At 31.5% G+C, this 72,089-nt stretch overlaps 5 protein-coding genes, 2 long non-coding RNA genes and 1 pseudogene across 11 annotated transcripts in view; 2 read left to right on the top strand and 6 right to left on the bottom strand.

Annotated features, from left to right (window-relative positions):
- LOC105112564 (uncharacterized) overlaps nt 1–8,609 on the bottom strand; it is an 8,864-nt gene extending 255 nt beyond the window's left edge. The window contains exons 1-2 of the long non-coding RNA XR_839780.1: nt 8,598–8,609; nt 901–904 (exon numbers count right to left, since the gene is read on the bottom strand). This is a non-coding gene — a long non-coding RNA (uncharacterized LOC105112564). The remainder of the gene's footprint in view (nt 1–900; nt 905–8,597) is intronic.
- On the top strand, nt 2,128–9,170 carry LOC105112565 (calcium-binding protein 39-like). Its single transcript, XM_011008300.1, has 11 exons — nt 2,128–2,530; nt 2,823–2,987; nt 3,089–3,207; nt 3,921–3,995; nt 5,379–5,472; nt 5,581–5,640; nt 5,982–6,047; nt 6,295–6,393; nt 7,196–7,240; nt 8,424–8,526; nt 8,654–9,170. Exons 1-11 carry the CDS (start codon nt 2,408–2,410, stop codon nt 8,740–8,742), a joined length of 1,038 nt encoding a protein of 345 aa, XP_011006602.1. The 5' UTR covers nt 2,128–2,407; the 3' UTR covers nt 8,743–9,170.
- Nucleotides 9,171–9,201: 31 nt separating this feature from the next.
- Nucleotides 9,202–10,767, bottom strand: LOC105112566 (BSD domain-containing protein 1-like; annotated as a pseudogene).
- A 5,338-nt stretch (nt 10,768–16,105) lies between these two features.
- On the bottom strand, nt 16,106–17,958 carry LOC105112563 (protein DOS2-like). Of its 5 annotated transcripts, none has more exons than XM_011008295.1 (2): nt 16,826–17,958; nt 16,106–16,762 (listed from the first exon to the last, which is right to left on the bottom strand). In XM_011008295.1, exons 1-2 carry the CDS (start codon nt 17,852–17,854, stop codon nt 16,289–16,291), a joined length of 1,503 nt encoding a protein of 500 aa, XP_011006597.1. In that variant the 5' UTR covers nt 17,855–17,958; the 3' UTR covers nt 16,106–16,288. The 5 variants fall into 5 exon arrangements, with proteins under 5 accessions (XP_011006597.1, XP_011006600.1, XP_011006599.1 ...); XM_011008298.1 differs by having other exon boundaries at nt 16,106–16,744; nt 16,814–17,957; XM_011008297.1 differs by having other exon boundaries at nt 16,106–16,748; nt 16,818–17,957.
- A 20,408-nt stretch (nt 17,959–38,366) lies between these two features.
- On the bottom strand, nt 38,367–39,916 carry LOC105112562 (BI1-like protein). The gene is made up of 4 exons (XM_011008293.1): nt 39,575–39,916; nt 39,178–39,291; nt 38,906–39,063; nt 38,367–38,783 (listed from the first exon to the last, which is right to left on the bottom strand). Exons 1-4 carry the CDS (start codon nt 39,840–39,842, stop codon nt 38,577–38,579), a joined length of 747 nt encoding a protein of 248 aa, XP_011006595.1. The 5' UTR covers nt 39,843–39,916; the 3' UTR covers nt 38,367–38,576.
- A 1,231-nt stretch (nt 39,917–41,147) lies between these two features.
- LOC105112560 (protein FAR1-RELATED SEQUENCE 7-like) lies at nt 41,148–44,159 on the top strand. Its single transcript, XM_011008292.1, has 2 exons — nt 41,148–41,371; nt 41,629–44,159. Exons 1-2 carry the CDS (start codon nt 41,328–41,330, stop codon nt 43,949–43,951), a joined length of 2,367 nt encoding a protein of 788 aa, XP_011006594.1. The 5' UTR covers nt 41,148–41,327; the 3' UTR covers nt 43,952–44,159.
- LOC105112561 (uncharacterized) lies at nt 43,966–46,423 on the bottom strand. The gene is made up of 2 exons (XR_839779.1): nt 46,083–46,423; nt 43,966–45,672 (listed from the first exon to the last, which is right to left on the bottom strand). It is a non-coding gene; the product is annotated as an uncharacterized LOC105112561 (long non-coding RNA).
- An 8,347-nt stretch (nt 46,424–54,770) lies between these two features.
- LOC105112559 (glutamine synthetase leaf isozyme, chloroplastic) lies at nt 54,771–59,351 on the bottom strand. The gene is made up of 14 exons (XM_011008291.1): nt 59,167–59,351; nt 57,899–58,168; nt 57,631–57,670; nt 57,414–57,517; nt 57,282–57,330; nt 57,060–57,166; nt 56,792–56,879; nt 56,566–56,694; nt 56,398–56,472; nt 56,026–56,079; nt 55,882–55,919; nt 55,618–55,777; nt 55,448–55,508; nt 54,771–55,225 (listed from the first exon to the last, which is right to left on the bottom strand). Exons 2-14 carry the CDS (start codon nt 58,150–58,152, stop codon nt 55,086–55,088), a joined length of 1,299 nt encoding a protein of 432 aa, XP_011006593.1. The 5' UTR covers nt 58,153–58,168; nt 59,167–59,351; the 3' UTR covers nt 54,771–55,085.
- Nucleotides 59,352–72,089: the final 12,738 nt, after the last annotated feature.

Below are 72,089 nucleotides of genomic sequence, written 5' to 3'. Positions count from 1 at the left end.
TTTTTATTCAATAAATTTTATGTATATGTTTTTTTATTACAAATTTATTTTGACATAAAAATTCATTAAACATGACTAGATAAATTACTTATATTGTGATGTTAGATATTTTAATCTTTACTTTTCGCTTGGTTTTCTCAATTTCATTTTTGTGTATAGTTGATTAATTTTTTTTCTTCATTATTTTACACAATGATTATTGGGTTGTTTATATATATATAGAGAAAGAATCTGGTAAAGGAAACTATTTGGGCAATGCATCCATGAAAGTTTGAAGGCTTTAGATACTTTTAGGTTGTTTTCTCTTGGTGAAAAATTTACCTTTGAAGACGAGTATTTAAGGTATGTACCATATTTATTTATATGTTAGATCCAAACATATAGATGAATATATAAAAAGTTTTTGAAGATACTTAACTAAGTTATTTAGGTCTTTGCAATAACAACGAGTTGATAATCATTTGTTATTCTTTACTTACTAATATTTTGCTGGGACTTCACTTCTCACTTAAAACTTGAGCTTCCCTATTTTTTTTATTTATCGTGTTACTTTTTATTTTGAGTTGCTAAAAAATATTTTTGTTAGATTGATGTTCTTTACATTTTATATTTTGATTTTTATATGAAATTCGAGATAATTTAAATAAGTTTTTTTGTATATTACTTATTTGTTGTTTGAAAGTCAAATTATATATCTTTTAATGCTATCAATTCTTGATTACATATTTAAAAAATATCTTTTTAACTATTTTATAATTAAAAATAATATATATATTTTTAAAATACTTTCCCCGATAACCTGTAAACAACCTATCTAGTTTTCTCTGGATTATTTTCAATCCTAAGTCGTCATTCAAAAGAATAAAAAAAGTAAAACGATAATCATGCTGGAGCTTTTACTTTTCTTTCCTTTTGAATAAAAAAATTAAATTCCTTTTTGAATGACACAAGGAACGCTATAGTGATGTTACGGTTGACCTGGCGTTGATGGTTTGGTTTCCGCTGCTAGTTTCTAATTGGATCATATTAAAGTTATTGAATAAGAAAATATCAAAGTGTTTGATTTTTATTTTATTTTATTTTCATAATTATATATCTGATTTTTTATATGATTTGTTAGCAATCGAGTTAAGGCATAATCAAGTTGTATTAGCTTTTGATTTTTAAAATTATTTTTTGTTTAAAAAACATAAAATTAATATTTTTAAATATTTTTTTATTATATTGATGAGTTAATGTTCAAAATTAAAAAATTAAAAAAAATATTATTTTTAATGTATTTTCAATTAAAAAACACTTTAAAAAAAAAATATCCTATATCATATTATAAACACACTAAATCATAACATTTCTCTGAGTTTTTGAAGAAGCTGTAACTTTTTTTTTATTACACCAAAGGGAGATTTTTCCTTTTTTTTATAAGAAATTTACTAACAAGTTATTTAGAATCAATTCTTTAATCAATTATGGTATTTAATTTAAATTTAATTAATAAATAAATTAAATTTAAATAGTTAAACAATTAAAATTAAATTTATTTTATTTTTTATATTATCCACGCCACCTTTATCTTATTTCTTTAAAAGTATCTAAAAAAAAGTTTTTTCTTTTTTTTTTAATAAGAAATTTACTAACAAGTTATTTAGAATCAATTCTTTACTATAATTGAATAAATTATAGTATTTAATTTAAATTTAATTAATAAATAAATTTAATTTAAATATTTATACAATTAAAATTAAGTATTTAAATATCCACGCCACCTTCATTTTATTTCTTTAAAAATATCTAAAAAGAGATGTATAAGTATTTTAGAGAGCTAGTTTTAATGTATTTTTTTTTAATTTTAGAGAAATAAAGAAAATAAGTTGATTTTTTAAAAAAAATTATATGACTTTTAAAAATTAAATTTGATTTTCTTGATAATCAATAAGATAGTTTCAAATATGAAATTTCATAAAAAAATTTAAATTAAATCCAAGATCATTCTTATATTTTTATGAAAGTATTTTTATGTTCATAAAATCATTTTAACGGACAGGTATCGTTATCAATTGATGAACAACATAATTAATTAAAAAAATAAAAAGTTGAGACACCTAATTATAAAAATCGAAAATGTTGATCCACTTGGAAAGAAAGAACTCTTTCAAGCAGATTAGGTAAAATATTGGAAGAAAACGTAACATCGAAGCTGTCCTCCGGTTAACATTCTTTCGATTCTACTACTGCATTCCCTGCTTCTCTCTCTCTCTCTCTCGCTAATTTCTGCTGCCAAATTCTTAAACCCAAATCCATCTCTCACTGTTGAAGGAAACACAGGTAGACAGATGCCGAAATTTTTCAGAGGAATGAAGCCTGAGTGATAAAGGATAGTTTTTGCTTTTCTTATCGCTCGGTCGACGAGATGTCGTTTTCATTCTTCAAAGCGTCACGGCCAAAAACACCACAGGAAGTGGTGAAAGCAATGAAAGATAGCCTCGTGGCTCTTGATACCAAAACCGTTGTTGAAGTTAAAGCCCTTGAGAAGGTCTCTCTCTCTCCCTCTTATTTTTTTTTTATTTTAATTTTATGATTCTTTTGCTTGGTATTTGATTTATGTAAGATGAATCGCATATTAATTTACATCTAATTACTGTTTTGTTGATGTAATTATGAGAAATGTGCATATTAAATCTGCTGTTGGTCAGTATATATTGATGTGATTAAGTAACTATTTGTTATGATGCTATTGAAATGCAATTGGTTCATGAATTACTTGTCAGTGATACTGGAAGAATTGTTATATAATTGATTGATTGATACTTTGAAAGTTATAGCAGGCATTGGAAGAAGTAGAGAAGAATTTTGTGTCCATGAGATGTATGCTGTGTGGAGATGGGGAGGTTGAACCGAATACGGATCAAGTTTCCCAATTAGCACTTGAAGTTTGCAAAGAGGATGTTCTTGCTCTTATGATTCACAAGTTACCTAATTTGGGATGGGAAGTAAGTGCCGCTGCTACCCCATTCCTATCATTCACTCGTGCATGTATTTAGTATCTTTCGTTGCGCAGATTATGACTATTTTTTTTTTGTTTGAAATGTAGGCAAGAAAGGATTTAGTCCATTGTTGGTCTATATTGTTGAAGCAAAAGGTTGACTCAAGATACTGCTCTGTAGAATACATAGAGAACCATTTTGAATTTCTAGACTTTCTTGTTGTATGGTAAGCATATAATTCTTGTTTTTATGCTTGGATTAAGAAATGATATTGATGTGTCTTGTGCGCTTTCGAGTTATAGGTCTTTGGTTTATTGTGATTATCTCTTTATTGTATGGGTTTCTAATCTCTTTGTAGCCTTCTTGAGTACTACCATGTGAATGCATTTCTTCTAAAAGAACTGTAGCTTTGTATGTATTACAAAAAATGTAATTCTAAATGGTATTATTCAAAAAGAAAGAAAGAAAGAAAGAAGAGAATAACTGATGTCAATGTCCTTCTAAAACTTTGTTACAAGGGTGTTGTAAGAGAATGCTACCACAGTCAGCAATGTGTCAAAATTGGCATGCCTAAAGAACCATAAGAGGTGTGTGTTATTTTTGTGCCTTAAGTTGTTTGTTTCATGATTATTTTCAGAAAACATAAATCATACTCATTATTTAATGGCTGGAACAAGGGTTTCTAGTTCTTGGAAATTGTAGAAAATATTAGAGAGACACTAGCAGGTTGTTTCTAGGAGTTGCAACCAGAGGATGGAAAACCAAAATTTCATCCTTAGAAGGTTCTTAATTTTTCTTAATCTGGAAATGACAGCTGCAAAAATACATTAATTTTTATTCTTTTGTTTTCCGCATTCCCTTTTCATGTGGAGTCACTGTGAATAACAAATTTCACTAGGGTGATTTTGTATGAGATTTAATGTTTTCCCCTTTGAACAGCTATGATAACAAGGAAATTGCCTTGAATTGTGGACTTATGCTAAGGGAATGCATAAAGTTTCCGACACTTGCAAAGTAAGACATTCAAGCTCTTTTTTATTTCTTTCATGGCCTATATGCTATAGCTAATGCACTTATATTTATTTATTTTTAAATGATGATATCAGTGAAAGAAGCTCTACTGTTTTTTTTTTTTTTTTTAATCAGTGTACAAAAGGAGTATTATTAAAAAATGGAAATAGTGGCCCTTGTGTGCTTGTTTTTGGCTTATATGTAATGCTTTGACACTCTCGGGTGTTTGTGGTTATGATCATCAATCCATTATCGTGATGACCTTTGACTCCATTAGATTACAATCACACTCATAGGAGACCTTTCTTGAAGTGAGACTTCAGATGGGCTTTTCATAGCATTTATGTGACCTATAAGTGTGAGACAACAAGGGTTTAAGTTCTCATGAACAGTTCCCTGCATAGCAACCATTTCTCATGCACAATGAGAAACTGTCGCCTTCTCATGGGAGAGAGAAGTTCTATAATGTTTCTGTAAGCTTGAGGAGTTGCATATCCTTTGGTTCTTGAAGAAATATAGAGTTTTATGCCTGTGAAGTTGGGAATTTTTTGATGCATTATTTGGTATATTCTTATGTGTTTTCTTGTATTGATATTTGATTTTTATTTCCCAAAGCCTTTTTCTAAAGTTCATGTAAGAGCTTCCCTGGAAAATAGGAAAAAAAATAACTGTCTGGGTACGTCCCGGGGGTGGTTAGAACTTAGTTTTATTTGCTATACTTTTTAGTGCAAGTAGGGCTACTCTGTTGTTTTTTGTTAGTTTCTTTTAATCTAGATAGTTGCCTATTGAAAAAACTTAAGCCTTTCTACCATAACCACCCATGCCATTTTGGCGTTTTCCTTTATTTTGAGCCTCTAGTTGATTTCACAGGGATCTGTTTTGTCATTTTTTATATTTTCATAAAAATTCCTTTGTGATATCATCTTCATCAATGGAGAAAGGACTGCTCATGCGTGACCTGGGTTCAAATATGATTTTTTTTTATGTGCTCATTGGCTATTGCCATTACCCTGGTCCTTGGGATCTTTAGCCGATTATGGCAATTTGAGCTTCATTCTCTGCTGCTAAAGCTATTTAATTCCAAAAGTTGACTGCCTTGGCACTGCATAATACTTGGTAGATTAACTTATATAGCTTAGAGATGAATGCCCCCCACTTGATGTATATCAATCCAGGAAATGGGCTGGCTGGACCAGGTTAATGGAAATTGATAATTGATAGTATATTGCCTACCAAGACTTGAAATTTCTGTCAGTTTCAATTCAATCACTCAAAGTTTATAATGGCTGTTATTGCTGCTTTTGACATCTGATTTTGATGCCTAATTTCTCTATGACATGCAAGTTTTAAGTTTTCACACAGTTAATTTTTGTAGTGATGTTTCAGATATATATTAGAGTCTGCAAGCTTTGAGTTGTTCTTCAAATTTGTGGAATTGCCTAACTTTGATGTTGCTTCTGATGCTTTCTCTACTTTCAAGGTCAGAGTTATAAGGTTGTAAGTTCTTGTGTTTCTTTTTATTTTTATCTGTTCAAATTTTGCGCTTCCAGTTATTCCTACTTCTTATATGTTTTGATATGCTTGCCAGGATTTACTGACTAAACATGGCACCGTGGTTGCGGAGTATCTTACTGCACATTATGATGAGGTACTCTTGCTTGCCAATTCTTGATATGATTCTAGACAGATCTAGGCGGATCAATCTTGGCTAAAATGTTGCTTAATATTTGCTGTTCTCCTCGTGGTGGTAAAAGAATATCGAAATACAGGATCTACTTTGGACAAGAACCTTTTTTGTGATGATTAATGAATTATATAACAATGTGTAAGTTGCAGCAACCATGTAGTCTCACTGGATTCTGTACTCGTAATATTTGTCTAGACCGTCCACCTCATCTACTACCATAACAACTCCTTTTCACAATTATCCTTTTATCTTGCTTGAGTAAGAAGTGTCTCCTAGCTAATCTTAAAGCTCTACTGTTCCAGTTCTTTGAACAATATGAAAAACTCTTGACATCTTCTAATTATGTGACAAGAAGGCAATCATTGAAGGTTAGTTTCCACTGTACTTTTTCAGATATCACTCTGCTGTTGCTTTGATCAATAAGTTAACAGTATTATGTTGATTTAGCTTCTTTCAGAATTCCTTTTCAGTTCTTTGAACAATATGAAAAACTCTTGACATCTTCTAATTATGTGACAAGAAGGCAATCATTGAAGGTTAGTTTCCACTGTACTTTTTCAGATATCACTCTGCTGTTGCTTTGATCAATAAGTTGACAGTATTGTGTTGATATAGCTTCTCTCGGAATTCCTTTTGGAACCTCCGAGCTCTCATATAATGAAGCGCTACATTCAAGAAGTTCGGTACTTGAAAGTCATGATGACTTTGTTGAAGGTATCAAGTCTTTTCTTTTCCACTTTTTATTCTTGTATGTCAATCTTGATCTTATTCGGTTTGAATGTCTAATTGAATATGCCGTGCGGTCTGAAGAAAACATATGCTTTTTAATTGGCAATGCTACTTTATCAATCTAAAAGCTACTAAGCAAGTAAAAATCCTCTGAATGGTAGAAAAGCCCTGAAAGACATGGTATTACTCACCTATAACACCTGGCAACAAGAGGCCACTTTGGTATCAAAGCTTTGAAGTTTTGATTACTGTAGTGAGAACAAAATTCATTTTATGTTACTGAAATGTAACTCAAATATGAGTTTAGAATCACTTTGTTTCACCATGCTTCTGGAAGTCTGGAACGCTTCTCTCATTGGTGATTATTACCTTTTGATGCCAATCTAGCTCAGAACAAATGAATGGTTTAACTGTCATGCTTTGCTTGTCCTCAGGGAAACAGTTAAGAAGGGCTTGTCTACTCACAGTACAATGGGTTGTGGATGCCAAGAGGCCTCTGTTTCTATGAACTGAAGCATTTTTTTTTTTTTTTAATTTGGCCGCCTAAGTTACCAGATTTTCTGTTCAACCTGGAATATAGGATAAGCATTGTAGCCACCAGAGCTTCCCGCTTTTATGTGGCTGTCTGATAAGTGGTAAAGAGTAGTTTTTAATAAGGGATTTCCTATACTATATTATAGATGGGTATTCTTTGTTAGATCTATTTTGACAACCTCCATCTTTTTCATAAGCTTTCATTGTATTTGACCTTTCTCTGCTTGTTTTTTTCTTTCATTTGTCTGGGCAGGACTCGAGCAAAAATATTCAGATCTCTGCTTTCCACATTTTCAAGGTCTTCCTTGCCTTCTTTTATCTTATAGTGTATATATTTTTTTTTCACCTGGTTGTGCTCTAGGCTTGGTCATATATGCAAGAACTGATTCCCCCATGCTAACTTATCGTAATTCAATCCCCTGGCCTTCAAGTTGTTCCAATACCTTTAGAACCAAGGAAATTACTAATGTAGAATATGCATAACATTGGCTAATTTTTCTACCCCCTTCCAAAGACTAAATTGGTCAGGTTATAGAGGCAGTCGGCTGTACTTGCTGTCTGATATGCATCATCTCTTGCAGAAATTTCCTTTAATGTTAAGTTTCTCAGTGACATGATATGGGCCATTAGGTTGTGTTTTATCAGCACTACCCTCGAACACATGTATCCAAGGTTATTTCATTCGGTTCTTTTTGGTGTGCTTAGTCTTATGATAAATACAAACAGTCACGTATATACTACATCCTTTTAGACTTTAAGTTCACTTACTTTTTGTGAAACTTTCGATGGTTGTTTGATTTCTGTGTGAAATGCAATCATCTATATAATTTCCATTGGAAGAAAAGAGTCCTAGACAATGCAAGCAACTTCTACAATGTGTAAAGACTTTTAGGATATCCATCTGAATGTTTTTGCTTGCAATCTGCATTCAAAATCATGTTTGGTCAAGATGGTTACCACAGCTGTTGTGCCTTGTTTGCTTAGAAGCAGCATCATAGACATCAAAGATTACAGTTGAATTGTATAAAAGGAAAAATAAAGGTGACTGTTGAGTAGACATGAGTAATAAACAGAAGACAGCATGGCATTGGCTGCTTTTGTGCAGATGGGTTGAAAATATTTTGCTTTCTCTACGTTGACCTGGTTAAGTTGCTACTTGCAAGTAGAGATTTTTCATACCTTTTCCTTGCTTTTCTTTATGCTTGTGAAACTCCCAGTTGATTTGAGAGGTGATGATGCTGTCAAAATTATTTGATTGAGGTTGCTGCACTTTAGTCTTCGGTTAATCTGTTGGACCTTGCTGACAGCCAAATTTTGTTACACTGGCTCAGGTGCACCTTGGGCAGCATCACCATTTAACTTTTTGTTAAATGCACGTCAACTACGGATCCTTTATTTGCCTTAGATAATGAAAGATTTTGTGGCACAAATGGTCCTTTATGGTTCCAAGTGTTAAATCCTGTCTTTGTTTATACGTGCAGGTCTTTGTTGCTAATCCTAACAAGCCACGAGAGGTGAAAGTGATTTTGGCCAAAAACCATGGAAAATTGTTGGAATTGCTTCACAATCTCTCAGCTGGAAAAGGTAATTATGCTTTCAAACTAGATTCACAAAGAGGTCATGGAATTTTCTTTGAAATTGTGTTTATAAGAAACACTGCTCAAATTTTGAAATTCCTTCTGTGGACATCCATAACATACTGTCTCTTCAGGTGCTGAGGATGAACAGTTTGAAGAGGAGAAGGAATTGATCATCAAGGAAATCGATATGCTATCTCGCCTGTCAAATCTGGATCATTAGATCTTTATCCTAATTGCTGGGATTTCCTTTACTACTCGGATCCTGTGCCTGGTTCATGCTAATTCTGTGATGATTGATTATGGCATGCAATTGATATTTGTGCAAAAGTCATGGTGTCAAAGCACCAGTAGGAAACAATACAATTGAGAATTGCATGCGCTTGTAATATTTGTTGCGTCGGAAGTCGTACTGAAGTACATCACGCCATCTGGTCTTAGAAGTGTGTTTAGAGCATTGGTTTTGAGTGATCAAGGGCACTGGCTTGTATTATAAAGAAACCCAATACCCCCTATTGCCTTGTGCACGTGAAAACTTTGTTTTTACCATTGGTGTTTGCTTCCTCCACCTTCAAATTTGAGGAGTTTATGTCATACTTGGTGGTGATTTTGAAAGCACTGGAGATGACTTCTTGATGCCTTGTGATATAATCAATAATATGAGAATGCAAAGTGCTTTTTATTACATTAGCTATTCTTGTTTGGCTCTTGGCTTTTCAGATATGCCGGAGCCATCCAAGTCACTGCGCGATTGAGAGAAGCCAGTCACTGCAACAGAAAATAAATAATTAATTAGAATAACTGAAGCAGGTTTGTGCAAGCTGCAATAACAAAAACAACGCGAAAATAGATACCGACCCCTTTTGGTAAACAACAGCATCTGTGAAGCTCAACAACCACTCAAAGCCATATGGTAAAGAAACTCGGACCGAAATTTCGGAATTTGGACATGGTAGCAGTAGGCAGCAAAGTTGAAGAACAAAAGAAACAGCGGCAATGGAAATGTGATGTGATTTCTGCCAAAAGATATAAAAACCGCATCTGCAACCGGTTTCGAAATTTGCATCTGCATCTATGAAATCTAACAACACCGTGACATCCAATTACTTGAGCAGGAAGATACAAATCGCAGAATATAAACAATCACTTCACAGGCAAATCATCTTCGTCTTCAACTCTGCCTGTACCAGCGCTTGCTGTTGCTCCCTGCAGCTCCAACCTTGCTCTCATCATCACTCCCAATATCTTCAATCTCATCCCATCCAACATCTTCCTCTTCCTGAAACGAATTGCTCGAAACCACATCACTATCTTTACTCGATTTACCTTTCGACAAAACTCCATTACCCTCTTCCTCTTCACCGTCAAAATCCCAACTTATATCCTCCTCTTCATCACCGGAGATCGCCCGTTTAACAAGCAAAGCCCTCGCTTCCTCTGCTTCCTTTAACTTGAACATTCTATAAAAATATTGACTCCAAAAACTTTGATTATCAACTTTACTAGGCGCAACCTCGTTATAAGTCCATTTTAACAACCTCATTTTCCCTAATTAATCTCTTCATTTTTCTCTTCAATCACAAGACCCTCTGATCTCCATTTCTCATAATCCTCCTTATCCACGGGTTCACAACAATAAGTATCCAAATCACATTGCAACTCACGCACTTGAGCATCGAAACGACTATATTTCACATTCAAAGACTCCCGTTTAATCAAACTACCAGTATCACCGTCACGATCATGATCAACAGCTGAGAAAACCTAGTCACTACCGTGTGAGATGATCCGGGCCGTTGATTTCCAGAAGGTGGATACGATATCGTCGATGGCTCGGCCGACAGACTCGAGGGACTCTTGAGCGACGGAGGCGCTGGTCTCAAACGAAGCGGGGAGGTCGTGGACGGCGCGTGAAGCGACATCACGGATGACGGCGGTTCTTTCTTTAAACCGGATCCCAATTCTTTGAGGTCTTTTTTATAGGTTCCGATAATGGATTCTGATTTGGTTGCTATGGTTTTGATTAAAGAGCCAAACGACCATGTGGGGTCTAGGGTAGGCGGGTCAGGGTTGTCGGCGCTTGATTTGGGTGTGGGATCATCGGAGTCTCTGATGGCGGAATTGAAGAGATTCATTGGGAATTTTGTGGAGGAGGAGAAGGAAATGTTTTTATATTTATAGGTTCTCTGTGAAGCGAAGAAGATGGTTTGGAAATCTTTCGCACGGTTTTATTTATTTATTTATTTGTTTATCTGGATAATATGATTAATCCTTTCGGCCTCCCTTCTAGATTTGCCTTTGGTAATTGCGGTCACCAAACAATCATGACACACAAGTCTAGGTTTACTAAATGATTGGCATTTACTATAATTGCATCAAAAATCTCAAAAATCAACTTAAAATTTGATGTACAGGATTGTATATACTAAAAATTAAATTGAAAATTTGAAAAATCAATATATATTAAAATATTTGATTTTATATTGAGTTGAGCCTTGCAATTTTTTTATTTAATAACATGCTATTTTTTATAAAAAAAATAATTTAACTTTTATTGAAATAAATTAATTTGCTAGTATAATTCTTTATTTTTTTATTAATATTTTAAATTCCAGTAAAAAAATCTAAGTTTTTTTTTTTATATATCATTCATCAAATAAAAATAAAAAAACATACTAAAAAAACCTTAATTATTTAAAATAAAAATAAAAAATAGCACTTCTCTGATTAAAACTCTGTTGTATCATTAACGTGCTCAATTTTTTTAGGAAAACTTCAACAAAAAACAACATTCTTATGATTTTGATATTAATATATTAAAAAACAAAAGAATAGTATAAATGATTTGTGTGTTGTTGCGAGAAATATTTTGGCGATGTCACTGCACCTCTTCTTGTTGATAAGCATGGAGATCTTCTAATCTTATATTTTACCTCATATATTATTCAAATTAAATCTTATAAAAGTTGATTTTTTATGATTTAGTTTATCTAATAGCTTTAAAGACGACTTGCATGACCCTGTCAGAACCCGAATTGACTTAAAAAAATTCAAAGCATGGTTGTTACTGTTTTTAAAATATTGAAACAACGACATCTTGAATCAATCTAGACAACTTGTGTTAACCCATTAGATACATACCACAACTTTGTTTAATAACTTTATTTTTTAAAAGTATTTTTTTTATTAATTATATAACAAAAAAATGCTCATATGAAAATCACCATATAATTTATTTAATAAAACAAAACCTCAAATATATTCTAAATTAATTCAAGGAATGAATATATATATATATATATATATATAATTTTAAGGAAAATGAATTTAAATTGAAAAAAAAAAACTTGTTGTGCTAGCGTAAGTGGTCTTGCATGCATGAACCATTATAAATCAGGCTAGGTGTATGGGTTTGATAATACAAGCTTGCATGTTTGAGTTTTTTTTATATATAAAAAAATACCTAGATAATAAATCACCTTATAGTTTAACTTTGCCACCATTATCTTTGGTAGCCAAAACAAAACATTGTCAAAAAATCAAGTAAAAGATTTTTTAGTATTTTTTTTTAATTTGAAAACACTCAAGAAACACTCCATTATCCTAAATGCTTGTATGTAATCTTAAAATAATATTTAATCAATTCAAAATCCAAAATCAATCTTGATTTTAGAAAAAATATTTATAAAACCCAATATGTTTTTTCCAGCAAGATGAGAGGTAAAAACATCTCGGTAAAATTTTTTTTATAAAATAAAATAAAATACATTAATATCAATAATAATTTGTTTTAGTTACTAAAACACAGTAAACTAATAACTTTCTCTTCTCACCTATTTTAAACTTCTCTCTCCATGTGTATAATCATAAATCAAAATATAAAAGCATTAGAAAACATAAACTAAAAATACAAAGTTTTAAAACTTTGGGAACTAAAACACTTAAAAACAAGTACTAGCGGCCGTAGAAAAAAAGAGAGGCTAGAATCTTGTTTTAGTGTCAATTTTGATCTTTAATGTTTTATTTATATTTAATCAATAAAATTAAACTTGATTTTGCTAGATTGAACAACAATTTAATGCTAAAATCTATTTTCAATATTGCAAGAAAATCCATACCTAATTAATTAAAATAAATTATCAAGTTGAATTCTAAATAAATTAAATATTTAAGTATCAAATTAAAAAAAATATAAGTAATCCAAAAAAATCCAAATTCAAAGACTAAAAAAGAAAAACATTTGACTAATTCAAAGTAATTTCCTCTTATAAGATCGTTCATCACTAGCACTTTCCTTCTTTCTCTCTCTTATCATTGGGTCATATTAAATAATTTGAAAATATAACTTGAGTTCTACCCCTTTTTAGGCATTAGATAAGAAAAAAAAAATATGTATCACTTTATAAAATACTATTTATTTTAATAATATTTTTTTTAAAATTTATGTTTTTTTCTTTTTAATTTTATTTTTTAATATTTTATTTATTAAAAATTAACTTTCATAATTTATTATGGTTTGTTTTATAAGATGTTTGTTTCTTGACTAGTGTTGCGGGTTTAGTGGGTTAACCCGGTTGAATCGGATTTTTTAAATTTTTTAAATTATTTTTTTTCAACTTCATCCTTTAATATTTGGTTGATTAGAAAATAAGTTTCATGATTTATCTCGATTTAATTTCTATGAAGTTATCTCAGTCTTATGACTTGGGTCGTAGGTTTGACGGGTTAATCTGTTAACTCGAGTTTTTTTTTTTTTTAATTGATATTTTTTAAATTTTATCCTTTAACATTAAGTTAATTAAAAATTAGACATCATGATTTAATTTAGTTTTCTTTCCATAAGGTTATCTCAATTACATGACTTAAGTCACATGTTTTATGGGTTAACTTAAGTAAATTCAGGTCATTCTATCATGTCCTGTTTTTAAATTAAATTTCTTTTTTAATTTCATCATTTAAGAATGAGTTTATTGAAAATTAAGATTTATAATTTGTTTTGATTTGCTTTTTATGAAATTATCCTAATCTTATGACCACGATCGCGAGTTTAGTAGATTAACTTGGATTTGTTTGGGTCATTTTTTTTATTTACTTTCTATGAGATTATCTTAATCTCATGACCATAGTCATGAGTTGGTTGGTTAACTCAAGTTATTTTCTTCTATTTTTAATTATTTTTTCATTTCTAATTCTTTAATATCAAGTAGATTGTAAATCTTTATAATTTGTTTTCATTTCCTTTATTTAGGGCTATTATAGTCTTATGATTAGGGTCATGGATTTGACATGTTAACTTGTGTTGATTTAGGCTAATCCAAAAAGTTGTTATTTCAATATTTTTTTTAAAGATATTTTCTAGAATTTTTGCAAGTCAAATTATATTTTTATTGGTCGTCTAGCTTGTTTTTAGACTCATCAAGGCAATCAAGTCCCATCAAGTTAATCTTTGCATAATTTAAATCACGTCAAGTTAACCTCTACATTGTTTAAAGTTTTTTCTAATAAAAAAATAAATGTTCAAAAAAAAATTAATTCGATCTGTGATATAGTATCATGTTCTCAGTATGTTTTCAATGCAGTACTTGTGGCGTCAACACTTCAGTATGTTTTCAATGCGGTACTTGTGGCGTCAACACTTCTCTATTTGAATGACATCATTTTATAATAAAAGATTCCCCAAGGCATACTAACGATAGTTTTCTCTTTGTCTTTCTTTGCAATTCTAATTTAGTTATATTTCGAGAACTTATCCATGAATAAGTATGTGACACTTTTCGCAACATTATGTACTAAAATCTCTACATTGGGTAGAGGAAAGTCATTATTCAGGCTTGCCTTTTTCAAGTCTTTGTAAACCCCATACAACTTGATCCTACCATCATTTTTGAGAACTACAACTACATTAACTATTTATTGAGGATAATGAACTACATCCAGGAATCATGCATAAACCCCATACACCTTGGTCCTACCATTCTTTTTAGGAACTACAGTTACATTAACTATCTATTGAGGATAATGAACTACATCCATAAATCATACATCCCATTATTTCTATATGTCCACTTTTACCTTAAGCAATATATTCAAGCATATATTTTTGGTTTTCTATTTAACAGGCTTACTTCCTTCCACTGAGAGAATTCTATATACCACTATATCGGTGTCTAAGTTAGGCATATTCATATATGTCTAGGTAAAGATATTCACATATTCATGCAATAGAAAGATTAAGTCATTTTTTTTCTCAGCTATAATAAAAGTATCAATCTTCAATTCTTTCTTTTCTTATTCGGTACTCAAATTTATAACTTTTAATTCTTCACTAATGAGTTTGCATGTTTTCTCGTAATTTTCCAGTAACCTAGTAAAATCTTTTATTTTCACTTCTTCCCCATCTTCATTATTTATTACAATTGTATTATCAAAACTTGATCAATTATTAATACAGTGGGTTCGTGAATTGATAAAACTCTTAATTTTATTTTATTTTATCATATAAGGGTGTTTTAAAGTTTTTTTTAGCATATAAGGAGCACCCTCTGTCTTTCAATTTTAGCATGCTTTTCCCTCGACCACCTTCTTCACAAAGGCTTTAGTAGGGATGTCAACGGCAGTGTGCACAGACAGTCGTGGCAGCATCTCATCTTTTGTTTCGACCTTCATTTTCTCAATTTGTTCTGTATCTTGACATTCCAAAGCACCAATGTGGAGGTATATCATGCTAGATCTAATCACCTTCACAGACCCTGGAAAGGTTGTTTGGAGTGGTGGGATGACAAACCCTTCCTCTTCTAGCTCATGTCCTTTAATCTTCACCATTATAGCTTTCCTGTTGCGATTGATAACCCGTTTGTAGTCATCTCTCTTGAGCCTGTACCTGAGACCAAATTTATAGTCCGTACATTCTAATTTCATCAAATTAACTCGCTCAAGCATTCTAGTTTTAGGTTCATACTGGAAAGGAATCACATGCTTCAAAAAGAAGGTGAATCACATGCTTCAAAAAGAAAGTGGCAGCCATTCCTACAATTCTTAAAACTTCTAGTTTTCTCAATACCGCACCCACATGAACCCATTCAGTATTCACGATTTTAAAAGATGGTTTTAAAAGTATGAATGTTCCATCTCTATAATCTTCTTCCTCAATCAATGTACAACCACATTCATGTAGAGCAAAGCTTGCATTTGCAAATAGCAACAGCAATGACATGGTTAATTGGATTGACAGAGCATACAGTGCTAGATAAAGAAAACCAAATCATACCAAATCATGACAGGTTTTCTGCAATCCAAGATATCCACTCTCGTACATGAGTCAAAAAGAGATCTCATGACAGGTTTACAAAACCCTGGCAGCAAGCTCAGTCCTAGCTAGAAAAAATCTCTGATTCCTCAGTATACAACTACGAGCCCCTTCAATTTAAATTTAGGTAAGAAATCATGCAAATAAAGATAGGCACCTACTCCTTTAGTAGACCAGCATCTGTAAAGCTCCCGAACCATTTTAAACGGGATGGTAAATCAAGAATTCGGTCATAGCAACAGAAGAAAGGTTAAAGAAGATAGAACCGGCAAATAATGTGTGATTTTCTTGCACAAGAAAAAAGAAACACATTTTCATGAATGGTATTTATAGTTATGAAAACTCCCGGAACTGTGACAATAACATGAATCCAATCACTTGAACATCTAAATGGAAGATACAATACAAAGACATATATCTCACAATGCACTGTAATGGAATAATAATTAGCACGTATGAAAAATCACTTAACATGCACAACATCTTCGTCTTCAATATCCCAACTAAAATCATCCTCTTCCTCTGCAGCGCTCAACCGCTTCTGCAAGTCAACTTTACTTGTACCAGCACTCTTCCCGCTCCCAACAGCTTCCCCTTTGCTCTCATCATTACTCCCAATATCTTCAATCTCATCCCACTCAAGATCCTCCTCAGGCAACGACTGACTCGTAACCACAGAAACATCACTATCCTTACATGATCCACCATTACCCCCCTTTCCCTCGACCACCTTCTCCTCCAACTTATCACTATCCTTGCATGATATGCCATCATGCCCCTCTCCCTTCACCACCACAGCCTTCTCCTCCAACTTATCACTATCCTTGCATGATATGCCATCATGCTCCTCTCCCTTCACCACCACATCCTTCTCCTCCAACGTATCATCATCTTTGCACAATTCAGCAGTACTGCCCTTTCCCCCCCCCACCACCGCCTTCTCCTCCAACTTATCCCTATCCTTGCATGATATGCCATCATGCCCCCCTCCCTCCACCACCACCGCCTTCTCCTCCAACTTATCCTCACTTCTATCAACCCCAACCTTTTCCTTCTCTTCTAAATTCTCATTAATCACCTCATCAACATTCACCTTCTCTACCTTTGCATCTTTACTTGATTCACCTTTCGACAAAAACACATCACCCTCCTCCTTATCATCATCAAAATCCCAACTCAAATCCTCTTCATCACCAGAAATCACTCGTTTAACAAGCAAAGCCCTCGCTTCCTCGGTTTGTTTCAACTTGAGCATCCTATAAAAATACCTACTCCAGAAACTGTCATCATCAACTCTGTTCGGCACAACCTCATTATAAATATCCCTAATCACTCCATTCTCAGTAATTAACCGCTCGATCTCCTCTTTATTCTCATCAATTACAAGACCCCCTACTTTCCATTTCTCATAATCAACCTTATCCTCTGGTTCGCTACAATAAGTATCCAAATCAGACTGCAATGCATGCACTTGAGCATCAAAACGATTGTATTTCACATCCAAAGACTTCTGTTTACTCAAATTACTTCTACTACCATCAGCATTAGATGAGAGTAAATCACGATCATGGTCAGCATCTAAAATGGAGTCTTTACCTTGAGAAATGATCTGGGCCGTTGATTTCCACATGGTGGATCCAATACCGTCGATGGTTTCTTGAGCGACGGCTGCGCTTGCCTCGAAGGACGCGGGGAGATCATGGACGGCGCGTGAAGCGACATCACGAATAATGGCGGTTTCTTTTTTTAAGCCGGATCCGAATTCTTCAAGATCCTTTTTGTAGATTTCCATAACGGATTCAGACTTGGTTGCTAAGGTCTGGATTAATGAACCAAGAGACCAGGTGGGGTTTTGGGTTGTCGGGTTCGGGTCTTCGGAGGTGGACTTGTTAGGAGGGGAATGGGAATTGGGTGAATCGGGTGGTGTTGTATCATCGGCGAAGACTGATTTGAAGAAATTCATTTGGGAAGGATTAATTGTTCTGATTTTGTAGCGAGAAAGACAAGGGATCGGTGACTTCTCTTTCATGGAGTCATCGTGGAAGGAGAAGGAAGAAGGAGAAGGCCTTGGGTTTTGGACTTCCTTTTTATGGATTGAAAATGACTGCCTAACCTTACCCTTCTTCCTGTAAAAATCAGCATCAATCATTTTGTCCCTTTAACCACAATTATAATTATAAGTTATTTTCGAGGATTTTATAATTATAAGTTATTTTCAGGTTATCTGTTATTTTAAAATAAAACATATCTCCAATTCATTCGTGAAGTAGAAAATCTATCTACTTAGATTGAGGTTATTTAAAACTTTTATAAAATTACATTTAAGGTAATGTGTAATTTTTAAAAAATTATTTTTTATTCATTTATTATTAAAAAAATTAATTAATAAAAAATATTTTTCAGTAAAAAAAATTTAGTTTGGTTTTTAGTAAAGTATTTTTCTATAAAATTTAGATATTTGAGATAATTTTTGAAATTATATTTTTTTTCAATTTCATTCTCATTCAACTTTTTAATTTATAAGATTTATTTCTCATTATTTTAATAAACTTCAGAAAAATAAAATATTAATAAGTTATTTTTCAGCTCATTTTCCATAACATAACCAAGTACTGAAAAGTGTTTTCCAACTTATTTTTCATTACACTATCAAATATCAGAAAATAATTTACTTTTCAGGAATTCACTTTTCAAAAAAAAACTATTTTCTAGCAAACAAACGACGCCTAAGAAAATAACTAAAAGATATGAGGAAAAAACACAACTCATTTTATTATGTTCCTTTAGTTATTTAATCCTGATCCCTCAATGTTTTGTTCTTCTTTGAAGTTGTGTTTATTTGAAATTGGATTATTGTTTATTTAGAATTGGATTTAATAGTTTGTTTTGGTTGCCTATCTTATCAGATCTTAGGGCATAAAAAAATTTATTGCATAGTTGATACTCAGTTTGGTCAAATTAAATGAAAATTTATTGATTTAAGATAATTAAAGCTATGAGGACTAAACTTGAACAATATAAATTATTGCACTCCTTTTTCTTTAAAGAATCGAGGAATGAATTGCACAAGTAGGGGAAAACTCTGCCCTATTTTTTGGTCACTCAATTTTATCTTCTTCTTTTTTGTTTTCAATTTGGTCATTTAAAGCTAAATTTATTTGAGATTAAACTTAACAGTGTTTTCTAGTTGTCTAGAAATGAAGTTCATTTTTATTAATCTAAAATGATTAAGGTTTAAGGGATCAAATTTGAAACTGATAACAATTATATGGACAAGGGTAAATGGGCAATGGAAAAAAGGCTAGTATATGCATTGCACGCGCCAACATGTGAAGAAAGTCGTTATATCTAGTAGCATGTGTGACTTTTTTCGATGTTGTAACATCGCCATCCTTGATGGCTTTGGAAGCATCTTGGTGAGGTCATCCAATGGTACAGTGTATTTTGTTAATTAAGACGCTTGACGACTTTTTTTTCATCTTCTCTCTCCTCCCCTCTTCTTGGTTTCTGACACGGCTAAAAGATTGATGTCTTCTCCTAAGTGCAGGAATGTCAAAGTAATAAATAACCCGGCAAGACTAGGGTCGAAGCATAGGGAGGTTAATTGTACAAATTATAAATAACAATAATACAACAATAACAATAATAACAACAACAACAATAATAAGAGTAACAATAATAATAATAATAATAATAATAAGAATAATAGTAATAATAATAATAATAATAATAAAGAAAAAAAAAGAGGGCGTCTATCCTTTTGGTACCTAAAAGGACTGCCACCACGTTGAGAGAAAAACAAAATGATGCTTATGAGAATGCAAGGATTTACAAAGAAAAGACTAAGAATCTTTATGACAGAATGCTTACAAGAAAGGAATTTCATGTTGGAGACAAAATCCTTCTTTATCATCATTTAAAACTTTTTCCTGGAAAATTGCGCTCTCGTTGGATTGGACCTTTTGTTGTTTCTAATATTTTTTCTTATGGTGCAGTTGAAATTACAAGTTTAGAAACCAATAAAGCACTCAAGGTCAATGGACATCGTTTAAACCCTTTCTATGAAGGTTGGATGGCAGAACTCACCGCTTCTGTAGAGTTAGCTGAACCAATCTATGAAGAATGAGCGTGCCACATGTCAAGCCAATGACATAAAACAAAAGCGCTTACTGGGAGGCAACCCAGCACAAAAAAAAAAATATCAGATTTGCTTTCTTTTTCTTTATCTTTTACTTTTTTGTATTTTAATTTATTTTCTGTCATTCTCTTATGTTCCTTTGCTTTTATTTCAACATTGAGGACAATGTTGTGTTTTAAGTGTGGGGGTATTGGGAGAATTTTTATTTTCTTATTTTAGTTTTCTTTGTTGTTCAAAAAAAAAAAATCATGTTTGATCTTTTTAACTCCCATTGATTTTTGAGCATATGAGTATTATGTATGAGAATTAATTGAGTTAGATGAAGATATAAATCAAACGAAGGAGTATGCATGCAAATTTTAAGGTTTAATTGATTTAAGGATTGACTTTGAGAATATGTCATGTTGACTTTATAGTGTTATGCCAATGCAAGCTTTTGAGCCTTCCACGTTATATTCTTTGAGTGTGCATTCTTTCAATGATATGTATCTCTAGAACTTGCTTCATATCTTATTGAGATTATATTCCATTACAAATATACATGAAGATGATAAAGGCAATAGGAATTTTAAAGCACTTGAACCAAAAAGCCAACCTAAAACATATTATCCTTAGTGAGCCCCTTTTGAGCTTGTTTATCTTTTCTTTGCTTTATCCATGTATAAGCCTTAACTTTATATATATTTTCCTTTTCCCCTGGCCAAGGATTAGTAGAGCATATACTTGTGATATTTCATGGAATTATGGTTGGAAATTATGTGAAAAGACAGAAGAAGTGATGCTTGATGAAAAGATGGGCAAAATTACAAAAAAAAAGAAAAAAAGAAAAGAAAAGTAGAGCATTATAAAAAAAATGATATTAAGATTGGGGGTATTGGGAGAATTTTTATTTTCTTATTTTAGTTTTCTTTGTTGTTCACAAAAAAAAAAAAAGAAGAAGAAAAAAATGTTCCTTTATGTTCTTAAGATTTTATGCTTAAAAACAAAAGCAGTTAAGCATTGGTGATTAAAGATGAAAAATTTATGAGCTTTGATGGAATATCTTGTTTGAAATATCATTTTTCGGAATGCTCCACTTTCTTTGATTTGAACCTTTTCTTTTACTCTCTTTTACCTCACCTTAACCTTAGCCCAATTACAACCGGAAAATAAGACCTTTTGATTCATGCATTGTCTGTAATATATTAATAATGGAGATGAGATTGAAAAGCAAGCTTATGGTAGAACATACTCTTTGATTGAATTTGAGAGATTTAGACACATAAACCCTAAACACATGAGTGTTGGAGTGTATATCAATGAGAGGACCTATCACTTTGGCATGGCATAGATTTCATTTAAATACCGATGATTGATTGAATTTTGAAGTTTGCATGTAAACAAATTCATAAAAATTTATTTATTTTATTCTTTTTTATTATATTCTTATTTATAATGCATGTACTCTTGGACATTGATGGGAGATTAAGAGATTGATCATGGTTATTTTCAATTTAATTTTATTTATCCTTTCTCGAGAACGAGAAAGAGCTAAGTGTGGGGGTATTTGATGTAACCATATTATTCGATTGTTTCACCCACATTTACCTAATGTTTTGTCCATGTTTTATATGTAAAATGCCTTGATATTCTTTGTTTTATGTTTTGAAGGCACTTTTGGATGAAAAATGCAAAAAGGAGTAAATTGGAGATAATTGGCAGATTTGATGTTCAGTCGATGTTTTGTGCAGAGCGTGATTTCTAGAGATCAAAATGAAGTGATTCCAGTGGCTCTAAAAAGCTAACATCCATACCTTTCTGGAAATGTAATGCAAGAAAAATACAAAGAGGAAGATCATGGAAATCACATCCTTCAAAGTCAAACCTCGTATTCTGCCACTGTTGACCTTTGTCCATTCAAAATTCCATATCTGGAGCTATAGAAGTCCAATTGATGCAAACTCAATTTTGTTGGATTCCTGACTCAAAGGTCTAGAAACGCTCCAAGTTTCAGCCAAAAACAAGGTCCGATGAGGGCGATATGAGTTTTCAAAGATGACAACTGAATTCTGCTAGCAATCAGGTTTCGTGAAGAAATGAGTCCAAATTATGTTTCGAAGCTTCTAAACTATCATCCAAGTTATAATTTCAGCAATTTAGCCCCTCTAGTAAATCAATCTAGAAGGTCAAGAAAAGTAGCCACCAACCTCAATCCACCAACCTCAAATCACCAACCACAAACCAGCTGCAAGTTGGAATGCTGCCATTGTCAAAGAAGGAGGCTACAATGGTGGGTTGTTTGTGGTGACTACTAATGTCAAAGTTTGACAAGTTTGGCAGCCACCATTGTTGATAAAGAAGCAAGAGGAGCTGCCATTGAAGCCTATATATAGACATCAAGAGAGCCAAGAAAGAAGAGGAGGGAGTGCAATAGAATCAAAGAAAGGTGGTAGCAACTAGAAGTGAAGAAACACAAACTCTCCTCTCTACATACTAGAAATAATGCTTTCTTTTATCTTTAGGAGTAGTTGTTCAATAGATATGCAAGGCTAAGCTCTTTTCTTGGTTTCAAGGACGCAAAAGCTTTCAGATTTCAAGAACTGTGAGATTTATTCTTCCATTTATTTTCAGTTTGTATTATGAATGAGTATGATTGTTTTCCTATGCATATTTTCTATGATTGTTGTTGATAATTGCTAGAGCGGACTCTAAGTTATTATTGTGAACAATCTATTGCTAAGTTTGGTATCAAAACCGGAGTTAGGGTATATAAACTTGTGAAGCAACTAAGCTTGATAATTGTGGCGGAACTACGTTATTAAACTTAGGGAAAACATTCGATCAAAGCAACACAAGCAGACAACTTGGTTGTTAAGATTAATGAATTTATCTAGATCTTAAGGCTGCCATTAGATTAAATCATTAGTGCGGACACTGTGATTATGTTGGTTAGGGCTAGTTATACGGCGGATCCGTTAATTAACCAAAGTTAAGAAAAGATAAAAATTCAGAATATAAACTGGAGTTTCGTTTCAAGGATCGGTTCTGATTTCTGTAGGTGAATGTGTGCTTGTGACCAAGGTTTGTTTTCTTGATAAATTTTAGTTTTAATTGATCGTGTTCACTAGTTTAATTTCTTCCATATTTTAGATTATCACAAATCAAAACCCCCCAATTGCATAACGTATAGCATAAAAATCTGAACTAAATCTTCCTCGTGGGATCGATCCCTTGCTTGCTCTATACTATCTTGTGTGATTTAAGTGTAAGGGTAATTAATTTGTGCGACCGCGACATCGCAACAAATTTTGGCGCCGTTGCCGGGGAAGTAATTTTAGTTAATTCTTGTGCTTGTACTGTTATTTTTATTTGCTGTGATTATTATTTATTATTATTCAGAAAAAAAAAACAAAAAAAAAGTTTTTTGCTTGCGGCGGTACTGTTCACTTGCCGCAACGGTACTGTTCAAAACAGATTTGTTTGTGGAATTAGGGTTTGACCTTTTATTTCCTGAAGGGAAATGACGTTTTGAACAAGACTAGTGGTAAACCTTACCATTTCGTGGCCAAATTCCTCTGTTATGTAAGGTTTTTAGGCAATTTTAGTTTCCTAGCGTTGGATTTTCATATAATTTGCACTATTTTTCGTCTCTTGTGTGGTTTCTTTCTTTTCAATTTCTAGCGTTGGATTTTCATATAATTTGCATTATTTTTCGTCTCTTGTGTGGTTTCTTTCTTTTGAATTTTCTTAGCAATTGATGCCTGTGACCCGTTCTACTAATCAAATTCAAGTGCAGGTTGATTTTGAAATAGAAAGCACTTTACGCAGGTTAAGAAAGGAAGCTCGCCTCAACACCATGGCTATTGCACGACAACAAACACTCATGGAGCTTGCTGCTCCTAATGTGGAAAATCAGCCACTATGCATAAACATTGACAATAATGTAAACTTTGAGCTCAAATCTGGTTTTATACATTTGTTACCAACATTTAATGGTCTTGCAGGAGAAGATCCATATACTCATCTCAAGGAGTTCCATATGGTTTGCGTTGGCATGAAACCGAATGGAGTTGATGAAGAACAGGTTAAGTTGAAAGCTTTCCCTTTCTCTTTAAAAGGGGTAGCAAAGGCATGGCTTTTCTCTATTCTCCCAGGATCTATTGGAACTTGGAATGCCATGAAGAAGATTTTCCTTGAGAAGTATTTCCCAGCATCTCGAGTTGCCAACATAAGGAAAGAAATATGTGGGATTCGGCAATCTCATGGAGAGACACTCTCTGAGTATTGGGAAAGATTTGAGCAACTGTGCATTCAATGTCCTCATCATCAAATACCTGATCAGTTGCTCATTCAATATTTCTATGAAGGATTAATGCCTACTGACCGTAGTATCATTGATGCTGCAAGTGGAGGCGCATTGGTGGATAAGACACCCGAGGCTGCACGCCAATTGATCTCAAACATGGCAGCCAACTCAAAACAGTTTGGCACTCGTGGAGACTTCTCCAACAAACGAGTAAATGAGGTAAGTATTTCTAACATTGAGAATAAAGTTAATGATCTTACTTCTCTTGTGCGTTCTTTGGCTTGTGGAAATGTGCAGCAGGTGAAAGTTTGTAGCATATGCTCCTTACAAGGACATGCTTCGGATATGTGCCCAACAATGCAAGAAGATTATATTGAACAAGCTCATGCAATTGATGAAGCATTCAACGGACAGCCCCAGCGTAAATATGATCCCTTTTCCAACACGTACAATCCCGGATGGAGAGATCATCCCAACTTACGCTATGGCAACCCATCCCAACAAGGCAATCAAGGCCGACAATTCCATCCCCATGGATTTCAGCCCCAACAGAATTATCAAGCAAGACAACCCCCTTCATTCACAAACTCCAATGTTACGGGGTCGTCATCCAATGATGATCTTCGTGAGATGATGAAAACTTTGGCTTCTAATACTGTTACCTTGCAACAAAATGTCATGTCTTTTCAACAGGAAACAAGGTCAAGTATTCACAACTTGGAGAAGCAAATGGGGCAAGTAGCTTCAAGTATAGGGAAATTGGAGGCACAAATGAATGAAAAATTGCCTTCCCAAGCATTGAATCCAAAAGAGAATGTTAGTGCGATCATGCTGAGAAGTGGGAAAGAACTTGAAGAGAAAAGGTCAAAACAAATTGAGATGGAGGAAGAAGAAGAGATAGAAACTGATAGTGCAATGTTTGATTCCCTTAAGCTTTTCTCCTCAACCCATATAACAAGCGTTGGGCCAATAGCTCCCAAGTCAGTTGACTTTAGGGTATTAGGTGTTAAAGCACCCCTCCGGGGTTAATTGCTTAGGTTAGGGAGGCTACGAAACCAAACTTATCTATATTTTTGTTATCATCATTTTTTTTGCTTTTTTTTGTTTTTATGTTTTTTTTAAATTATATATTATCTCTTTTTCTTAGTTGTTACCTTTTAACAAAAGAACATAAATAAAGTAATAATCCATTGTGCAACCCACAATCATATGTTAAAGTGTGTGTGTGTAAATTAAGGTTCAAGAATACATGTTAAATCAGTATATAAGTAGAATTAAGTGATAGTAATGCGAGAGTTTGTAAACCTGAATATTTCAAGAAGTATTATGATAAACCTTATTACGAATGGTTACTAAGATGCGTCTCAAGAGTCATAAAAAGTTCTCCTTACTCTACCATCATAGCAACAATAATTTTGCACATGCTTTATGAAATAGAAAACACAGTTAGTTTTTTTTTTTTAAGCTACTACTCTCTCCCCCCAACTAAAACGAGACATTGTCCTCAATGTTCTAAGGTAGAAAGATAGAGTATAGAAGATATCACCTAAAATAACGAACACTGACAAACCTGAAACACACTAAAACAAAAATAAGAAACAATAAAACACAATAATAAAATCAAAAGACACAAAGATTCATAAATGAAGGCTCAAATCTAATTTAAGCTTTTTACGACTTTCCTTAAATGACCAATTTATGCGACTGATGGAGGGATTAATCATAGGAATGAAAGATTATAGTTGGTCAATCAATTGTTCAGCAGTAACATCAGAGATTATGATTTGTTGTGCAGAAGATGTTAGAAATTCCTGTTCCACAGCATGATCAAGAAAAGACAACAACTTATCATAATAATCATTAACATTTAACAAACTTATAGGTTTATGGTGAATGTGCAGTCGGGCAAGAGGAAATATGAAAGATCTCTTTCAATATGCCTAGACCACCTGGTAAAGTAATGAAGGTATCAGCATGGTTAAACATTGCATTCATTCGAGCAGACATTGTGGAGACCTGTAGTTCCTCTTCAATTGTTTTTCCAATGATATCCCCTTGTGCCAAAGCTTCGAGGATGACCTCAAAATCTTGACTACCTCCTAAAAATGCAGCTATTGACACACCTCCCATTAACCCTAGACTGCCTCCTCCATACACTAAATGAATCTTTCTCTCAGTTAGCACCTGACTAAGATGATTTGCTGATTCTAAAAATTCCTTTTCTTTTCCAAGACTAGATCCACCGAAAACATAAATATTTCTTATCTGATGACCTGAGGAACTTGTCATTTCTACACACTTCTATATTTGATGAATGTATGGGTTGACTGGAAATGAAGGGAAGGAAGAGAGGATTTTATAGATGAGAAATTAAAAGGGCAATCATACCACCTATATGTAGGCCAGCTAGAGTCTCACACACACTCTCTCTCTTTATTTATTTATTTATTTTTTAAAAAGCATATGTATGTATAAGTAATTGTGATTGTGGCTCACATCTTCCCTTGGTTTTACGTCCAAAAACGACTTCAACGCCCTCTATGGGTCGGGGATAGGCTTCCCATCTAGTTTTCTTAAAAACTGGCAAATAGGGTCTTTTTTAGTCAGATTCCCAAGACTAAGTTGATCATGTTCTTTATAAAAATGAGGCCATAAATCATGAATTACACGATGCACATCTCCACTAGAATGCGTCTCAAGAGTTAATAGAAGATTATCTAAAGACTCCTTACTAAGGCCATCCTTAATGAACTATATTTTATCTTCATAGTTTATAGATACCATTTCTAAAAAATGACATTGCACATTACAAGTCCATCTAGCACGTCAATGACAGACTTTCAGTCATTTTGCATGACATTTCTTTGCAAAAGTGCTTTTACCTGTTCCAGGCATGTGTGAAATGAAGGAATTATAGGACTAACCTGATAATTAGACCTTTGCTTCAATCAACCAGCAAATATCTTCAGGAATTTCATGATTCATTAACAACCTCAATCTTGCACATCTAGCACAATAAATTTTTGTAATCGCATTCTAAGGTAGAGCGGGAAAATACTTTTTCAATTTTTCAAGATTAGTGTCCATTTTTAAATGAGAATTGGAAGAGAGATTCAAAGAATTGCATAAATATATACACAGATATTAGTTATTGTAGGAAACTGAAAGAATCGACTTAAGTCACGGAGTACCGTTATCCGCTATTTGACCGGGGTGAGAGAAACTAGCAAAAATCACTCAAAAAGAAACACAAAAATAATATGAGAAAAAATCAATCTTTATATACAGGATCACCCAATTCAATAAAGTCATGTTCAACTGAAAAATTGTCAAAGTAAACTTTCAGACGATGTCCATTTACCTTAAAAACATTTTCATTCTTTGGATTCTCGATATCATAGGCCCCATATGGATACACATGTTTCACAATAAAAGGACCGCTCCATCTTGATCTTAATTTTCTAGAAAATAAATGCAGTCGAGAATTATAAAGTAAGATTTTTTGACCAACATTGAATGTTTTTCTCAGTATTTTCTTATCATGAAACTCTTTAATTCTTGCTTTATGAATTCTTGAATTTTCATATACATCATTTCTTATTTTCTCAAGCTCATTTATTTGTAATTTTTGCAGTTGTCTAACATCATCCAGATTTGAATTGAAAGCTTTAATAGCCCAATAAGCTTTATGTTCAAGTTCCATAGGCAAGTGACAAGGTTTTCCATAGACTAGTCTATAAGGTGACATACCTAATGATGTTTTATAAGCAGTTCGATAAGCCCAAAGTGCATCATTAAGTCTTAAAGACCAGTCTTTCCTATTAGGGTTCACTGTTTTCTCCAAAATATGTTTGATCTTCCTATTAGCAAGCTCTACTTGTCCACTTGTTTGAGGGTGATAAGGGGTGGCAACTTTGTGTGTGATTCCATATTTCTTCATTAAAGACTCAAATGGCTTGTTGCAGAAATGTGTTCCACCATTACTTATTATGGCTCGAGAGACTCCAAATCGGCTCAAAATATTTTCTTTAAAAAACTTTATCACTATTTTGTGATCATTGTTTCAACTTGGAATTACCTCTATCCATTTTGAAACATAATCTATTGCGACTAATATGTATAAGAAACCAAATGATGGAGGGAATGGACCCATGAAATCTATACCCCAACAGTCAAAGATCTCAATGACAAGAATAGGATTTAAAAGCATCATGTGATGTTTTGAAATAGATCCTAACTTTTGACAATTCTCACAAGTCTTGCAAAATGCATGTGAGTCCTTGAACATGGTAGGCCAGTAAAATCCACTTTGTAAAATTTTTACAATTGTCTTTTTTGATGAGAAATGGCCCCCCACATGCCTCAGAATGACAAAATTTAATGACACTACTTACCTCATTATCAGGAATGCATCTTTGAAATATTTGATCAGGATAATATTTGAATAAATAAGGGTCATCCCAATAAAAGTTCTTCACTTTGTTCAAGAACTTTCTTTTATCTTGGGTACTCCAATGAGCTGGCAATTGTCCTGAAACAAGAAAATTGACAATATTAGCAAACCAAGGCATTGTAGAGATGGAAAGTAAAGACTCATCGGGAAAGTAGTCATCGATTGGTGTGATGTCAGTTTTCGAATCTGTTGTCAATCTTGACAAGTGATCTGCAACAACATTTTCGCTGCCTTTCTTATCTTTGATTGTGATATCAAATTGTTGAAGTAATAAAATCCACCTCACTAATCTAGCCTTAGAATCTTTCTTAGAAAGAAGATATTTTAATGCTGCATGATCACTAAAAACAACAATAGGTGAGCCAACAAGATAAGACCTGAATTTTTCACATGCAAATACTACTGCAAGTAATTCTTTTTTAGTGGTGGTATAATTCATTTGAGCACTATTTAAAGTTGTAACCCGAATAGCCATCTAGGAAACAATAAAATTCATGACCTGCAACTCTTTTTAGGATTTGATCCATGAAAGGTAAAGGAAAATGATATTTTCTAGTCATTGAATTAAGTTTCCTATAGTCAATACACATGCGCCAACCAGTAACAGTTCTAGTGGGAATTAACTCATTGTTCTCATTTGTTATCACAGTGACTCCAGATTTCTTAGGTACAACTTGGGTAGGACTTACCCATTTGCTGTCAGAAATAGGATAAATGATTTCATTATCTAGAAGCTTAATGACTTCATTTTTCACTACTTCTTTCATATTAGGATTTAGCCTTCGTTGCATTTCTCTAGAGGGTTTAGCATTTTCCTCTAAATAAATTCTGTATGTACAACTCAAAGGACTAATTCCTTTTATATCAGCTATGGTTCATCCTAATGTATTTTTGTGCATTTTCAGAGTTTGTAATAACTTACCTTCTTGATGTGCATTAAGTTTGGAAGAGATTATTACCGGAAAAGTTTCATTTTCTCCTAAAAATGAGTATTTGAGATTGGATGGCAATGATTTCAAATCAGGTTTGGGTGGTTGAACACTTGAAGGTATGAACTTAATTAATCGTGGTGGCAATTCCTCAATTTGCGGCCTCTAATTACTTGTCTTTGATTCTTCCTGAAAATAAATCATTTGCAAATCATCAGATTCATCAATCTCAATTTTACTAGAAGTGGTTGGAAATTAATCATGAATTAATTTTTCAGTAAAGTCCACTTCTTGTAAATCATTATCATCTCTAGGTTGCTTGTAAATGTTGAAAATATTCATCTCCAATGTCATGTTTCCAAATGATAGCTTCATGAGTCCATTTCTACAATTAATCAATGCGTTAGAAGTTGCAAGAAATGGATGTCCTAAAATAATAGGAAATGAATTACATACTTCAACAGGTTGTGTGTCCAAGACAATAAAATCCACAGGATAAATGAATTTATCGACTTGTACTAACACATCTTCAATTATTCCTCTAGGCACTTTTATAGATCTATCGGCAAGTAAAAGAGTTATAGAAGTTGGTTTTAACTCACCTAGATTGAGACTCTCAAAAACTGAATATGGAAGTAAATTCACACTAACACCGAGATCAAGTAAGACTCTTTCAATTTTATGCTCTCCAATAAAGCAAGAAATTATAGGACAGTCAGGGTCTTTATATTTCAAAGCATTATTGTTCTAAAGAATAACACTTACTTGTTCGGTTAGAAAGGCTTTCTTTTTCACATTCAGTTTCCTCTTCATAGTGCATAGATATTTCAAAAATGTAGCATAGGAAGGAACCTGTTTAATAGCATCCAGCAAAGGTATATTGATTCTTACCTGTTTGAAAGTTTCAAAAATTTCAGAATTGTGACTGACTTTTCTTTGTTTGGTCATGGCTTGAGGAAATGGAACTACTGGCGGGGAATTAGTCATTTCTTTATAATTTTCAGATTCAACCCCTTCCTTACCCTCAGAGATTGACCCATCATCTTTCTCATAAGGTTCAAGAATGGGTTTTTCAATAACCTTACCATGGCGAAGAGTAGTGACTGATTTGACTTGATCTATGTGTTGACTTCCGGAACTGCTTGCATTTGCATTGTATTGCCCCTTGAGATTTTGTTGTGGTTGAGATGGAAACTTACCTTTCTCTTGGAAATTGAGAGCAGATGTTAATTTTGCAAGAGTATCTTTAAAATCTGTCATGTTTTGAGCAAATTGAGTATTGATTGTCTCTTGCTTTTTAATGAATACATGCAATGTTTCCTCAAGATTTCTTCTAGGAGGTGGAGCATAAGGAGGTGCATATCCATGAGAATTTTAGAAATTATAGTGTGCTTGAAACGGTGGTTGTGAAGTTTGTGCATTGTTGTTCTCACTCTTCCAACTGAAATTTAGGTGATTTCTCCAACCAGGGTTGTATGCTTGAGAGTATGGGTTGTGGTTGGCCCCTTGGAAACTGTTTAAAGCATGAGCTTGTTCATAGAGACATTCCTTAAAAGAAGCCAAGGTTGGACAATTATTGGTTGAGTGTTTATTTGTTTCACATGTTTGACACACAATGTTTTCAATAGATTTTAATTGACCACTCTTTTTCAATTCTAGTGCCTCGACTTTTCTAGCTAAAGATGCAAACTTGGCTTGAAGGTCATGATCTTTCCTAAGGTTGTACATACCTCCACTAGATGTATGAGGTTGAATTTTACTCGGTGCCTCATAAGTACCCGCAGTGTTCCAATTTAAGCATTTTCATCTAACAAGTCTAAGTACTCTATTGCTTCATCAGGGTCTTTATCTTCAAAAGTTCCATTGCATATCAATTCAACCATTTGCCTATCTCTAGGTGTTAACCCTTCATAAAAATGTGAAACCAATCTCCATGTTTCAAAACTATGATGAGGGCAAGTATTAAACAAGTATAGTATAAACTCTTCTTATTCAATTGAAAACCACACACAAAAGAGGTTCCAATCAGATTATATATTATTAATATGATTACATTAGTCATCTTATTCAATTAATGCTAATACTTGTAAATCTCGTCAAGCATTCATGATTATAACTTATGTTAACAATAAATCAAGTTCCTTTCATAGCTCAGGTGTCGGTTATACCATACAGTATGGGCTATGAGAGGGCCAAATATTTGTTGTACCAAGTGTTATACAACATAAATCAAGATTAGTCATTTAACAAACAAAGTATTAAAGAGTGAACAAGATAACAAATACAAATCATGTTAGTATCAAACATTGTAGACCGTATCAAGTTTACACACTACTTATTCTTACACCATTAGTGTAACCTTTTCACCTTGACATAATAAACTTAGCTAAACATAATGAAATTTCTTACACCATTAGTGTAACCTTTTCACCTTGACATAATTAACTTAGCTAGACATAATGAAAGAAAGAAAAATAAATAAACAAAATAAGAACATAAATAAGATAAGAGTTAACTAAGTAAAGGAAAGGAAATGAAAGGCATAAACTTAATATTAATGAAAGCAAAGCATAAACATTACAAAAAATACAAAGAGAGAAAGGAAGAGCATGATCTTGATCTGGAAACCAAGATGCCTAAATGCATGGCAAATGCCTCCTTTTATAGGCCAAAATTGGGAACTATTGATTTGATGACTAATTGATGAGTGGGTGACCACCTCTTGACTTGGTGACAATTCTTATCTTCTCTTGTCTGCCCAAAACTTCATTGATAACGTCAAAATTGGAGCCACTAAAAACATGAAAGTTGTAGGAAATTGTCTCATCTTTCTTATGTAAAAAATTCAACTCATTTGGACTTCTAGAACTCCAGATATGGGTCAAACATTGAACAGTGCTCGGGCTAGAAGACAGATTCAGGCTTCTTTGTTGTTGCTACAATTTGGACTTAAAAATAACCTTTTTAGATCTTGGGCTCCATATGAAAGTTGTAGGCCTATGTCTTACCTTTCCATCCATATAAATTTGACCTAAATCTGAGATATATAGCTCTAGATATGACCCAATTACCGAACAGTGTTCCGGTTTGGATTGCACCGACATCTCTTTTCTAAGTTTGGCCATCTCTTTATCTTTTCAATTTCAGTTCTTAAATTCATCAATCAATCCTTTCATTTATGTGATAAGTCTGCATTAAAAATAGACATTTACCATAAATTATAGGTATGTTATATTATTAGATACATTATTATAAAACATGTTTTAGTTAAGGAGTTATTGATACTTCGAGTGCAAAATGATGATATAAAACCTTGATAAAAATGCACTTTTAAGTACTAATAAGTTTCCACACATATTATTTTCAAAAAGAGCAAAGGGTCCTATCATTTGTTTTTGTCAAATTTAGTCATAATTCTTTTGATTTTTATTTGTTTTATTTTGAATCTTTTTTTAAATGATTTTTTTTTCAATTTCATCATCCATCATTGGGTTGATTGAGAATTGGGTTTCGTGATTTTTCTTTGTTTGCCTTCTATAGGGTAATTCTAGCTTTATGATCCAAGTCATGGGTTTAGAAGTTTAGTTCGAGTTGACTTCAATCTTTTTTAGGTCCTTCTTATAATTAATATTGTTATCAATTTCATCATGCATCATTAGGTTTATTAGGATTGAGCTTTATAATCTCTTTTTAACTTTATTTTTTATGGAGTTATCCAAATCTCATGACCTAAGTTGTAGGTTTGTAAGGTTAACCAAGTTGACTCATGTTTTTTTGTTGTTTTCTTTTTCTTTAATTGGATTTTTTTTCAGATTTACCCTTCAACAGTGAATTAGTTTGGGAATAAATTAGAAATTTCAATTCACAAACCACCTATAAAGGTGTTTTTTAATGAAATGGATTAGTCCACTTGTAAAATTGACTAATGATAACGAGATATATCATTGTCGGTATAAGGTAAATGTTTAAGTGATTTGAATTGTAAGATATCAAGAGTTGATATCTTAGCCTTGAAATAGAAGAGTTAAATGAAGCCAATGGTATCGAGTTAATAAAGTGTGCTTAATGCTCTTATTAGCAATACATATAAATTCCATGAAAGAATAGGGGTGTGTGTGCATGCTTTATTCATTATATGTAATCATGTTTTGTATATAGGTTCAACACAGTCTCGCCCTAAATAGAACGAAGACAACATATGACAGTATATCATAGGTTATAATGCATATATGTTTTAGTTTAAGCATCATTAAGAATCTTTTATTTTTATTGATATTTCTCAATGTTTCCATGATTATTGGTGATACTTTTTTGACAATGGGAAAATAAATAAATAAAAAAGAAATGCATAGCTTTTCAAGATAATCATTTCATTATATCATCTCAACAGTAAGTCTGGTTTGGATAGGGCTATTGAGGGTTTGGTCGACAAAGAGATAGGGTTTGGATTGCACTTTATTGGTGTATTGGATGAAAATGGTTAATGGCATTGGGATATCATAGCGGGCTATGATTTTTTGAGAAATTAAGAGTTCTTAAAAAGAAAAGAAAGAAAGATGAATACAATTGCTTTTTTTAGAGATGTTGATATAAGCTGATGATGTGATGATATATATTTTAATGGGAACAAGTTGTAACTAATATGTAACTAGTTATAGCCTAATTGTTATAAAAAAAATTATCATCACCACCTACACCTCATATCTTCATATAATAGAACACTAGATCCTTGACCTGTGCTATATCGCGAGGCAAATTATTCTTAAAAAGAATATAAAAGAGTTATGTATAGGTGTTGATACTCCTTTAATAAACATGGATTAATACAATTGTAAAGGCAAATTATTCTTAAAAGGAATATAAAAGAGTTATGTATAGGCGTTGCTACTTCTTTAATAAACATGGATTAGTACATTTATAAAGTTGACTAATGATAACAAAACATATCGTAGTTAGTATAAGGTAAATGTTCAAATGATGTGAGTGGTATTAATATCTTAACCTTGAAATAGAAGAGTTAAATGATGTTAGTGGCATTAAGTAAATAAAGTGTGCTTGAATGCTCTTATTTAGATACATACAAATTCTATGAAAAAAAAGATAGGTACATATGCATGCTTTATTAATTATGTGTAATCATGTTTTATACACAAGTTCAGCATAGTCTTGCCCTACATAAAGCAGAGGTAGCATATGACACTTTTTGTATATTGTAGGTTATAATACATATATGTTTTCTTTATTTTTGTAAACATACTTAAATGATATATGCATGAGTATATCTTCTGGTTGAGTAAATGAATATGATAACTTAGTTTATAACTGTGAGTAACACCATCATAATGTCAATGGATATTAATATTTTGTATATTGGTTATAACCTACCTATACTAGTATCCTTTCCTCATGCTATATGATTAGTACTTAAAAGTGTATTTTTATCAAAGTTTTATATCATTATTTTTCACTTGAAGTATCAATAATTTTTTAATTAAAGCATGTTTTATAATAACATATCTAATAATATAAGATACCTTTAATTTGTGATAAATATTTATCTTAAATGCAGGCCTGTCATATAAATAAAAGGATTGATTGATGAGTTTAAGTACTGAAATTGAAAAGACAAAGAGATGACCAAACATAGAAAAGAGATGTTGGTACAACCCAAACTGGAACACTGTTTGATAATTGAGTCATATCTGGAGCCGTAGATCTCGAATTTAAGTCTAGTTTATATGGATGGAAAGGTAATACATAGGCCTACAACTTTCATGAGGAGTCATTTTCAAGTCCAAATTATAGCAACAACAAAGAAATATAAATCTGTCCTACAGTCCAGACATTGTTCAGGATTCAACCTATATCTTAAGTTCTAAAAGTCTAAATGACCTCAATTGTTTTTCCTAGAAAGTTGAGACAATTTTCTAGAAGTTTCATGTGGAGGTTTGGTTTAAATTCTGATATTATCAATGATGTTTTATTCAGACAAAAAAAGATAAGAATTGTTACTAAGTCAAGACTTGGCCACCCACTCATCAGTTAGTCATCAAATCAATAGTTTTTAATTTTGGCCTACAAAAAGAGGCATTTGCCATGTATTTAGGCATCTTGGTTTCCAGATGAAAATCATGCTTTTGCTTTGTATTTTTTTTAATGTTTATGCTTTGCTTTCATTAATATCAAGTTTATGTCTTTCAATTTTTTTTTTTTACTTAGTTAACTTTTATCTTATTTATGTTTTTATCTTTTTTATTTACATTTTCCTCTTTCATTATATTTAACTAAGTTTATTATGTCAAGGTGAAAAGGTTACACTAATGGTGTACGAATAAGTATAGTGTAAATTTAACATGGACTTTAATGTTTGATACTAACATGTTTTGTATTTGTTATCTTGTTCACTTTTTAATGCTTTGCTTGTTAAATGACTAATTTAGAATTATATTGTATAACACTTGGTACAACAAATACTTACCACTTTCATAGCACAAACCGTATAATATAACCAACACTTGTGCTATGAAAGGAACTTGATTTGTTGTTAACATAAGTTATAATCATGAATACTTAATAACATTTATAACTATTAGCATTATTCGAATAAGATAACTAATGTCCTCATATTAACAATTTATAATTTGATTGGAACCTTCTTTAGGTGTGATTTTTATTTGAGTAATAAGAATTTATACTATAGTTGTTTCAAATACCATTAGTGGATTCTCTAACCTTGATATTTATTGTTATTATTATTTAATCCTTACATTGATCTTTCACCTCAAAGTTCTCATCAACTTCTTCTTCTTCTTCTACTACTATTACTGCTACTATTTCTATTACTATTATTGTTGTTGTTGTTGTATTTCTGTTATTTATAATTTATACAAGTTACCTCCCTGTGGTTCGACCCCGATTTCGTCGGGTTATTTATTATTTTGACACTCTTGCACTAAAGAGAAGACATCAATTTTTTGATCATGTTACCATGTAGATTTTTAATATAATATATTGGTTAGAATAAAGATTTGTTAGAGTAATTGCTTATCATCCACTTAAAAAAAAATGTTGTTATTTTTCTTTATGTTGCATTTCTTAACTATTGAAATAAAGAACTTGGCAATGATGTGGGAGCATGAGAACATTAAGAATGATTGGCACCGTTATTGTTAAAATCGCGAGTTAACTCTTAAAATCTTACGATTTTACGAGTCAACATGTATCTAACGTGTTAAATCAGATTAAAAACTCAAAATAAAAAAATGGGACTTAACTCGTGCAAAATTAGTAAACTCAGTCCGATTTTACAAGTTTACTAAAGTTGTAATATAAACCAGGTCAAGTCCAAATTTGACTTTAAAATATTTGCTGACTAGTTTTGCGAGATTTAGCATATCTTTCAAACTACATATTGGATAAAGTTGAAATTTTAAAGGGAAATATCAAATACATGAAAATATATTGTGATAAATTTTCAAGTCAAATAGAGTTAGGGACATAATACTTAAGAGAATCAAAGTTAGTAAACTAATATTATCAAATATGTTAAATGAGACATTTGTGTACTGTTTGGGACATATTTAGAGCTACCACTAGAATTTTTCTTAGATTAAAGTTGGGCTAGAAACTAGATATTTGAAACTTTACAATCATATATTGCAGGCCCAATAATTCATCAAAACGAGAGAGAACGATATGTTTGAAATAAAAAGAGAACAACATGTTTAAAATTATGACTCATATCTGTTAAGAATATATAAAAATTAGAGATTTATGTTACATGGAGAAAATTTAAAATGAAGACTTTTTTTTATTATTCTATTTTATGTATTTATTTTTTAAAATGATTATTTTTAATTTAAATTTTTTCTAGCACATTAGACATTGTTTAGGAGTTTATGCCATTATTAAATTCATGTTAATTAATTACTAATTTAAATTCATTAATTTACAACTCATTAGAAAAAAGGTCTATCATGAAAACAACAAAATTATCATTAAATTTATGTGGTTTCTATTTTTCAGTGATTTTTCTATATTAAAAAAAATTATTTTAAAACTTTTTATTTTTTTATGTCATTAATTTATATTATTTATCTCTCATTTTATTTAAATCATTCATTTTATTAATTTATAAATCACTTATTAATTATCATATTATTGATTTATTTTATTAGATTTTAATATAATTTAATTTCTTAACTTATAATTAATTAATAAAAATTACTTACAATTTTATAATTTTCAGTAATTATAATTTTACGGTCCTCTAGTTTATATTGTATTTTTTCATGTCCTGTTTTGACAATTGAGAGCATATTTAAGCATTTTGGCTTGCGAGATAGGGGAAATGCGCGCCTGAGAAAAGCGAAGTGGATAACAGTGCGAGGCCAATGGCTAGGGCCAAGGTTATGAAGGTCCACGTATAATGCATAACAGCGAGTGCACTTTTGAGTTAAGGAGTGAACAAGCAATCCCATGACATCCATAACTTGTTAACAAGGAGGATACAGCAGGCAGAGGATTCAACAAAAATCCTGCCAACTCATGTTATAGCTGATTAGCTTGATGAGACATCCAAATTTCCTACAGACAAGTTTCTGGCAGCAACTGAATGTTTTTCACTCCAAAACAACCATTAGTATCAGCAGCAGCCTACAATTCACGCTGTACCACGATTTGGCGTGCAAAAGAAGTCCTGAGAAAGGCAATCCACCCAAGTAGAAGAAAATGGCATAGAGTGGAAACAATTCACATAGAATAATATTTTTACTACAGTTGATTAGGAAAATAGAACACCAAGGACTCTGCAAAGAGCAACTGCCCACTTAGGCACTAGCAGAGTACATTAATAACATATAAAATCCGCAATTTCACAGTGAATATCAGTTATTATCAAATATATAATTGCATGCTAACCCTGGCTGAAGAGAGTATGCTGTACAACTAACTGTTTCTCTGACTCAGCACCCGCAGAATGGAAAGAAACAGGTTCAAAATGTCCAAGTAGAGAGCAACGGAGGCCAAAATATACTCATCATAAGAGAAGCGCTTGATCAGGTGGTCAGTGTCATAAACAATGTATCCACAGAAAATCAAAGCGCTAATTCCACCATAAACTGCAGTGGACGTTGAGCCAAGTGGGAAGAACACCTGCATAATACCAGAACATCCATAAAATCAGACCTATATACCGGGTGATCACATAATAGCTCCGTGTTGCACAAGACAAAACATCCATGGGAGGGTGACTTGAAAAAAATGAGGCATCTGACCTGGATAAAACTAGTCAGGATGAGGATAATGAGGGAAGTGAAGAGAATTGGTCCCAGGAAGCTAAAGTCCTTGCCCTTCTTAGCAGCCCAGAAAGTGTATGCAGTTAGAGAGCAAACCACAGCGGAGGTCAGAATTAATGCCTCAAGCACAATTTTACCTGAAAATATTTGAATGCAAGACAATAATCAAATCATAATTATAAAAGCTGCACGTGAAGTCGCCAACAATCAACCTATTAAATGTCCAAACAGGATAAGATAAATATACCGACCTTCTATATTAGCGCAGCTTGCTCCAACCAAGAGGCTAAGCGAAACGGTGAAGAGGCCAAGAATAATTAGATTCACAGGGTGTTTCTGGTGATACACATGCAAGGGCCACAACACTGGAAGAAAAATTACCCTCATTAAAAGAACAAAATTTCAAGAAACAAGCAAATTCACAATCCTCTTACAAGTGAATCCCCTTGAGTTTCAAGAAACTTTTTTCAATTTAAACTGTCTATGTCACGAGAAATTTATAAAAAAATTTATATTTTAAATTACAAATTCACAATCAAGTTTCAATCTTTAACCCAAAAAGAAATCCTAAAAACGTGAGATTTAAACAACATAAAACCACAAACAAATCAAGAAAGAAAGGAGAGATCTTGAATATTGAGTACTTACAAATAAAGGGGGCAATTGATAGAAACAAAACGAACCCGAAACTTCCCTTGAGGAGATCAGTCATAGGAGTATAGAGAATCGTAACAGCAGAGACGATGGTGGTGAGTACGAGCTGAGCAGCCAAGATTCCATAAACTTTGCGAATCAAACCCCATCGTAATTGGTTCTCTCCGAGACTCAAACCCGGGTACAAAGTCTCTCCATTCCCTGCCTCCAAATCAATCTCCTTTGCCCCATCCTTGTTGCTAACGCTTGCGTATCCGTACATCTCTGCTGATTCTTCTCCCTTCTCTCTTGTTTTCCTTTACTTAACGAGGAGGGACGGAGGAAAGGAGGAAGATGACTTTTCCTTTTTATTTTATTGAGAGACGGTGGTTGTTTTCTAAAATGACGGGTTATCAGGTTTGAGAAGTGTGACGGGCGAATGGGATAACAGGAAAAGTGGAAATGGATGGAAGGCAACGTCGGTGATACTGTTTAGGGTTGTAACTCTATATGTTTCTTTGGAATACAAGTTGTTACCAACGAGTCCAACTTCTTGTTTTTATAAGTCGCATCGCGGAGAGACCGATAGTTTTGTTATTTTTATTAAAAAAAATATTATTTTAATATTTTTAAATTATTTTAATAAATTGATATTAAAAATAAAAATATAATATTTTAATATATTTTTAACTAACAATACTTTAAAAAATAAAAACTTTTAAATAAATACCAAGTCTATTCAAATATGATCGAGGACCTCTTTGATATTTGGTTAGAATATCTCTTATAAAAAAATATTATTTTAAAAAATTAAATTGATAAAATAATATTTTAAATAATATAAATATAATTTTTTTATCATAAAAAAAAATCATATAAAAATTTAATTTTATTAAATTGAAAGAAATATTGTTTTAATATTTTTGATATTTTTTTATATGGCTAGATTAAATTGGCTTATTTTTTTTATTAACCCTACTTTGTTAGTTTTAACTCTTTAAAAAGATATAAAAATAAAATTTATACAAAAAAAAGATATTTTAACATTTTATTTAATTTTTCTCTTAAAATAAGAAAAACAAATAAAGAAAAGCTAAAATATTTTTTTATTATTTTTAGTTATTTATTTAGCAGTTTCATTATAGATGTTTTTATAATTAACTAGTTTTTTTTTTTAAATATATTATTTTAATATATTTTTTATTAAAAAATATTTTAAATCACAATTTTTATTATACTTTTTTAATGATGATTTTTTTTTTTAAAAAATATTTTTTAATTAATTTTTTTATTTTTAAAATATAGAATTGATATTTGATATTAATTATAAGGTGTTAAATATTTTTAGTGCCCTAACATTTTCTTTTACTTTTTGGAATGGATGGTCAAACATTAAAAAAAAATTACTAAAGATATATCTAGAAATAATTATTTTATCTAATATTAAAAATTAAACTATAATCCATATTCTTTAGATTTCAATAGTAATAAGAACAATAGGAGATGAATCTCTATAAACTTTTACATGCCCTGACAGCTTAAAAAAATAAAAAGTTAAAATAATTATTCGTATAAACCGAAGAGGGCAAAAACAATATAATAACAACGACGACGACAATAATAATAAACTAAACAAGCAAATGGAGAAGAGACGACGACCTCCTCCTCTTTCTCTCTCTTTATCTAGCTTTTCAAAACCCACAAGCTTGATTTAGAGTCAGACCCCCTACAGCAGACCTAACATACAAAAAAAACGAAGAAGAAGGATATGGTTTTCGATTCGATCCCCAGTCTCTTCAACAATACCAGAAGGTAATTAATCCCTCTGGGTTGGGTTTTTATTGAATATTCTTTAAAGTTTAATCTGACTGATCGACTTCTTTACTTGTCGATTTCTCTTTGTTTCTATGATTTAATTTTTGGGAAATGATTTCACAAGGAAAAGAAACAAACTATAGGAATTTTACAGGTCTTTGAATCACAAGCTTCGTGCTTTATTTATGTATTATTAGTCCCATTTAATCAAAGTGCATGATTGTTAAAAGTAATTGGTCCTACTGTAATTGCAGTTCAAGTAGTGATCCTTACAGCGAAGAATATGGGAATGCAGTGATTGTAAGAGCACACCCACTAGGTATGGCACGAGCCAACAACAATGTTAATGTAGAGGGTGCAAGGGGGTCTGAACTTGAGCCGTGTATAGGGTTAGAGTTTGATTCGGCAGATGATGCGCGTGAGTTATACAGTGTGTATGCCACGCGTGTAGGATTCAGAACTAGGACTGGCCAACTATATCGATCGCGCACTGATGGCTCTGTTGCTTCGAGAAGGTTTGTGTGCTCAAAGGAGGGTTTTCAACTAAATTCAAGGACGGGTTGTCCTGCATTCATAAGGGTGCAAAGACGGGATTCTGGGAAATGGGTTGTTGATCAGATACACAAGGATCACAATCATGAACTTGGAGATATGGAGGAAAGCCGTCCTCCGATTTTGCCACAGAGAACTCCTAAAGGTAGGAAGTCATCAGCCAAGGTTTCTTCAAAGTCAAAATTGAAGTTTCTTGCAGAAGTCGATGATGGACAACCATGCTTTTCTCGATCCATTAGTTTCAAACGCATTAAAACAGGAGGAGATGGAGGACAACCAAAAGCTGAACCATATGCTGGTCTAGTGTTTAGTTCAGTTGATGAAGCATTCCATTTTTATCTAAGGTATGCAGATGAAGCTGGATTTAAAACTCGGATTGGTCAGCTGTTTCGATCAAAGAATGATGGGTCAATTACATCCCGGCGATTTGTGTGCTCTAAGGAAGGATTTCAGCATCCTTCAAGAATAGGCTGTGGGGCTTTTATGAGGATTAAGAGACAAGATTCTGGAACTTGGATGGTGGACCGTCTTCAGAAAGATCATAATCATGATCTTGAGCCGCAAACAAGAACTCATACGAAAACTTCCACTGCTTCAAAGAAATTTATAGATGAGGTAAATGGTGGATTAGACACTTTGGATCTATCAGAGATTAACAATGGTGTACGTTCGAATATTAGGCAGGGTAACAACATTGGAAGTGAATGGTACCATTTGCTGCTTGACTATTTTCAAAGCAAGCAAGCTAAAGATACAGGATTCTTTTATTCGGTGCAAGTTGATAATGGTGTTTGCATGAGTGTTTTCTGGGCTGATGGAAGATCTAGATTTGCGTCTAGTCAATTTGGTGATGCTATTGTGGTTGATACTTCATACAGGAAGACTAATTATCTGGTGCCATTTGCAATGTTTGTTGGAGTTAACCACCATAAGCAGCCAGTGCTACTTGGGTGTGCTCTAATTGCCAATGAGTCTAAGGAGTCTTTCATTTGGCTGTTTCAGACATGGCTTAGGGCAACATCTGGGTGCCGTCCAAAGTCAATTATAGCTGATCTAGACATGGCAATCCAACAAGCAATTGCCCATGTTTTTCCTGGGACTCGTCATCGTTTTTCAATGTGGCAGATCAGGGCAAAGGAAAGAGAGAATTTAAGGTCTATGTCCAGTGAATTCAAATATGAATATGAAAAGTGCATCTATGATAGCCAGACTAATGCTGATTTTAATACCATGTGGAATGCCCTTGTCAACAAATATGGTCTGAAGGAGAATGCATGGCTCAAAGAAATGTACGAAAAGCGTGAGAGCTGGGTTCCATTGTACCTCCGAGGTACTTTTTTTGCTGGCATTCCCCTAAATGAAAGTATGGAATCATTGTTTGGTATATTCTTGAATGCTGAAACACCACTTGTAGAGTTTATAGCACGATATGAGCAAGGTCTTGAGCAACGTCGTGAGGAGGAAAGAAAAGAGGATTTTAATTGTTCTAATTTGCAGGCTTTTCTGCAAACAAAAGAACCAATAGAAGAACAATGCAGAAGGCTTTATACACTCACTGTTTTCCAAATATTTCAAAAGGAACTTTTGCAATGTTATAATTATCTTGGAATAAAGATTTATGAAGAAGGTACCATCAGCAGATATTCAGTGCGAAGATGTGGGAATGATAGTGAGAAACACATGGTTACTTTTAGTGCATCAAACCTCAATGTAAGTTGCAGTTGTCAAATGTTTGAATTTGAAGGTGTGCTGTGTAGGCATGTTTTGAGAGTCTTCATCCTGTTGAACATGAGAGAAATTCCATCTCACTACCTCCTACATCGGTGGACGAGAAATGCTGAGCATGGCCTTGTTTGCGATGTTGACTCTGGGGTTAGCTGTCAAGAGCTTAAGTCCTTAATGGTGTGGAGTTTGAGGGAAACAGCCTGTAAATACATAGAGTCTGGAACAACATCTATTGAAAAATACAGGCTTGCCTGTGAGATTATGCGAGATGGTGCTAAAAAGTTTTCCCGACAAAGGTAAACCCTGGATGGGACCAATGACATGCACGGCTAATTTTTGTACCTTGACCTTTTCTTTTTGTACCATGTTTCTGGCCAACTTCACTGAAGACTGATAGCGTGGGAATAATGGCATTTCTCTGTATTTATCACATGTTGTGCATTCCCATTTGTTATAATACTAAATTACTAATCGATGAGACTTTCTGTAGTCCTTTAAGTGTAAATTCTATCACCAATTTCTCTCCATGATTTTCGCAGTTTTTCCTTACCTTTTTTTTCTTTTTAGTTTCAGTTACAGACCCTGTTTAACAAACCACATCATTATTTATTTTATTAAGCACTGACTATGATGAGATGGAAAGAGAGATTTCCTGTTCTAACAACATGATGCATATAGACATAGATGAGGTTGCCAAAGAAGATACAAGGTGATAATTTATTCTGGATGTTATATCTCTATGTACTTCGTGTGGCCCAGGGTGCTGAGATGTAGGCAGTTAGATTTCTGCTGCCCCCGACAATGTCTGGGGTAAGCCCCCCTATTGATAGTGGCAGGCAAGAGTTTTCTGTGAAACAATCGAAGCGCTTGTGCTCCATCCATTTTCATTGTACTTTACAAATTCATGAGGTGGATGGCTTTTTATTTCTATAAGCCCTTTACAGTTCTTGTATAGTGTCACTCTCGAGAAACGATGTAGCATAAATGTTTTAGAAATGGAACTGTTCTTTATTCTCCAGACGGGACATGGGAAAGTAGATTTAACATACAGATCTTTTCCAAACTGTATTGAATTTAACATGGTGCAACCTGATTGAGAATATCTGGATTGCTTTCTGCAGAATTGGTGCAGAGAATTTCCATGTAATTTTGTTTCCTTTAAAGTGTTCATTTGAGCCTGCCAATTTTGTTGAACAAACATACCTTTTAGTTCAGTGGTATGCCCCTTTTCTGCTGTGGTAATTCAACAAAGGACATGGTACTGATTTAAAGTTTAAATTAAATAGCAGTGCATTAAAATGAACTTCAAAACTGAGAAATATACAATGGAAAGTGCTACTGCTAACAATCATTCGTCTTGAAACTCAATTCCAAATTTGATCCAAGATTCTATCTTTTCATTCATTGCCCAGAAATCATTATGCTTGTTTAGAATACAACCAGGTAGTATACAAAGGCGTCCTCCGAATACCTGAAATGTATAGAAATTCTTGAAGGCAAGAGGAGGGGGTACATCTCTGAATTCCTCCTACACTAGATCAGAGACACAGAGACACCGATCAGCAACGACTCAATCTGAGTCCTTCCGCTTACTGGTAACCCAATGAAGAGCTCCATTCAGCAGGGTCCCTGATTCACAGGCTAGCCTGCAATCAGCAAAGTCTTGAACCCTTTTCCATGTATTAGTTTCTAGCGAGTATACGAGGACAAGAATTCTGAAGACTATTATTACATACTTGTAATCGTCAGCTGAATGATCACAACCAAATCCACGTACACAGCGATCAAACACGCATTTTGCGAGGGAACATTGTCTATGAACTCTCGGTATTATCATGGACTTAAGATCCTATGAAAGTGTGAAATCATAAAAGCCTCTATTCTTCAACGAATAATCAAGCTCTACTGTTATGGCATCATTACGTGCTTCATGGTCTACAACAGTAGACTGAGTGGTGATGAGGGGAATGCGAGAATAAAAGTCCCTGCCTCAGGTGTTCAACATAATTTGCCTGTTATTGCTGCATTAAAGTTGATACGGGAGAATAAATAATAAGAATTAAAAAAAATTAAAAAAAAGTTCAAAAAAAGAACAAGGGAGATTGTAAATTTATAAAGTTGTAATACTTTTATTAATTATTAAAATTATCTAACATTTAGGATATAAATACCGAAATTCTAATTAGAACAACCCATAGGGTTTATATTCTACTAAATAAAATATCTCATAATAATTAAATAAAATAAAATAAATAAATTCTAATTAATAAAACTCAACTAAAAATTTATATAAATTAAATTCTAACATCTTCATAATTGAGGCTATCTTTATTATTTATAATTATATACATGTATAAATAATATTTTGAGTTCGGTGTAGCAAACAAAGAAGTGCATTCTAATGAACTGTGGATCAGAAAATAGAGAGCACCAGGATTTGCGTAGGCAGGATTTGAATGGCAAAAGAGACTTCACAGGTAGCCTTGAGAGTATGTGGCTGATGATATCAAGGGGAAGGCGTCCAGTCATCTTTTATCTTTTATTGAACCCTAATTTTAGACAGCTAGCCTTGAGAGTACTAGGGTTCTTACTGAATGATTGTTAAGGAAATCTAACTGCAACTCCGAGGAATTTCATTGGTAGCTCCTTGTGATGCTTGAGGGCTAGCTTCATCAAATTGAAGGGCAGAGAGGTTAAGAGATCGATGACTTCTTATGTGTAGAGAAGTTCTCAGACCGATGCAGACGGTTTAAGGAATAAAAAAACCAGGTTTTTATGCATACAGCAGAAGAAGTAGAAGAGCCACTGTGGAAAGCTTTATACATGCACGTTAGGGTGAGGAAAAAATCGAAAACCGATTAAATTAAAAAATTAAGCTGTCAAAAAAAAAAACTGATTATAATATTAAAAAAAACCGATTTGATATTATAAGTTTAAAACTGAAAAACTTAATTGAATTGATATTAATAACTTGAAAAAGTGAGACAATCGATTGAGTTTTGGTTTTTATTCTGAGATAATCGGATTGAGTCGAAATTAATGAATTTAAACATGTTTTTAGTTTTTCTTTTTAAATTTAATTTGCTTATTTTTTTAAATAAAAACCAAACTAAAAATAATCACAATACACTTGCCTTATTCCAAATATTTCTAATCAATACTATAATTATCTTGGAAAAAAGAGTAACAAGATGGCCCGTTTGTTTCATGCCTTGAAACCATTTTTAAATTTTTATTTTATTTTTTTTCCATTAAAAAAATACATTAATAAAAACATTTAATTAAAAAAATTAAAAAAACTCAATTAAAAAAATTAACATGGTTTTTACAATAATTATTTTAATATGAATGGAATACATTTTTTTACAAATTACAAAGAATTTAAAAATATTTTTTTTGTTTTATTAAATTTAATTATTATTTTTTTGATTGCTACATATTTGTTTTTGAATAATTTTGTTTATTTTCAATTTTTTTATTAGAATTTGATTTAATTTGATTTTTATATCAACTTTGATCCTTATTCTTTTTATTATTAAATTTTTTCTCTTGTCTTTTGTTTTTATCAGATTTGGTTCTTATTTTTTTCATTACTATTTATTTTATTTAAAAACAACTTATGAAATTATTATTTTTTTAATTTCATCATATTTCAAATTTTATCTATAAATTTTGATTTTTTTTTCTTTTGATTGTTAACTATTTTGAAATAACTTATGAAATTACATATTTTTATTCAATTTCATCATTCTTCAACTTTTTTACACCTGTTAAATTTTATATTTATTTTTTTAATAAACTTGAAAAAATAAATTAAAATATTAATAAATTATTTTTTAACTTATTTTTATCATTTTTAATTATTCTAATATTAGCTAAGAGATAATTTAGTATTCCATCAAATATAGAAAAATAATAAATAATTAAAATGCACAATAAAACGATGAAAATACCTCAAAAGCAAAAATTTTAAACCTAGAGTTAAGGGGCTTCTTAGTCTTTTCACAATAAATTTATATAATTATAAAGTCAGCTTAGGAGCACTTTGATATATGACTAAAGAAAAAAAAAAGAAAAATGTGCATGTATGTTGTGCCTAGGGGCGTATAAGAGGTGCCTGCACTCTTTAGGCGATGTGTGCGGTGCCTCTTGGCATAAAAAGAAGCTAACTCATCATATTGTTGAAAGTGTTATCATATTCTCTTCTTGTTGGTGCGTCGTGTGTTTTCGGTGATGGTCTAGTTTATCGTCAATGAGCCTTTCTACATTTTTTCCCTCTTATTCTCTCTCTCCTCCTAAAAAATTATAGCTTAATCTTTATAGTTTTTAATATTTCAACTTCAGTTCTTATTTTTTTATTTCTAATTTTTTGTCTTGATTTTTTTGTAAAATTTTTATTTATTTTCAATATCATCCTTCAATTCCAATTTACCAAATATTATATTCTTTAATTTGATTCTCATTATTTGGGTTTCTATTTTTTTTCTTAGCCTTTTTGTGAAAGTTTTATTTTTTTCAATTTCATCCTTTAATTCAAATTAATGAGGTCCTTATTGTTATGATTTCTAATTTTTTTGGCTCTTTTGTAAAAGTTATTATTATTTTTTTAATTTCACCCTTCAATTAAAACATTATTTTTATTTTTATTTCAATTGTAACCCTTATGCTTCTGATTCCTTTTATATTTTTTTTACTAAATTGATTTTTCTTTTCAATATCAAATATAAAATTTATTTTGCATTTTAATTTTAATCCTTATTCTTTTAATTTCTAGATTTTTCTAAGCATTTAGTATAATTTTATTTTATTTTTTAATTTTATCCTTCAATATATAATTGAATGAGAATGAGTCTAAAAAGTTAATACAAGTTTTTTTTAAAAAAAGATTGTATAATTTTCTTTATGTTTTTTTTATCGATGTAGGTCACGAGTTTAATGTGATATCTCATACTGACTTAACCCTAATTAGTGTTATTACAAGATTAGTGTAATTACAAGTTTGTCACGATTGATTTCTTTAACCTATTTTGACTGATTTCTTTAACCTATTTTGACTTCTGAATATGTTTTTTAATAAAAAAAGGTTCAAGCATTGACAACAAGGCTAATTTACAAAAATTAAATCATGTAAGGAAAGAATTGTAACCTTTTTTAGTATTCATAATCTCACAACTCATTATGGATTGTAATAATTATTTTTTAAAAAAAATTCAATTAAATCCTTCAACTTTTTTTTTTACATAATTAAATCATTTTAAGCCCAAATTAGAGCCAAATTGCATATTTTTTGGGTGATAATGATTGAATTGAAAGATAGAGAATTGAAGTTCAAAAGAAGGTAAAGTAGATAACAAGTCTACAATTTGTTTGAAACATTCATTTTAGTCTCCCATATTTCTAAGTTATTTGGTAACCAATCCTTGTAATTAAAAAAAAAAACATTTGGGTACTAAATTTTATTTTTAGTTTTTTAGTTTTTTGTACGTGGATGGGAGATGAGGGGTCACCAGATTCTAGTTTAAAGAAATAAAGTTTTCACTATGAAAGATTTCAATTACCAAAATAGTCGATTGTTATGTCAGAGGATTCCATATGAAAAGGGGGGCTTAAGATCACGTATGTTTTTTTTTCCTCGAAAACATTTAAAAAAGAAGAAGAAAATCTAAGCTCATGAAGATTTTTGGGCTCAAGTTTATTTCAAATTTTGGGCTTTTTTTTTAAGTCATAAATTAATTTAACAAGGTTTCTAAGATGTTTCTTGGGTATTTTGGGTTAAAAATGGGTTTTTGAATAAAAAACCCTGTTTTTGGGATTTTATCTTTTTTTGTTTCAAGCAATCGGGCGATTAATAAAATTAAAAGACTGCATGAGTGGGCTAGGTGTTGTGTCTGGATTACCAAGCATAACAGCCGTTATTACTTATATATATATATATATATATATATATATATATATATATGTTCAAGCATCGACACCAAGGCAAGTTTATAAAAATTAAAGCATATAGGAAAAAACAATTGTAGCTTTTTTTTACTGTTTATCATTTCACAATTCATTGTGGATTGTAATTGTTATTTTTTAAAAAAATACAATTTAATTCTGATATTTGTTTTGCACAATTAAATCATTTTGAGCCTAAATTAGAGCTAAATTGCATATTTTTTAGGGGATGATGATGGAAATAAAAGATAGGGGATTGAAGTGACAAAAGAAGGTATAATAGGTGGCAGGTCTATAATTTGTTTGGAACATTCATTTTATTCCCTTGTCTTTTTAAGTTATTTGTTAACCTGTCCTTGTAATTAAAAAAAATATACATTTTGGTGCTAAATTTTATTTTCATTTTTTCAGTTCTTTTTAGGTGGAGGGAAGATAAAGGGTTACTAGATTCTAGTTTAGAAAGAGAAAGTTTTCACTAGAAAATATTTCAATCACCAAAATAGTCGATTGTTATGTCAGAAGGTTCCATATGACCGGGGAGAAGGGGTTAAGATTATGTATGTTTTTTTTTACCTTGAAAATATTTTTTTAAAAAAAAGATCTAAGCTCATGAAGATTTTTGCTCTCGAGTTTATTTCAAAATTTGGGCTATTTCTTTTTTAAGGTCATGAACTAATTTAATAAGGTTTCTAAGATGTTTCTTGGTTTTTTTGGGTTAAAAATAAATTTTTGAGTAAAAAAAAACACTTGTTTATTTAGGATTTTATCTTTTTTTTGTTTCAAGCAATTCAAGCAGTCAATAAAATTAAAAGCTTGCATGAGTGGGCCAAGTGCTATGGCTGGATTACCAGACCTAACAGCCCTCATTTCTATATATATATATATATATATATATATATATATATATTCAAGCATTAACACCAAGACAAGTTTACAATGATTAAAGTATGTAGAGAAATAACTATAGCCTTTTTTATTGTTTATTGTCTCACAATTCATTATGGATTGTAATAGTTATTTTTTTAAAATACAATTTAATTCTCAAACTTTTTTTTTGTACAATTAAATCATTTAAAACCCAAATTAGAGCAAAATTGATATTTTTTAGGAGATGATGATTGAATTGAAATATAGAGGATTGAAATGACAAAAAAAAGGTAAAATAAGTGGCAGGTCTACAATTTGTTTGGAACATTTATTTTATTCCCCTATCTTTATAAGTTATTTCGTAACCGATCCTTGTAATTAAAATAAATATACATTTTGGTGTTAAATTTATTTTTACCTTTTCAATTCTTTTTAGGTGGAGGAGAGATAGGAAATCACTAGATTCTAGTTTAGAAAAAGAAAGTTTTCACTAGGAAAGATTTCAGTCACCAAAATAATTGATTGTTATGTCAGAGGGTTCCACGTGATAAGGGGGGTTAGGATTATGTGTTTTTTTTTACCTTGAAAATATTTTAAAAAAAAGATCTAGCACATGATGATTTTGGGTCTTGGGTTTATTTCAAAATTTGGGCTATTTTTTCTATTTTTGAAGGTCATGAATAAATTTAACAAGATTTCTAAGATTTTTCTTGGGTGTTTTGGGTTAAAAATAAATTCTCAGATAAAAAATCTTTTTTTTAGAATTTTATCTTGTTTTGTTTCAAGCAATTAGGGCGGACAACAAAATTAAAAGCCTGTATAAGTGGGCCAGGTGCTATGGTTGGATAACCATGCCCAACAGTGTCTACTTTTATTACTTTTTGTTTTTTATTTTTTTCTTTATATTAGTGGATTTTTTATGTGTTTTTTAAATAATGTTTAAGTTTATGTTTTAATTAATATCCATTCTTTATGATGTTTTTTTGGAGGGGGGTAAGCCTTTTTTGAATAATGATTATTATTATTTTTAATTATATTAGGTGTATTTAATTTTGTTTTATATGTTAGTATGATTCATTTGTATTTTTGTATATTTTATATAGATTAAATATCTATTTTTATAATATTTTTAATATATTCAACCTTGTATAATATTTTTGTATTTTATTCGATAAATTTTATATATGTGTTAATCTCTATTACAAATTGATTTTTATAAAAAAAAATTCATTAAACACAACAAGGTAAATAACTTATGTTGCGATACTAAATATTGTAATCTACATTAGTCTCTTGATTTTTTAATTATATTTTTATTTATCATTAATTTTTATTTTTTATTTATTCACACAACAGTTCATGATTTTATTTAATTGGATGCATTAATAAGTTTTTGAATTTTCATTTACAATGTTTTATGTAAAAGAATACCTTGGAAAATTCTACATAATTAAGTTTTTTATTTTATTTTATTATATATTGGTATTTTTAATTTGATCTTTATTCTTATAATTTTTTATTTTTTTATTTTTTTTTATTTTTAATGTCATCCTTTAATCTAAATTTATAATTTATAATTTTATTTATTTATTTTGATCCTCATTGATCATTGTTTTATTTTTAGAGAGAGCAAATGAGAAAACATATATACATGTGTTTTCATATTTGTTGCACCCATATGATTCAAATAAAGCCAACATATTTGGTTTGTTATTTTGATAACTCGAGTTATTATATTTTTTTTATTTTCTAAAAAAATATGATAGCAATATTTAAATATTTCACAAGAAAAATAAAACACACTCACAATATAAACATTTACCAATCTATTATTATCTGAATCTATATGTTTTAAAATTGTATTTTTTACCATCAATTTGCTAGTAAATGGAATATAAGAATATAGCTATGCAATCATTAAAGGAATCATTATAGTTGTTATTAAAGATGTTGGTTTAAGAACTCGTTTGTTTTTGTGTTTTAAACGAGTTTTTTAAAATTAATTTTAATTTTAATTTTAATTTTTGCTTTAAATTAATTTTTTTTTTAATGTTATAAGGTTATTTTGATAACTTGAGTTATTGGACTTCTTTATTTTCTAAAAAAATATGATAGCAATGTCTAAATATTTCACAGGAAAAATAAAATAGACTCACAATATAAATATTTATCAACCTAGTATTGTCTGAATCTATGTGTTTTAAAATTATATTTTTTACCGTGAATTTGCTAGTAAATGGAATATAAGAATATAGGTATGCAATCATTAAAGGAATTATTATATTTGTTATTAACGATGTTGGTTTAATAACTCATTTGTTTTTGTGTTTTAAAAGTGTTTTTTAAAATTATTTTTATTTTTATTTTTAATTTCTGCTTTAAATTAATTTTTTTTTAATGTTATAAGGTTATTTTGATAACTCGAGTTATTGAACTTCTTTATTTTCTAAAAAAAATATGATAGCAATGTCTAAATATTTCATAGGAAAAATAAAACACACTCACAATATAAATATTTACCAATCTAGTATTGTCTGAATCTATGTGTTTTAAAATTGTATTTTTTACTGTCAATTTGCTAGTAAATGGAATATAAGAATATGGGTATGCAATCATTAAAGGAATCATTATAGTTGTTATTAACGATGTTAGTTTAAGAACTCGTTTGTTTTTGTGTTTTAAAAGAGTTTTTTAAAATTAATTTTAATTTTAATTTTTGCTTTAAATTAATTTTTTTTAATGTTATAAGGTTATTTTGATATGCTGATGTCAGCAATAAATCTTAAAAAAATTGATACATTTTTAAATAAAAGTAACTTTAAAAAATAATATTACTCCAATACCAAACAAGCTCTAAATACATTATCTAACAATTTAGCTATGTAATTATACATATACTAAAAGGCAATAGTCTTTTCCTACAGAGATGATATAATTGTAAAATTTGCTAATTTTTCTTACTATAGCAGTGATAAATTTATAATTTTTTTAAAAAATAAGTTTTTCTTATATTTTGTTTCCATAGCAGTGGTAAATTTATAATTTAAAAAAAAAATAAGTTTTTCTTATATTTTGTTTCTTTTTTATATTTGATATTTTTATCATTTTATACCTGGTCTATTTATCACCATTTTTTTCATTTATTTTGTAATTTTTTTGGTTTTTCCTTTTTTTCTTAACACTTTTTTTAGAAAAAAATTATTTTTTATTTCTTACACTTTTTCTATATATTCTATATTTGCTCTATTTATACAATTCCTTTTGTTCTTATATTTATTCTCTTTAATTTTTTTCTTTATAATTTTTTTTGAGAAATTATTATATAAAGACTAAGAAAATAATTTTTCAGTGTAGTAATTGAAAAATTGTTCTATTCTTCTGCTATATTAAAAATTAACTTGAAATTTTACATGTTTTATTAACATATATAATCTTTATTGTATTTTATTATATATAAACATTAATTTTTTGATTCACAGGTTATATTTTTTATTTGATGTAAAAAATATATTAATAATACCTGCACATTAATTATTTTGTGTTAGAACAAGAATATTCGACTTGTATCGGAATGAGTTGAATAGAGGCATTAATATTTTGTTTTTTTTTTGAATTTATTTACACAAATAATTTTCAATATATTTAATTAAAGATAGTCATGAACTTTTTAATTTATAATTAGATTAAAAAAAATATCTCTAAAAGAGGCATTAATATTTTGTTTTTTTTTTTAAATTTATTTACACAAATAATTTTCAATATATTTAGTTAAAGACATTCATGAACTTTTTAATTTATAATTAGATTAAAAAAAATATCTCTAAAAGAGGCATTAATATTTTGTTTTTTTTTTAAATTTATTTACACAAATAATTTTCAATATATTTAATTAAAGACATTCATGAACTTTTTAATTTATAATTAGATTAAAAAAAATATCTCTAAAAAGTTAACATAATTTTGTTTTTTTTGCTAAAAAAATTTTACGAAGTGAAATTCAAATAACTAACACGTATTTAAATTCACATGTAAAACATAAGTTATTAATTGCTTGACGAACACAATCCTCATACAAATGTCTGCATGAATTCGGCCATCTGAATCATCTGTTTAACGAGATCCTAGCCCATGAACCGATCGCTATCATGAGAAAACATAACCCCGTGTTTGGGGATTAAGAGAATGAAGGCATCCAGAAGCCATGGTCTTCCATGGGGGCTCAAAAAACAGCGAGAGAAAATCTGTCGCCCTTGTTATGCTGATCGAGAAGAGTCATATATATGCAAGAAGTTGATCAATGCTTATCCAGAAATTATGAAATGCGTTGTCTTATTTTGAAGAAATGCCTTCAATTCCTTACACTTGAGGGAGAAATAATCAAAACCCAAGAGTAAAAAGGTCCAGAACAGTGATGGTTTGAAAATCAAAATAAATTACCCAGAACTCACCATGAAGAATGTCTTCAATCCAAGAGGCCATTTTACAATATTAGGCATGAATCCACATCAGGGTCTTTATTTACAAGGATCTTTCCAGGAGAATTATGAGAAAAGTTTCCCATGCGCAGGCCATCTAGATCCAAGTGATGCTCCCTGAGTCTCTTCAAGTTATCTTCAACCAACAGATATCAGACATTCATAGACAGCTTCTGAGCAGCAAGAGCTTCGGCTTCGAGTGTTGGTTCATACAAAATTGTAGTCTCAGCCAGCAGCGAGGTCACGACATAAGGGTCCATGTTTGAGGCTGGACGTCTATCCTCCAAGTAACCTAATAAAATCAAAGAGAGAGAAAAAAACAAAAAAAGATCGGTAAATTGATAAACAATGCAGATGTTGATTCCAGCGACAGATCCAAAGCACAGAACAATAATATTAGCAAAAACAGGAAATAACTCGGTCCCGTGCACTTATTTTAATCTATCCAAAAAGCTTCCATTCATGGGAAATGGTCACAGGATTTACAACACTCGAGAACAATTGGGGTGTCTACCTTTTCCTTGCTTCTCAGTTTCACGTCCCACCCGGATGGAGCAACCACGATTAGCCACTCCCTGCATATCAACAATTGAAAAACCTATAAGAACTTCATGGAAAAGACAAACCCCTTCTGATTTATTTGTTTTTCAGTTGCTCAGAATTTCATATATCTTAAGAGCATACCCAGGAAAATGTGTCAATGCTTGCTGTCTCGTGCTTTCCTGTCAACCTTCTCTCATTTCCTTCACCATAGGCACTAATGTGTTCCTTATGGCGAAGTGACAGATTTAAGATTGCCTTCTTTATTGCTTCATAGCCTCCTTCCTCCCTCATGGTCTTTGTGCTGTCAGACAAATAGTAGTATATAACTATCAGTATTCTCTTACATTTGGTATGCCATGATATAATAATGCATTAATATCCACAATAAAACAACAATGCTATTACCTATAATTGGTGTGGCATCCAGCACCATTCCAATCACCCTATCGACACAGCGAGAGGTTATATGAATTCATGCTATTTAAGAGAACCGGAAAAACCGTGTTCTGAAAATCATAATAAAACTAAATGCCAATATGTATCAATTACCTCTATTGGTTTTGGATCGAGTGAGAGCACAACACCAGCTTGTTCAGTGATTCTCTGTCAAAACAGAGGAAAAGAAATACAGAAAGGATTTTAATGTTAAAACACGCTCACATCCTCCCCATGTCCAATCTTCAGTTTTACCAATCTCTGATTTAGGTTATTCCCCAACATGCCGGTCTCGTAAATGATAGAAACATAAAGCGCAGCACGAAACTATTTGAAGAAAGAAGAGAGCAAGTGCATGTAGAAAATATAAGCAAATCTTTCACAAGGATACTGATAGGATTACAACAATGGTGTTCTTTCCATTTACCACCTTTCTCCTAGAGTTTATTTCTTTTCATTGAAATTATGAATATCATGATGAATTACCTCTAGAATGTATCTCGAAATCCAGATATGGTCTCCAGCATCAATGCCCACACTGGGACCCACCTGATACTCCCACTGCATAACACAAAAACATCAAATAGTGATAAAAGAGAGTTACACTGTAATGATACATCATTGAAGGGCCAATGCTAAGGGTAAGAGGCAAACCTGGCCTGGCATAACCTCTCCATTGGTGCCACTAATGTTAATTCCAGCATACAAACAAGCCTTGTAATGTGCATCTGATATGTCACGACCAAAAGACTTATCAGCTCCGGCACCGCAATAATAAGGACCCTGAAATAAACAGAAATCACCATTGAACATTAAAATCCCATGTCATACAAGGTGATACTAAAAGTAAACTGAGATTTTTACAAGCAGACTACATCACCTGAGGACCAGGATAGCCTCCAACAGGCCAGCCCAAAGGCCACTTCACGTTTGTTTGAAGTAAGGTGTACTCTTGCTCTATCCCAAACCTATGTTAGATCACAGAATATTAGCACATCTAATCCCAATCACATATTTATCACAAAGCATTCCAACTCTATTTCAAAACCTGCACATGTTGATTGTTAGGGGGAAAAAACACTAACGTAAGACTATAACGTGCTGAAACAAGAATGAAAGAAAAACCAAGACACCTTAAAAAGACATACCATGGAACTTCATCTATAACCTTCTTGTTACTGAAAATCTCAGCAGCCCGATGGCGTTTGTTTGTAGGGATGGGCTCACCTTGTGGCGTGTATGTATCACACATAACCTTTGTAGAATGAACAAAACAATGTCACTGATGTGATTTATGCAGTTAAGCTTTCCCTAAGAATTCAATACCTCAGAACCATAATTGCTGGTTGCCTGTCTTAAACAACACTCACCAAGATGTTGTTACCTCCACGAAATGGATCCTTGAAAATTGCCTGGGGACTGGGATAAGGTGTTGAGTCAATACTATTGCTTCAAAATAGAAAGAAATACAGAATGTTATCAGATTTCTCACGAGATCTTACTATAGAATAACCTCGCTATCCTCTCCTGGTGCTTGTCCGGTACTTGATCCATCATAGTTCCACTTGGGAAGCTCAGATGGATGCTCTATAGGCTTTGAAATTGTCTACAAAAATTAATTGATAGCAATGAAAAAGGAAAAGGATGAGAAAATCTAAATCCTTAATGAAAAGGCAAGCAATTTATTTTCACTATTTAATATCATCAACATTTTATTACCCTTGACTTGCTACGAAGATCGATGCCAGATCCTCCAATCCTGTATCCAAATGAATAATATCATGAGTGATCCAAGTCTGCTTGCTGAAATGTCGAAAGATCATTGGTATAACCTTACTGACATAGCTAACTTAATATTTACTGTTCCAAGTGAAACTGAAAACTCAATCCGAAAAACACAAATTACCATAGCTATTCTAACTGACTGGACAGAAAACTGATTAAATTTGCTCATGTGAAAGAAATATCGTAGCATGGATGTTTGTACCAGATGTACTCAGCAATGAACTTGTCAGTGTACGGAGTAAGGTCCAAATTTAGTAGATCCTCCATCCTATTGATAGTGCTGTTCTCAGACTTGAGGGCAAACACTCTAAATTTAGCAGAGCTTTTAGCTATTCCTTTCTTGTTCTGCTTCAAAACTAGAGAACTCCACATCTTTGCAGTCATGGGACATGCGGGCGCTGAATTCTTTGCTATTCTCATCTGCCATTGTGAAGAAGGCGCCAGAATCTGTGCCATTTTCACCTACTCCTCCCTGGAAATTCAGAACAAATATAACTGACCAACAATTTAGAAATCAACAAATGGAAAATTATAGACACAGTAGTCTGGCTAGAAGGCTGTAACCATGTCGACTATGACACGCAAATCATACAAGAGAAAATCCATTAGCAACTGTTAAACCCAAAAGATTATCGTAATTGATCAAGAAACAAACTCTTTAAGAAAAAAAGTCTAGTGAAACAAGATAATTCTGAACTTGCTTCCTTTCTCTTTCATGTTACTGTGATTAACTTCAAAAATAAATAAGAACTACTTGTGAACCCCTCTATCAAATTTTCATTTTGGTTATAACATAGGCCAAAAGATTTTAATTCTCACTTTCAAGATGGTCCAACAAGGTGTCCCTTCACATAAAAGGACATGATTTTAAGAAGGGCAGATCAGTTTTCAAAAATCTAATATAAAATAACGTTTCCACTGAAAGGGAAAAATCAATCAAGTGAGGAACTTTAACGGCCACAGTGATAGACCACACTGGTTAGGAGGTTGGCTTACTCTCTAACCATCCCTCATGCGCGGACCAGAGATCATCGAGTGGCATAAATAAAGTTCATAATGTGCATCTATTATATTCTTCAAATGACCAAAAGGCCTCAAGTTGGTAGGTCGCATCCTAACCAAAATTTACTGTAGCAGGAGGAAACTATCACCAATGCCATCATGATATTTTAAGAAGAAGAAGAAGAAGAAGAAGAAGGCGGCTTTATAAGATGATCGCTTCAAATTCCATACAGTAACAACATCAAGATTGAGAAAAGAATGAACGATATTCTCGAAGTGGCCGTAAAATATAGTAACAGAAGAGCCTAGGGTGGCATTTCATTGTCCCAAATATCCAGGAGTCGATAGATATGTGAGAAAAACGTGCTTGCCTAATAGCAAAAGTCATTAGGTCATTATAGAAAGTTATCACTGTCAAGGAAACCGCTAAAAAGATTTGGCAGCGAAGTAAAAGAGCTACTTAATTACCTGGGAACTGCCTGAAAACGGCTGGAAGTGAAACTGGAATGTGAGTTTTGCAGCAGTTGCCTCAGCAGAGAGAAAGAGAGAGGGGGGCAGATCTGCGTCTGGTGCAGAAGAAGTATATTTTAGTATAAAATACTGAGAGGTATTGATGACCAAAACAAAAAGGTCTCTTGGCTTTTCCAGAGCAGATAGGGGTGTGCTATGAGTGGTGGAAAATAGTTTTTGTTCTCTTAATTATTAAAGATAAGGTTCTCTCTATCAACCAGGGGTTTCAGCTTTCTCTTGTTGCCGGGAAATTATAATTCATATAAATTTACATGCAAGATTAACGTAAGCTGATGATGATGACGGTGACGATGACTGAAATATTTTAAGGTTTTGGTATTTGATGTGCCATATATTATATGCTCCGTCTAGTAACGTCAATAGACACGGGTGGAGAAAAACCAGCAATAAACCTCCCTTCAATACAATTTGTTTACTCTTCCTAGGGTTCAAATACTAGTAGAAAACAAATTGTTCTAATCGTAGTGTTAGATAATTAATAAAAAGAATAATAAGAAGAGCCATTTTACCAGCCCTCCTCAAACACCCTAATCTTTTAGATTAAGATGAAATTTTTTTATATAATATATAAATATAAAACAAATTCTTTTAATTATTTCTGGATAATTAATAAAATATTACTTAAGAAGTCTTGCTGAACTCAACTGCTATATATATAACTTATTTAAAAACCTCACTTATCAGTTCTTTCTGATATATATTATTATATGCAAAGAAGTATTTCAAGAGAGCATAAACTAAAGCTACATTTACAAATTTTTCTTTTTGCAGTGTGATGAAACTAACCATACGGTTTGATTTGATTTTTTTCAATTTATTTAGTTAATAACATGTTTTGAACAAATCATATATAAAATTGAATTCAATTCCATATGTTATTTAAATTAAATTGATAACATATTATAATTCTTATATTTAAAATAAAATACTAAATACATAATCCAATTCAATTATATTTTTTTTGAATACGAGTGCAATTTAATTTAATTAGCAACCTTAATAATTTTTCCCTTAATTCATAAGGAATTCAATTATATTGTTTTGAATATAAGTGCAATTTAATTTAATAATTGTTCACGACAATAAACAATGGGTAAGGTTACTAGATCAAGGGGGGTTTTGAATATGTTTGAAAAATTAGAGATAAGTGACCCTTTTTTTTTTTTTTTTTGCCATCAACCCCTTTATTTTCTTAGAGCTGACAAGGTTTTTTTTTTTAATTAATTCCTTACTTGTTCATGTCTTTTCAATTTAGTTTTTTTTTTCTTTTCCACATTAGATTCCAATTTTCTCCTTATTCACTTACGTGTTTTTCATACTTCAAGTTAGAGCTCTTGTATTTTACCAATGGATTCTTCTCTATTTACCTAATCTCATACATTCATGTTTTAGTGGTTTACATTCTCCTCCCCTTAAAAAAATTTCATTCCTAAAATTTCAAAAGATGTACCTATTGTAAAAAACAATACAAGACGCTTCCTCCTAATTTTTGACCCCCTTTCTCACATTTCTTTTTCAAATTTTGAATTCCTCCACATAATTTTTACCAACTAAACTTTTTTATTTCTTAGTTCCTTCTCACTTCGATCTAAAATCTTCATCAGCTTTGCTTATAACGTCAAATCTTCTTTTCTACTTTCCTTAATAATAAAAATGGAATATATTGTGTATTTTCTCCAAATAGGGAGGTAACTTTAATTGGTAGGCTACATACTCAATTCTCTCTAAAATATCAAACAAACCAATATATCACAGGGTAAGTTTTCCCTTCATTCCAAACTGAAAAATATGTTTTTATAATGCCATCTTCAAGAACACCTTGTCTCTCCTTGAGAACTCAAGGGGTCACCTCTTATGATTGGCATAAGTTTTCTGCTTATCCTAGGCTTCCTTCATTCTTTTCCTTGTTATTTTCACCTTATCAATGATGATTTGAACAAGTTTTGATCCCAAAAGTTTCCTTTCCCTAATTTCATTCCAACACATAGGAGTACGACATTTCCTCTCAAACAAAACCTTATATGGTGTCATGCTAATAATGATTTGGTAACTATTATTATAAGTGAATTCCACCAAAGATAAATGATCTTCCCAATGTCCCTTAAATTTTAGGATGCATGCCCTGAATAGGTTTTCTAATAACTGAATGGTCCTCTTTGATTGACCATCTATTTGCGGATGGTAAGCGATGCTTAATTTCAGTATTGTACTTGGGGCATTTTAAAGACCGGGTCATAGTTTAGAAGTAAACTATAGGTCTCTGTCTGACATTATAAAAATTGGAATTCCATACAACCTAACTACATTCACATATATTCATCTCTAATTTATAAGGATAATGATCTTAAAGACCTTTCTAATGGTTGGATCAAGAAATGATGTGATTTAACTGAAGTTTAAAGCAATTAATTACTTGTCATTTGTTGCACTTATATGAGTGGAAATATTTTCCTACCTTTTTTTTTAATTTATAGTGGTTAGTAATCTCTTATTGTTCATTTTATTAAAAAATATCAAGGAATTAATTTAATTTATTAGGGTATTTGTGAGGCATGTATTACAATTTAAGTGTTAGCCTAACATAGTTGTATTATTGTTGGTCCATTAGCTCAAAACTTAAGTTATCTAATTTTATTTTTCTACTCATGTGTGTGTGCGTGCACGCAGGCGATACTAACACCTCTTCACTTAAATTTTTCTTTTTCTCATTAATCTTCTTCATGTAACTAAGAACTTCTCCTCTTTTTCTTTACTATAAAATTTCTTTGGCCTTTAACTAATAATTATTCATTATATTAGTTTTCTTCTTTTTAGTAAGTTTTATATGCCTTTTTCTATTTCATTTATGGTATAGTTTTTAGGTATTTTTTTACAATAAATTTAATGATAAATTAGGGTTTATGTGATGTGATTTGATTTATGTTGACGAGGACCAGCCAACACCAATATTAATAACACCAAAGACCTATTAGTGGTGCCAAGTTAGTTAACTATAACACTAAGACAATTTTTTACAACTTTTATGTTTTCAAGTGGTACCAATTATGATGTTATCAATGAAGTTTTGGGTAGACAAAAGAAGATAAGGATTGTAACCAAGTTAAGAGTTGACCAACCACTCATCAATTAGTCATCAAATCAATAGTTCTCAATTTTGGCCTATAAAAGGAGGTATTTGCCGTGCATTTAGGCATCTTGGTCTCCAAATCAAGATCATGCTCTTGCTTTCTCTCTTTGTATTTTCATAATGTTTACGTTTTGTTTTTATTAATATCAAGTTTATGCCTTTCATTTTCTTTTCTTTACGTAGTTAACTTTTATCTTATTTATGTTCTTATTTTGTTTATTTATTTTTTTTCTTTCATTATGTGTAGTTAAGTTTATTATGTCAATGTGAAAAGGTTATACTAATGGTGTAAGAATAAGTATAGTGTAAACTTAACATGCTTTATATTTGTTATCTTGTTTATTTTTTAATATTTTGCTTGTTAAATGACTAATCTAGATTTATGTTGTATAACACTTGATGCAACAAATGCTTGACACTTTCATAGCCTATACTGTACGGTAAATCGATGCCTGAGCTATGAAAGGAACTTGATTTGTTGTTAATATAGGTTATAATCATGAATGCTTGATGAGATATACAAGTATTAGCATTAATCGAATAAGATAACTAATGTAATCATGCTAACAATTTATAATCTAATTGGAACCTCCTTTGTGTGTGGTTTTCCAATTGAATAATAAGAGTTTATACTATACTTGTTTGATAGACCATTAGTGGATCCTCTAACCTTGACATTTATTGTTATCATTGTTTAATCTTTATGTCAATCTTCCATCTCAAAGTTCTCATCAACTTCTTCTTCTTCCTCTTCTTTACTACTACTACTACTATTATTGTTGTTGTTGTATTATTGTTATCTATAATTTATATAATTAACCTCCCTGTGGTTCGACCTCGGTCTTGCTGGGTTATTTATTACTTCGACACTCCTGAACTTGGAAGAAGACATTAATCTTTTAGTCGTGTCATCAAGTTCTATGAGGAAAAGCTAGAGGTAGCAACAAAGATTTCCAAATTAGACTTATTATCTTTTATTTTTTCTTTGTTAATTGCAGCAGGAACTTTGAACCTTTAATTTAATTTTTTTTTTGTGTGTTTGGGCTTATTTAATTAAGGGTTTGGATTTGATTATAACCAAACCTTATACAAGTCTATAACTCGGGTCCATTAGGGTTTAAAGGCTTAAGTCTTAGTATTTATAACTTTTTTATTAGATCTGTATCAAGTAGATTTTGAAATAAAAAAATTATTTTCGATGCAAACTTTATTTTGTGTGTTAGTGAGATATTCTCCCTTCTTTAGTTCTCTAAAGAACTGAAAATGACTTATTAAAGAACAACTGACTTTATGACATCATCCTTATACTACTCATTCACGAATCAATATTCATTAAGGGGTTGATTTCAATAGTGCTAGTGCCTAGATATAAGTTATCTTTATATCACACTCATATCAAATTTGATTTACTTGACTTTTCAGGAATTTGTATCTTTTGAGTATGAGTTGCTTGATCACATGATCAAGCAACCCATCATATGTTATAGGTTTGTTTGGATTGATTCATGTAGGTATATGCATATAAATATAAATTTAAATGGAATAGGAAGAAATTAATATGTAATTCAGTTTAATTGATATCTATTTTGTTTAATTAATGTATAGTGTAAAAGACTTTGAGAACTTTAATATTAGAAAGAAAATAAGGGAATATGGAAGAAATTATGTAGCCAAAAAAATCAATATTGATGCTGGAAAATCTGTGTTAAGGTTAAAGATAATGGAATTTTAGTTTCGTTCCTAGACTTTTAGAAAATATAATTTCACCGTTTAAACATATTTTAGAATTTTGGATGGATTGATTGTGAGGTTAAGAATGATGCATTTTAATTTGGGAATTGATTTATGATATTTTCAATTTAGTTTTTAAATTTTAAAAATGATAATTTTGCCCCTAAATTATGGAAAAAAAATTACATTTCAAACCTTGGTAATCAATAACAGGTTTTAAGATAGGTTTTAATAAATAATCAAGATTTATTGATGGTTTATTATAAAGTTTTCATGGATTCCTTTTGAATTGAGAATTAATTTTATTTTGCGATAAAAAATGTGTTTATGTATTTTTGAAGGCCCATAAAGTGCTCATATGTGATTTGTGGATGTTGATGTTTATGTCAATTTTTAATTGTTGTAATAATATTAAATATGCCAATAAGATTAATATTAATATATGTATAATCATGAATATGAATAATATTATATTTGAATTAAATGAGATTAGTTTGATTATATGTTTTTTATTTGAATTATTTGATTTTGAAATATTAATTTAAAATGGATTCTAGAGTTATACAAATTAGAATCCCTACATTAACATTAACATGGACTATGTTAATTAAATTGCACATAATATAATATGATTACCTAGCTAGTTGAGAGTGATACTAATGCATGTTAAAACTCTATTTAAAATAGAGTTGTGTTATTTGAAATAGAATTATGTCCTTTAAAAAAGATGCATTTGGTTGTTTTAACTATCAAAATTATTATCATATATATAGATAAGTTTGACAAAGTCTTGAATAGAAAAATACATAAAATTAAAAACTCTTTTTCTTTACAAAGACTTTTTACATAGAGTAACATATAGATATTGATTCTTAGTATATTCTTGTTTATGCTACCAAGAATAAAAAATTGAGTAAACCCATATGAAAATTTATTAAAATATTCAAGATGACATATTTTTTTATATTAAATATTGGATAGCAACTTATTAAGTCGACTTGGGTTTCACGACTTAAGCCAAAAACTTGTAACCCAGGTTATGGACTCTATTGAGTTTACTTATTTTTTTAATCAATTGTTTATTTTATTATTTGATAAAAAATAAACATTTTCAAAATCAATCATCAATCCAATATTGGTATGTTTTTGTTAAAATCATGATAACCATATACAAAACAAACAAAAAAATTACGGAGTCTAATTTCTAATGAATCCAAGTTAACTCGTCAAATGTATGATTCGAGTCATAAACTCCACTAGGCCTAATAACTTTTTTTTTTGAAAATATTTTTTATTTAATTATATGACAAAAAAACACTAGTAAAATTAAGCACCAACTGAATACCGGTATATTTATTTGAAAATGTGATAAACCTATAAAAAGAAAAATGAAACCAATTATAAACCCTAATTCAAAATCAAATAAGTGTTAAATGATAAAATAAAAAAATAAAAAAAATCTCACATTGAAGGATAAAATTAGAAAAGAAATTAAAGAAAAATAAAAAGGCTAGGCATGCAAACTTGGGTGGCCCAGGACATCTAAGCCTTTATAAAAAAAAAGTCCGGGAACACAAGCCCAGTGCACCTAAGCCTTTTTTCTTTTATTTTTTTTAAGGGGCAACCATTTACCCATTATTTTTTGGTAAACAATATATACTAGATTACGCATCGTCTGCTATTTTAGTGACCATAAAGGGTTGGAAAGTCGAGCTTCTAACTTTTAAGGCTAAAGAAACTCATTTCATTCATTTTAATACTCTAAAGGAATCTTATGTACCATTGTGTTGGTGTCCAAATCTGACATATTTGTATATAAACATGCAAAAACATACACATGCTCATGTAACAAAGAGATTAGACCTTCGTTTTTCCTTAACTATACTAAAGGTACCAATTGTCAATTCTTTCTTATCTTGTTTAGTACCTAAATTTATTACTTTTAACTCTTCGCTAATGGGTTTCCAGGTTTTCTTAGAATTTTTTACTAACATAGCAAACTTTTTTATGTCTTCTTCTCTTCAATCTTTTTCACCCATTACAATTATATTATCAAATTTTTGTCAATTATTCTTAGTGTAGTGGGTTTGTGGATTGATGGAACTTTCAGGATTCCTGAAGGTGTAAGGTATGCTCGTGTAAGTGTTTTTTGCATGAAAGATTAAAAACAAAGACACATTTTGGACATAAGAAAATGTATGATATCATAAAAATAAGAAATGCTCATTTGACAAAGAAGATTTTGTGCCATTATGAACCAAATTGTCATCAAGACTAAAAACAGGTAGAAACATCAAAAAATAAAAAGACATCTGGAAAAAGGTAAAACATCAAAACAAGATAAAACACTTTAGTAAACATGATCAAACAAGAAAAATTACTTTTTGGACACTATAAGAGTGGGCTTCATCTTCTTAATTTGGTTTGTTTCTCTTTTAGCCAACTTCTTCACAACAACTTTTGCAGGGACGTTGTTGACGGTATGTATAGACAACTACGATAGTATCTCATATTTTACTTTGACCCTCACTTCCTCAATTTGTTCCTCCTCTTCACATTTCAAAGCACTGATGTAGATGTCTATTATGCTAGATTCGATGACTGTAACAAATCTTGGAAAGGTTGTTTGAAGTGGTAGGATGATAAGCTTTTCCTTCTCTGGCTCCTGTCCTTCAATATTCGCCATTCTAACTTCCTTTTTTTTTTTGCTAGCAACTTTCTTGTAGTTGTTTTTATTGGGCTTATATCCAAGCCTAAATTTATGGTTAGCACACTTCAATTTCATCAAATTTACTTGCTCAAGCATCCCAATGTTAGGATCATACTAGAATGGAATCTCATGCTTCTGGAAGCAATTAACAATCATTCTTGTCGCTTGTAAGATTTTCAACCTTCTTAGCACAGTGCTTTTAGGAAACCATTCAACATCTTCAAAAGCGTGAATATTCCTACCTCTATAGTTTTCTACCTTGATGAAATGTATAACCATATTTTTTATCATGAAAATCATCTCCTCAGCCTTAAACATTATTAACATCCCATACATAATGTATTTTAGGCATCGGTGTAATGAGAAAGTTACTACTCCAACCATATGAATCCATGTTCTTCGTAACAATATACTATAAGAAGGAAAAATATTCATCACTTACAATGTCATTAACAATACCTGTAGCCCCATCTATAACTCCACTTCTAGGATCCTAATTATCCACCTTGGCGATCCATCATATTCTTGTGCCATTATGGCACTATGTCTCATGTGGAACTCATTGATGGATGACACGACCAAAACATTAATGTCTTCTTCCAAGTGCAGGAGTGTCAAAGTAATAAATAACCCAACAATACGAGGGTCGAACCATAGGGAGATTAACTATATAAATTATAATTAACAACAACAATAACAACAACAACAATAAGTTAAAGAGGACTTTAAGATGTAAGATGAATGTGAAGATTAAGCAATAAAAACAAATGTCAAGGTTAAAGGATCCACTAATGGTATTTCAATCAAGAATAGTATAAACTCTTTTTATTACTTAACTGAAAACTACACACAAAGGAGGTTCCTATATGATTATAAATGGTTAACATGATTACATTAGTTATCTTATTCGAATAATGCTAATACTTGTAAATATTGTCAGATATTTATGATTATAACTTATGTTAACAACAAGTTAAATTCCTTTTATGGCACAAGTATCGATTATACCATATGGTTGGGTTATGAAAGTGCCAAGTATTTATTGTACCAAGTGTTATACAACACAAATCTAGACTAACCATTTAACAAGCAAAGTATTAAAAGTGAACAAGATAATTGATGTGCCATGAATGATTCAAAAATCAGCAACAATGAATCTGACAAAAATAGATGAAGGATGGGTCTGGTTGTGTTGTCTTTCTTTTGGTGTTTAGGCTGGATTATAGTGATTTTAAGGTAAATAAAATAGAGGATAGACTAGAGTGATACTTTGATAAGTCAATCTGGACGCCACAAAGATCAATTTAGGATTTTGACGCCACACTCTCTGTGATTAAAGAGTGATAAGTCAGGTAGGGTTCTTCACAAATCAATTTGGAAGAACAACTCTTAATTCTCTGAATTAAGTTCAAATCTTGGCCAAAAGTTGTTTATTACATATTCTGATGCCATATTTATAATTGCAACATCTCTCCATACTTAGAAAAATTCAACATGATAGAAATCAAGCCCAAAAATTGAACTTTGATAAAGTAACTAGACAAATTAAACTAGCACACATTTTTTGACTTTAATTGAAACATAAACAGACCAAATTTAAAATGGCTATAACTTCTTACACAAAAGTCAAATGCAATCATGGTTGGACAATTTGGAAAGATCACGTTCTGAACTTGAAATCCACCTAGATTAGTCGTGTTTTCATATGCAATGGATGGCTTCAAATTCAGGTTCAAATTCATCTGCTGTTCTGATGTAAACAACATCAATTCCTTAACTTATTTGCATTATCAACCCAAATTCAAGTAGCCAGCATCAAAACAACCATCAAGGGCTCTTCCCATCTTTAAGTTCTAATTATAGGCAAATAAGCACCCCAGAACAAATTTGAAACTGATTGCTAATTTTTAACTTCGACGTAGCTTCAATCATTCTAATTTGACTCGTCAAGGCCTTTTGTAGTTGTTTCGCTCTCGCTCTTATCATTGGACCATCTGAATCCTCTTGCATATTAGATTTAGCTTTATAAGATGGATTATCATTCCCATGATGTACATCACCAGACCCGAGTTGATAATGATTTGTCCTCAAATCATAATCGTCATCATCATCCAAGTATGGAGTCAAGTCTTTCACATTAAAAGTAGTTGATATGTTGTAATCACTAGGAAAATCTACCTTTTACACATTACCATTCACCTTCTCTATAATCCAAAATGGACCATCAGCTCTTGGCATCAACTTGGACTTACGTTTGCTTGGAAATCCGCCCTTACTAAGATGAATCCAAACAAGATCACCAGGTTCAAACCTAACCATTTTCCTCCTCTTGTTAGCTGATTAATACTTAAAAGTGCATTTTTATCAAGGTTTTATATCATCATTTTTGCACTTGAAGTATCAATAACTCCTTAACTAAAACATGTTTTATAATAATATATCTAATAATATAAGATACCTTTAATTTATGGTAAATATTTATTTTAAATGCAGGCCTATCACATAAATGAAAGGATTGATTGATGAATTTAATAACTAAAATTGAATGGACAAAGAGGTGGCAAAACTTAGAAAAGAGATGTCGGTGCAGTCCAAACCGAAACACTGTTCGATAATTGGGTCATATCTAAAGTTGTAGATCTCAGATTTAGGTCTACTTTATATGGATAGAAATGTAAGACATAGGCCTACAACTTTCATATGGAGCCTAAGATTTAAATAGGCCATTTTCAAGTCTAAATTGTAGCAATAACAATGAAGTCCGAATCTGTCTTCTAGCCCGAGCACTGTTCAGTATTTTGGCCATATCTGGAGTTCTAGAAGTCGAAATGAGCTGAATGTTTTACACAAGAAAGCTGAGACAATTGCCTGCAACTTTTATGTTTTTGAGTGGCTCTAATTTGGACGTTATCAATGACATTTTGGGTAGATAAGAGAAGATAAGGATTGTCACCAAGTCAAGAGTTGGCCACCCACTCATCATTTAGTCATCAAATCAATAGTTCCCAATTTTGGCCTATAAAAGGAGGTATTTGCCATGCATTTAGGCATCTTGGTTTCCAGATCAAGATCATGCTCTTGCTTTCTCTCTTCATATTTTTTGTAATGTTTATGCTTTGTTTTCATTAATATCAAGTTTATGCCTTTCATTTTTTTTTCCTTTACTTAGCTAACTTTTATCTTATTTGTGTTCTTATTTTGTTTATTTATTTTTCTTTCTTTCATTATGTCTAGCTAAGTTTATTGTGTCAAGGTGAAAAGGTTACACTAATGGTGTAAGAATAAGTATAGTGTAAACTCAATATGGACTTTAATGTTTGATACTAACATGTTTTGTATTTTTTATCTTGTTCACTCTTTAATACTTTGCTTGTTAAATGACTAATCTTGATTTATATTGTATAATATTTGGTATAACAAATGCTTGGCACTTTCATAGCCCATACTGTATGGTATAGTCGACACCTGAGCTATGAAAGGAACTTGATTTGTTGTTAACGTAAGTTATAATCATGAATGCTTGACGAGATTTACAAGTATTAGCATTAATTGAATAAGATGACTAATGTAATCATGTTAACAATCTATAATCAGATTGGGACCTCCTTTATGTGTGGTTTCCAATTGACTAATAAGAGTTTATACTATACTTGTTTGGCATACCATTAGTGGATCCTCTAACCTTGACATTTATTGTTATCGTTGTTAAATCTTTACGTTAATATTCCATCTCAAAGTTCTCATCATCGTCATAATCTTCTTCTTTTTCTTTATTATTATTATTAGTATTACTACTACTACTACTACTACTACTACTACTATTATTGCTGTTATTACTATTATTATTGTTGTTGTATTATTGTTATTTATAATTTGTACAACTAACCTCCTTGTGGTTCGACCCTAGTCTTGCTGGGTCGACCCTAGTCTTGCTGGGTTATTTATTACTTCGACACTCCTGCACTTGGGAGAAGACAATAATCTTTTGGTCGTGTCAAGTTTTTGGCGCCGTTGCCGGTGAGGTATGTTTTGTATAAATTATAATATTTATTTTATTTTCTCTTTTCACTTTTCTTGTATATAACTTTATTTCTTTTCTCTTGTTTCTTCTTCTTTTGTTTTCTTTTTCCTTTTATTCTATTCCTACACGTGCATGAGAGTGTGGTCACGTACATCAAGTGGTAGACTTTGTAAGGTATCCTCATCATTTTCAGAAAATATGGCCGAAGAAGATAATCAATCACTTCATAATGAGAATAATGAGAATAACCGTGCTAGAACACTTAGAGACCACATGAATCCCATAAGAACAAGTGCACCATCATGCATAGTTTTTCCTCCCGATGCATCTCATTTTAATTTTAAGCCAAACATTATTCAACTTTTACCTTCTTTTCATGGCTTAGAATTGGAAAATCCATACTTGCATTTAAGGGAATTTGAGGAGGTTTGTAACACATATAATAATTTAAATTGTAGCATGAACACCATCAAATTAAAGCTTTTTTCCTTTTTCATTAAAAGATAAAGCTAAAACATGGCTACAAAATTTGAGACCAGGATCCATTCGTGCTTGGGATGAAATGTAACAACAGTTTTTGAAGAAGTTTTTCCCATCTCATAGAACAAACTCTTTCAAAAGACAAATCACTACTTTCACTCAAAAACCAGGAGAAACATTTTACCAATGTTGGGATAGGTATCGAGACTTGCTTAGTACTTGCCCTCATCATGGTTTTGAAACATGGAGATTGGTTTCACATTTCTATGAAGGTTTAACACCTAGAGATAGGCAAATGGTTGAATTGATGTGCAATGAAACTTTTGAAGATAAAGATCCTGATGAAGGAATGGAGTACTTAGTGTTAGCTGAAAATGCTCACAATTGGGACACTGCAGGTACTTATGAGGCATCGAGTAAAACTCAACCTCATACATGTAGTGGAGGTATGTACAACCTTAGGGAAGATCATGACCTCCAAGCTAAGTTTGCATCTTTAGCTAGAAAAGTCGAGGCACTAGAATTGAAAAAGAGTGGTCAATGAAAATTTGTTGAAAACATTGCATGTCAAATATGTGAAATAAATGAACACTCAACCAGTAACTGTCCAACCTTGCCTTCTTTTAAGGAATGCCTCCATGAATAAGCCCATGCTTTAAATAGTTTCCAAAGGGCCAACTGACACGACTAAAAGATTGATGTCTTCTCCCAAGTGCAGGAGTGTCGAAGTAATAAATAACCTGACAAGACCGAGGTCGAACCATAAGGAGGTTAATTGTATAAATTATAAA

Source organism: Populus euphratica, unplaced genomic scaffold (assembly GCF_000495115.2).
Source record: "Populus euphratica unplaced genomic scaffold, PopEup_1.0 scaffold345.1, whole genome shotgun sequence".
Classification (NCBI taxonomy): Eukaryota; Viridiplantae; Streptophyta; class Magnoliopsida; order Malpighiales; family Salicaceae; genus Populus; species Populus euphratica.
Note: the sequence above shows the minus strand (reverse complement) of the source record. Positions and strands in the feature narration are given on the sequence as shown.

Coding starts and splice junctions, on each gene's coding strand:
- LOC105112562 (XM_011008293.1), bottom strand. CDS start 39,842: ATGTACGGATACGCAAGCGTTAGCAACAAGGATGGGGCAAAGGAGATT. Junction 39,292..39,574: donor ATCAATTGCCCCCTTTATTT/GTAAGTACTCAA, acceptor TTTTTCTTCCAG/TGTTGTGGCCCTTGCATGTG. Junction 39,064..39,177: donor AAGCTGCGCTAATATAGAAG/GTCGGTATATTT, acceptor AAATATTTTCAG/GTAAAATTGTGCTTGAGGCA.
- LOC105112559 (XM_011008291.1), bottom strand. CDS start 58,152: ATGGCACAGATTCTGGCGCCTTCTTCACAATGGCAGATGAGAATAGCA. Junction 56,695..56,791: donor GAGGCTATCCTGGTCCTCAG/GTGATGTAGTCT, acceptor TGTTTATTTCAG/GGTCCTTATTATTGCGGTGC. Junction 55,778..55,881: donor GGATGCCACACCAATTATAG/GTAATAGCATTG, acceptor TTTGTCTGACAG/CACAAAGACCATGAGGGAGG.
- LOC105112560 (XM_011008292.1), top strand. CDS start 41,328: ATGGTTTTCGATTCGATCCCCAGTCTCTTCAACAATACCAGAAG. Junction 41,372..41,628: donor CTCTTCAACAATACCAGAAG/GTAATTAATCCC, acceptor CTGTAATTGCAG/TTCAAGTAGTGATCCTTACA.
- LOC105112565 (XM_011008300.1), top strand. CDS start 2,408: ATGTCGTTTTCATTCTTCAAAGCGTCACGGCCAAAAACACCACAGGAA. Junction 2,531..2,822: donor AAGTTAAAGCCCTTGAGAAG/GTCTCTCTCTCT, acceptor AAGTTATAGCAG/GCATTGGAAGAAGTAGAGAA. Junction 7,241..8,423: donor CTGCTTTCCACATTTTCAAG/GTCTTCCTTGCC, acceptor TTATACGTGCAG/GTCTTTGTTGCTAATCCTAA.
- LOC105112563 (XM_011008295.1), bottom strand. CDS start 17,854: ATGAAAGAGAAGTCACCGATCCCTTGTCTTTCTCGCTACAAAATCAGA. Junction 16,763..16,825: donor AGTTGGAGGAGAAGGCGGTG/GTGGTGGAGGGA, acceptor TTGGAGGAGAAG/GCGGTGGTGGGGGGGGGAAA.